General features: G+C 41.5%; 1 protein-coding gene across 1 annotated transcript; it reads right to left on the bottom strand.

Annotated features, from left to right (window-relative positions):
- Window positions 1-26676: 26676 nt before the first annotated feature.
- LOC139382759 (ATP-binding cassette sub-family G member 1-like) lies at window positions 26677-68611 on the bottom strand. The gene is made up of 15 exons (XM_071126894.1): window positions 68337-68611; window positions 65692-65935; window positions 48747-48864; window positions 48148-48280; window positions 46258-46308; window positions 45522-45667; window positions 33098-33221; window positions 32582-32696; window positions 32142-32287; window positions 31848-31949; window positions 31251-31419; window positions 30971-31071; window positions 30076-30234; window positions 29415-29533; window positions 26677-27466 (listed from the first exon to the last, which is right to left on the bottom strand). Exons 1-15 carry the CDS (start codon window positions 68397-68399, stop codon window positions 27238-27240), a joined length of 2019 nt encoding a protein of 672 aa, XP_070982995.1. The 5' UTR covers window positions 68400-68611; the 3' UTR covers window positions 26677-27237.
- Between the last annotated feature and the right edge of the window lie 3478 nt (window positions 68612-72089).

Below are 72089 nucleotides of genomic sequence, written 5' to 3'. Positions count from 1 at the left end.
CTGAGACAGGAGGGGTCAGGAGACACTGTGGCTCCATCCGAGGCTCCATCCAAGGTACTGCTTTACACACAGAGACTTCCATGTGATGCCTTTGAATAGAATAATACTTGATTTCCCCCAAAAAATTGAATAAAGAAAAGAGGAATAGAAAAAATGTATCTGCGTCATCTCCGTGCTGATATCACCGGAAAATAATTTGGTTTCTCCAGGGAGACCAGCTACAGCTTGTTAGCTAGCTTTTTTGTTTGTAGCGATATCCAACTCCGCAGCGTCTGAGTGAGTAAAACATCACTGCATAATTAAGCCATGCTACTGAAATTGCACATCACTGCCTCATTACCTGTAATTACATATAACACTGAGAAGCACTACAGTAGCCTAAAATCCCTCCTCCCAAAAAACTAATTCCGCCAAGCATACACACAGCTCTATAATACCTAAACATGCACAGGGAGGAGAAATTACCCTGAAGGGATTAATTAAATAAATTAACATATATATTACACAGTGACTCAATAAACAGGACAGCAAAGCAAAGTCTGTGGTGGCTAAGGAAATCCATCTTAGTTTAATTTCCGTTTCTGTGAGCAAAGCTCCGGTGTCGCCAACAGATGCCCTCCATTTAACAAGACAACAGGCAATATTTCTCCAAAAGCAACACGACTGCCAGATGTGCGTTCATGTTCTCAGTAATGACAGCCCCACTGCTAGTTCCTCCTTGACATACTTTTGCCATCCTGTCTAATGAAAAGCTGTGCGACAGTGGGCTGGAGCGACAGATTGCGAGCTGACAGACTGAGCTCATAAGCTAGTGGGTAACACAGATGATTTGTGAAACATCAATTCTGGAACATGACAAACATGTGCCTGGGGTACCGGAGCATCAATTGCATTCCACCCTATCACTTCTATTGCCCTTTACGGAATATGCTTATCTTCTAGGAGGGTAAAAAGGATCATAGGCTCCACAGTTTACATACATCTTTGTCATAAATAGTCTATTCCCTATTGTATAGGGATGTCACACTTTTAACTAGGGGTGGGCAATCTTACCTGGAGAGGGCCAGTGTGAATGAAAGCTTTTGTTTCAGCTAAGCAGTAACACAAGTAATTTTACGCATAATCAATTGTTTTCAAAAAATGCAGGCTTTCATTCTTTACTTCTCTTTTCGGGTAGAAATGCCTACCCCTGTAAGTGTATTTACAACTCAGGAAAGCAAAGTGCTTCCTTTGAGACTGTTAACCTGCTATTAGAGAAGATTCAAATAATTTTATTGCAATATGTGAAATCATCAGAATGTTATAGCCTTACAGTGGGCTGGGGGGCCCAGACGTCAATTAAACACCCACTTCACATTAGTTCAACATAATTTTGTTGAAATGACATGAAAACAACATTGATTCAACCAGTGTGTGCCCAGTGGGTTTAGTCTCTGAGATATTTCAGCTTGTTGGTGCCTTATCAAGACAGAGGCTTGTCTTTTAAGTATAGTTTGGAAAAAAGTTCACCAAATAGACATTCCAAGCTTTCATAGGTTCTGTTACATTAAGGAAATCAGTCTCTATCAAGTTTTGGAATGGAAAACGAACACAAAGTTTGGCCCACGATCCTCTTCGTGTAATGTATCTAAGACCGTACAGCTAAAAACCTGGGTTTTCATACGCCTAGTATCATTAGGACTGCTTCTCAAATGGCCGCTTTATGTTTACACATGTTTTGAAGCTATTTTCCAACTGTGTGGCTTCTGTAGCCAAAATGTTGGAATATCCTCAGAAGAAAGAATGTTTGTGTTGAACTCAAACATATTCATAACATACAGTACATTTCATCTCATTATGTACGTGTTGTGGGAGCAGAGCAGAAGAAGAATTTACATCTCATAAGAGCTGTTTCTGGACGAATAAAGTACAATGTATTCTAACTTAAATCACTTATTTATGTATACTGTATCTATTGCTTATATCCATTCATGCATAAATCAGGTAAGATTGAAGATAGTATCTGCCTCTTCCTCATCCAAGAGAGCCTTTTGGTCGCTTAAAGTTCTCCATCTCCAGAAGACGAGGCAGAGCTGTGAAGGCAGCATTAGATATGATCCATGCTATCTCCTTATTAATTGAAGCTAACCAGAGTTCACATCAGTAGGAGGATAGACCCTGTTATACAGGAGACAACATGTCTGCAGCCTCACTTAAGTGGCCTTAGGGCTTCGCTGAGGTCAAGAGCCCTGGGGAATAGAGAACAGAACACGTAAATACATGGAAACAACATTCTTTCTCTGTACCAACACCGATACAGGAATTTACTGCACTTGTGAGGAGGACTTCTTATAGAACAGCAGGGGACAAGGTCCATGTCATGATATCACAAGCTAATGACAAGTGGACAAAAATAAACATGTTCTGAACTGAAGAACCATTTATTATAACCATTGGTCCAGACTAAACTAAACAGAATAGATCTTTGGTATTGTAACGAATGTTGTCGGGAGAAGGAGAAGAGGACCAAGGTGCAGCGTGGTAGGTATTCATAATACTTTAAAACATACAAACACTTGCACAAAAACAACAAACGAACAGTTCTGCAATACAGAAAACAACTACCCACAAACACAGGTGGGAACAGGATACCTAAGTATGGTTCTCAATCAGAGACAACGATTGACAGCTGCCTCTGATTGGGAACCATACCAGGCCAAACACATAGAAATACAACACACAGAACAAAACATAGAATGCCCACCCCAACTTACACCCTGACCAAACCAAAATAGAGACATAAAAAGGAACTAAGGTCAGGACGTGACAGGTATTGCTCATAGGATAATGTTACTTTTTTTGCTTCCCAGTACCTAAACTGGGATTTCTCAAATCAGCACCCCGCCTCAATCTTCACATATTCATTAGAGCAAAAAGGCTGGAGGAGGATTAAGGAAGACACTGTGGAGGCTCTCTGTGAACTGCTGGAGAAGATCCACACTATTTCTGAGTATTTAAAACCTCTTCTGTCAACTGAATTAGTTGTCTTGGGGGATTTCTTTACTTAGATTGGTTTACCCCGGCCTCTGACCATTTCTAGAATATTTGTCTTGACTTTAACCTGACTCAACTGATTTCAAAACCCCACCTGGGTTAACGTAAAAAAAATCCAGCAAACTCCTCACTTATTGACCTACTTCTGACAAATAGCTCCCACAAGTACTTGTCCAGTGGTGTCTTTTCTAATGATCTCAGTGATCACTGTCCTATTACATGTATCAGGGATTCCAAACAGATTAATCAACCTTTTATCTCTGCAGGCCTTTTATTTGCAAGAAGTGAGTTAGTGAATCTGTCATTGATGGAAAAATAATCCACTGGGGTTGACTTGCTTGATCCTTTCTTGCTGCACCTTTCTTTTCCCGTAATTGTGGAATTATTGACACATTTTTAACCAGACATTTATCTCGGGTACTACCCCTAGGATATGGAAGCCTACCCATGTGCTCCCTCTCCACCAATGTGGTGACCCCTCTGATATTAATAATTATTGCCCGTTCTCTAAACTGTCTTGCCTAGCGAACATCTTAGACTCTTTAAACAACACTCAGCTTAGATCTTGTCAGCTTCAAAGTGTCTATCAGTCTGGTTTCAGGCCAGGTCAAAGCACCAAATCTGCTGCTTCTTTGGTGTTAAATGACATTGTAAATTGCATTGAAAAAGCAGCATTATAGACCTGTCGAAGGCTTTTGACACCTTTGCCCATTCATTATTAATATGTATACTGTCTGAAATTGGCCAGGGTCAGGCAGTCTGCTTTTGGTTTGAGAACTACTTGAAAGACAGGACACAATGTTTTTCTTCTGATGGCGTTAAGTCAGGTTTCCTTGATATTACTAAAGGTGTCCCCCAAGAGTAAATTTTGGGCCCTGTACATTTTACTATCTATGTAAACAATATACCCGGTTCAAGCAGAGTACAGTTGCTAAGGAGATGGAGAAAATTCTGGCTTGAAAAATTCTGATTGCAAATATGCGGAGGGAGTCAAAAAGAGAACACACAGAAGGCTGTTGTATAAAACACCTGTCTCCAGATTACATCTTTAAACTAAGGTCAACAATGGCATTCGTGACAGAGAGGGAGAAGCGTTCATCCATGTATACGGGTAAGAAAATCTAATTAAAGCCTCCCGAGTGGCACAGCAGTCTAAGGCACTGCACCCGGGTTCAATCCCGTGCTGTATAAACGGCCCGTGATCGGGAGTCCCATTGGCCGCACACAATTGGCCCAGCGTTGTCCGGGATAGTGAGGGTTTGGCCGGGGGGGCTTTACTTGGCTCATTGCGCTCTAGCGACTCCTTGTGGCGGGCTGGGTACCTGCAGGCTGGGTACTTGCACACTCTTTCATGCATCTAGCTGATATAGGGTGTAATCACTAGTCCAACAGTTTTTTGGTGGCAGCATCATGGTTTGGGCCTGCTTTTCTTCAGCAGGGACAGGGAAGATGGTTAAAATTGATGGGAAGATGGATGGAGCCAAATACAGGACCATTCTGGAAGAAAACCTGATGGAGTCTGCAAAAGACCTGAGACTGGGACGGAGATTTGTCTTCCAACAAGACAACGATCCAAAACATAAAGCAAAATCTACAATGGAATGGTTCAAAAATAAACATATCCAGGTGTTAGAATGGCCAAGTCAAAGTCCAGACCTGAATCCAATCGAGAATCTGTGGAAAGAACTGAAAACTGCTGTTCACAAATGCTCTCCATTCAACCTCACTGAGCTCGAGCTGTTTTGCAAGGAGGAATGGGAAAAAATGTCAGTCTCTCGATGTGCAAAACTGATAGAGACATACCCCAAGCGACTTACAGCTGTAATCGCAGCAAAAGGTGGCGCTACAAAGTATTAACTTAAGGGGGCTGAATAATTTTGCACGCCCAATTTTTCAGTTTTTGATTTGTTAAAAAACGTTTTAAATATCCAATAAATGTCGTTCCACTTCATGATTGTGTCCCACTTGTTGTTGATTCTTCACAAAAAAATACAGTTTTATATCTTTATGTTTGAAGCCTGAAATGTGGCAAAAGGTCGCAAAGTTCAAGGGGGCCGAATACTTTTGCAAGGCACTGTATGTAAATACGGTACGTTCAGAAAGCATTCAGACCCCTTGACTTATTCCACATTTTGTTGTGTTACAGATACATCACCTTTATTCAGTAGTGGAAAAAGTACGCAATTGTCATACTTGAGTAAAAGTAAAGGTACCTTAATAAAAATGACTCAAGTAAAAGTGAAAGTCACTCATTAAAATACTACTTGACTAAAAGTCTAAAGATATTTGGTTTTAAATATACTTATGTATAAAAAAAAAGTATACATTTCAAATTGTTTATATTAAGCAAACCAGACGGCACAATTTTCTTGTTGCAAACTGTTTACTGATAGCCAGGGGTAGCGGCGAAACTTTGGTTATAGAAGTGGGGGAGATAGTTGGATAAACACTCCAAACATCCTACCCGAATGCTCGAAGGCATCCGCATGGTCCTAAAGCACACCGTTGCCTCGTTTTGTATCACATTCCAATGATAAAACTTGGGGGGATAAAAATGCTATTTCAAAATGTTGGGTCCCCATCCCCAGTGAACGGTGCGCCCCAAAATACTCAGACATCATTTACAACCAAAGAATTTGTGTTTAGTGAGTCGGACAGATCAGAGCCAGTAGTGATGACCAGGCACGTTCTCTTGATAAGTGCGTGAAATTGACCATTTTCCTGTCCTGCTAAGCATTCAAAATGTACCATGTACTTTTGAGTGTCAGGGAAATTGGATGTAAAATATATATTATTTTCTTTAGGAATGTAGTGAAGTAAAAGTAAAAGTTGTCAAAAATATAAATGGTAAAAGTTGTCAAAAATATAAATGGTAAAAGTTGTCAAAAATATAAATAGTAAAGTTAAGTACAGATACCGCAGAAAACTACATAACCTTTTGTGACTAGGGGGCAGTATTTTCATTTTTGGAAAAATAACGTTCCCGTAGTAAACGAGATATTTTGTCAGGACAAGATGCTAGAATATGCATATAATTGACAGCTTAGGATAGAAAAACTGTAAAAATATTGTCGGTGAGTACAACAGAACTGATATTGCAGGCGAAAGCCTGAGAAAAATCCAATCCGGAAGTGACTCATCTTTTGAAAGCTCTGCGTTCCAATGCGTTCTATTGAGCAGTGAATGGGCTATCAGCCAGATGACTTTTTCTCCGTATTCCCCAAGGTGTCTACAGCATTGTGACGTAGTTTACGCATTTATGTTGAAGAATACCCGTAAGCGGCTACATTGACCGCAACTGGTCACCTGATGTCTCCCAGAGTGATTCTCACGTAAAATACAAAGGTAGCCATTATTCCAATCGGTCCTACTGAAAAACCTATTGTCCGGGTAGATATATTATCGAATAGATATTTGAAAAACACCTTGAGGCTTGATTATAAACAACGTTTGCCATGTTTCTGTCGATATTACGGATCTAATTTGGAATATTTTTCGGCGTTTTCGTGACTGCAATTTCCGGGCGTTTTCTCAGCCAAACGTGAAGAACAAATGGAGCTATTTCGCCTACAAAAATAATATTTTTGGAAAAAAGGAACATTGGCTATCTAACTGGGAGTCTCGTAAGTGAAAACATCCAAAGCTCATCAAAGGTAAACGATTTAATTTGATTGCTTTTCTGATTTCCGTGACCAAGTTACCTGCTGCTAGCTGGACAAAATGCTATGCTAGGCTATCGATAAACTTACACAAATGCTTGTCTAGCTTTGGCTGTAAAGCATATTTGGAAAATCTGAGATGACAGGGTGATTAACAAAAGGCTAAGCTGTGTCTCAATATATTTCACTTGTGATTTTCATGAATAGGAATATTTTCTAGGAATATTTATGTCCGTTGCGTTATGCTAATTAGTGTCAGTCAACGATTACACTCCCGCACCCAGGATGGGGAGTCACTAGAGTTAAGACACACATTGAAATGTCACCGGAGGGGATGGCTGACGTTTTACGTGCTCCTTACCAACTGTGCTATTTTGTTCGTTTTTTTTAACGTTGTTTGTAAGTTCTTTTTTTTAAACTCATTTTGTACATAATGTTGCTTCTACCGTCTCTTATGACCGTTAATAACTCCTGGACGTCAGAACAGTGATTACTCACTTCGTACTGGAAGAATACGTTTTCTTTAACGAGCCCGATGGGAAGGATATACTGCTTTCTCAGGAACGGGCCCAAATTCCCGTCATTTGCGTGAAGAAAAACAGAGAAAAAGGTGGCGGAGGTCGGACTGCCTTCTTGAGAATTTGTTGGCGAACAAGTAAACTCCCACTGTCATCCGTTATACAACATGCAATAATTGGAAAATTAAATGGATGACCTACAATTAATATTATACTACCAATGAGACATTAAAAACGTTAACATCTTATGTTTCAGAGTTGTGGCTGAACGACAACACGGATAATACAGAGCTGCAAAATTCTCCATGCACTGGCAAGACAGAGAAGCTACGTCTGGTAAGACGTGGGGCAGGAGTGTGTGTCTATTTGTCAATAACAGCTGCTGAGTGATGTCTAATATTAAAGAAGTCTCGAGGAAATGCTCACCTGAGGTAGAGTACCTCATGATAAGCTGTAGACCACACTATCTACCAAGAGAGTTCTCATCCTATATTTTTCAAAGCCGTCTATTTAACACCACAAACTGATGCTGACACTAAGACTGCACTCAGCCAGCTGTATAAGTCCATCAGCAAACAACAAAATCTAATTTCTACCAGCATGTCACATGTGCAACCAGAGGAAAAATACCTCTAGACCAGCTTTACTCCACACATAGAGATGCAAATCTGACCATAATTAAATCCTCAAATCCTCAAAAAGTTCTACAGCTGCACCATCGAGAGCATCCTGACCGGTTGCATCACCACCTGGTATGGTAAGTGGCCCGCATCTGACTGTAAGGCACTACAGAGGGTAGTGCGTATGGCCCAGTACATAACTGGGGCCAAGCTTTCTGCCATCCAGGACCTATATACTAGGCGATGTCAGAGAAAAGCCCCAAAATTTGTCAAAGACTCCAGTCATCCAAGTCATAGACTGTTTTCTCTGCTACCGCAAGGAAAGTGGTTCCGGAGTGCCAGGAGTAGGACCAAAAAGGTTCCTTAACAGCTTCTACCCCCTAGACATAAGACGGCTGAAAAATTAATCAAATGGCCACCCGGTTATTTACATTGACACCCACCCATTTGTTTTTACACTGCTGCTGCTCGCTGTTTATTATCTATGCATAGTCACTTCACCCCTACCTACATGTACAAATTACCTCGACTAACCTGTACCCCCGTACAATGACTCAGTACCAGTACCCCCTGTATTTATAGTCTCGTTATAGTAATTTTATTGTGTCACTTTTTTATTATTTTTTACTTGAGTTAATTTGATAAATATTTTCTTAACTCTTTTTTGAACTGCGTTGTTGGTTAAGGACTTGTAAGTAGTCATTTCACGGTAAGGTCTATGTTGTATTCGGCGCATGTGACAAATAAAGTTTGATTTGAAGCAGTACTTTCAAGTATTTTTACTTAAGTACTTTACACCGCTTCTTTTTAAGCACGTTTCGAGGTTGAATATTTAAGGACTCAAGACATTAAAACAATTCCAAATTGCTTAGGAGAAAAAAGGTCTTGCTCGGAACCTTAGATATTCTCCTGCAATCATCCAAGGAGGCGAAAAGAAAAGACGCAAATAATCAAAGGCAAATAAACTTATGCTGATTGGATAGGTGTAAGCAATATGGTGACAATTCTACCTGTCCTATCAGAGGGCAAGATGGAGTTAATGTAGCCCAGCGTATGTGAGTGTACTACATCCTCCAAGGACTGGGATATGTCGGAGAGGACATGTCGGAGAGGAATGTTTGTTCTACGTAACAGATTTCTATCTGAATGCGCCAAAACATTGTACCCTGCTGAATGTGCCACTAATCTACCCGTAACCTGTGTCATTTATTTCTGCATCCTCCCCTTTACCCTTTATCTAGGGGTTCTGCCATGCTCCAAAAAGCCTACCGTATCCCTTCCTCAGACTCCACCTGATGTCCTCCATGACAACCCACCCTCCAAGATCCCACTTTTCATTACATTATCTAAAGCTACTGTTATTATCATGTTGCCTAATCTGATAAGAAACTGTGCTTGCCATATCATCCTGGACACACTAGATACACTAGCACTGCAAACACTCCAAGAGCAAAGAGATCAGCTGTGCCTGGACTCTTCAGTTTACCCTTCCGAGACTGGCTGCCTGTCGAGGGAAAGTGACTGGCAGAACCACCCGAGGCATGTATTTCAGTCTAACTGGGTATATTAAATCAAATAAACAAGTTCATGACACACCTGTTCAACAAACATTTTCATGTTTCAATCTTAAATATTGCCAGGTTGGTTTTCACAGGGTGTTAATTTAATTAATGAATTGTTGTAAGTCCCTTTTTGGTATTAGTGAGTTCAACATTATTCAACTGCCTGTTGTGTCACACATTATATGTTGTGTCCAGCATTATATTCAACCACAAGTGTAGTACTGAGGTATGCTTATGCCATGTGGTGGAGGAAGGGAGATAGGAAAAAATTATCATAATAGGACTAATAGCATACTTTAGTGTAGAATGAGCTCAAAATAAAAACATGCTAGCCAGACGAACCAGTGTATGAATTTAAATGATTTGCACATGAATTAAGCGTTATTAGCTGCAGCTCATTTTGTTATTTGAAAGGTAAGTTATTGTGTAGTTTACACGTTTTCTTTGCTATGCATTTCAAATCATATAAACGTTTAGAACATTGATTTTAATGTTGAAATGTTAACAAGGTAGTCAAAAATAGATTGAAGTAATGTATTCATCTTCTTAGCTAAACAAAAATTGTTTTAGCAGCGATATTGTGGCCGAAATCAGCTTTGTTTACATAGCAGGGATGAAAAAAAACTCATTTTGGCTTTGATCCAAAATTCAAAGTATAAACTCATCACACCGTTGATATAGCAACGGATGCTAACAACTAATCGATCACATTGTGACGCAGGGGTGGACACATTTTGGCAAGTGGACAATATTTGGTTTGGCAGGCCCATTCAGGATTAACACCTTGAAAACAGCCAACAGTTGTGACAGTGCACTGATATGACTGGCGTACAAATTCACCTACTGAGGTATAATACACATACACCCACTGAGGTATAAGGAACTGGAGACAGCATCCAAGATAGTTTTTTTTTTCAACGTAATCTACTCAAATTTGCATATGCTGTTTCGTGGTTGCTTCTTGCTAGTTCTAGTTGTACTGAGACTACTCCACCTAGAGACTAGTAACAGAGCAGTGTGATCATGAGCGCAAGCAGCAACATCATCACAAGCATGAGCCCGAGAATCTTTTGAACACCCTGCCAGTGTTGGGGATCTGCGTTGATGCGACTAGTTTGGATGGGGAAAATCTGCTTTTGCACCACCACTAATGGGGGAGGGGAAATCTGCACACAAAGCATGAAAGGTCATTTTGTGTATGCAGTTAATAGAAGTAACTTACTGAGGACTAAATAATATGTGCTCTACATGTGCATCTCGGGAGACCTAGCAGTTGTGTGATATTTTCTATTCAATTACAACTATACATACGACTTGTTACAAAATGAAATGTTAGTGAAAAAAGTTTCTGCAAATGTTATGCAGTTATGATTTGCCTATTACTCAGTAAAGCTGCCTTGTCTGACAAAATTGACCAACATTCTAAATTAGACAGTATTTGATAAAAACGTTATGTACATGTAGTATAATATACCAACTCCAGAATTCTATAAGATGTTCACAACATCATGTACAGTATTTACACAGCCACTAACAATGTGAGTTATTATGTCAAACCAATATTAGGAGCGATGTCAGATATACGGTTTGCTGTGACTGTAGGGGGTCCATCCTTTCTAACTTTGTTTAATGTTATCCCAGCCACCGTCCCCACAGGAGGCCTCTTGCCAGGCCATCGTTGTAAAAAATAATTTGCTTCATTTCTGTCCTGCTTTTAAAAAACAATCAACAAGTGCTGCATCAGAGTAAGAATGGCAAGATAAAAACCCTTTACAGAACTGAAGGGTAGTGCATCCTGATGTAAACTACTGTATAGGCCAGGGATCATCAACTATATTCAGCTGCGGGCCAATTTTCCGCAAGAAGCCTAAACAGATATAATATTTGACTGAAACATAATCATAGTAGGTTGCCGTCTTTTGGACGGGACGTTAAAATGGGTGTCCTGACTCTCTGTGGTCAATTAAAATTCCACAGCGCATATTGTAAGAGTAGGGGTGTTCACCTTGGTATCATGGTTAAATTCCCAACCTGGCCAAATTTCATCATGGGCACTTAATCATTCCTCTCATTCCTAATTGGAATATATGGCTCCTCACCTCTCCAAGGACAGGCTGTGGTCTATCTTAGTTAACTTATAAAAAAATCTTTGCTAAAACTAAACTAGCGTTAGACAAAACAGCATACAGAGTTAAATCAAGCTAGTTATATCCAGGCTGACTTAGAATCACATTAGGTCTGTCACATCCACATGGATTCTAGATAGTTAGATAGCGCTGCCCTATTCGTGCAGCCTGCTATTTTGCCTTATTGACAGCATTTGAATTACTATTACTACCAAGGTAGTAACCACAAAAACATTGTACAAACTACCATGGTCCAAAAATGAACCATGGTAGTATAATTTAAAAAATATTGTGGTTTTGTACTAGCAGCATTTAGGGAAACATGAAAGCATGATAGTTGTTGAAAATGTATTATGATGGTCTGTGTCCCACCATTGTTCAGGTAAAGTGACCAACAACGTAGTAATTTATGGTACTCACAAAATGCAATATTGACTACTTGCTCTGCAATGGCAAAGCGTAGGACTAGTACCCTCTTGAGCCCTTTAGCGCATAGTAAAAAATAACAACACACATGGTTTAGTAGTGTAGCGTACCCTCTTAAACCTTGATAGGGTATGGAGAGAAGAATGAAGTAGTCTGAAACCTTAAAGATTTAAAATAGTTTGTTTATCTGGTGCTTCGCTTTTCAATACAGTTTATGTTGGCTCTCCATTTTGAACTGACTAGGCTACTCTGATAAAATTCTAAATAGCCAACACAAATTTTGGGGGTAAAAAGGTATTAATTATCATCTTATCTCATTGATACATTTATATTCTTAACATATAGTGCAATCAGAATGTATTCAGACCTACATTTCAGACCTACATTTTCCAAATGTTATTCGAAAATGGATTAAATCATTTTTTACTCATCAATCTACACACAATACCCCATAATGACAAAGTAAAAACAAATCAAATCAAATACAATTTTATTTGTCACATACACATGATTAGCAGATGTTAATGCGAGTGTAGCGAAATGCTTGTGCTTCTAGTTCCGACAATGCAGTAATAACCAACAAGTAATCTAACTAACAATTCCAAAACTACTGTCTTATACACAGTGTAAGGGGATAAAGAATATGTACATAAGGATATATGAATGAGTGATGGTACAGAGCAGCATAGGCAGGATACAGTAGATGGTATCGAGTACAGTATATACATGAGGTGAGTATGTAAACAAAGTGGCATAGTTAAAGTGGCTAGTGATACATGTATTACATAAGGATGCAGTCGATGACATAGAGTACAGTATATACGTATGCATATGAGATGAATAATGTAGGGTAAGTAACATTATATAAGGTAGCATTGTTTAAAGTGGCTAGTGATATATTTACATCATTTCCCATCAATTCCCATTATTAAAGTGGCTGGAGTTGAGTCAGTGTCAGTGTCAGTGTGTTGGCAGCAGCCACTCAATGTTAGTGGTGGCTGTTTAACAGTCTGATGGCCTTGAGATAGAAGCTGTTTTTCAGTCTCTCGGTCCCAGCTTTGATGCACCTGTACTGACCTCGCCTTCTGGATGATAGCGGGGTGAACAGGCAGTGGCTCGGGTGGTTGATGTCCTTGATGATCTTTATGGCCTTCCTGTAACATCGGGTGGTGTAGGTGTCCTGGAGGGCAGGTAGTTTGCCCCCGGTGATGCATTGTGCAGACCTCACTACCCTCTGGAGAGCCTTACGGTTGTGGGCGGAGCAGTTGCCTTACCAGGCGGTGATACAGCCCGCCAGGATGCTCTCGATTGTGCATCTGTAGAAGTTTGTGAGTGCTTTTGGTGACAAACCAAATTTCTTCAGCCTCCTGAGGTTGAAGAGGCGCTGCTGCGCCTTCTTCACGATGCTGTCTGTGTGAGTGGACCAATTCAGTTTATCTGTGATGTGTATGCCGAGGAACTTAAAACTTGCTACCCTCTCCACTACTGTTCCATCGATGTGGATAGGGGGGTGTTCCCTCTGCTGTTTCCTGAAGTCCACAATCATCTCCTTAGTTTTGTTGACGTTGAGTGTGAGGTTATTATCCTGACACCACACTCCGAGGGCCCTCACCTCCTCCCTGTAGGCCGTCTCGTCGTTGTTGGTAATCAAGCCTACCACTGTTGTGTCGTCCGCAAACTTGATGATTGAGTTGGAGGCGCGCGTGGCCACGCAGTCGTGGGTGAACAGGGAGTACAGGAGAGGGCTCAGAACGCACCCTTGTGGGGCCCCAGTGTTGAGGATCAGCGGGGTGGAGATGTTGTTGCCTACCCTCACCACCTGGGGGCGGCCCGTCAGGAAGACCAGTACCCAGTTGCACAGGGCGGGGTCGAGACCCAGGGTCTCGAGCTTGATGACGAGCTTGGAGGGTACTATGGTGTTGAATGCCGAGCTGTAGTCGATGAACAGCATTCTCACATAGGTATTCCTCTTGTCCAGATGGGTTGGGGCAGTGTGCAGTGTGGTTGAGATTGCATCATCTGTGGACCTATTTGGGCGGTAAGCAAATTGGAGTGGGTCTAGGTTGTCGGGTAGGGTGGAGGTGATATGGTCCTTGACTAGTCTCTCAAAGCACTTCATGATGACGGAAGTGAGTGCTACGGGCGGTAGTCGTTTAGCTCAGTTACCTTAGCTTTCTTGGGAACAGGAACAATGGTGGCCCTCTTGAAGCATGTGGGAACAGCAGACTGGTATAGGGATTGATTGAATATGTCCGTAAACACACCGGTCAGCTGGTCTGCGCATGCTCTGAGGGCGCGGCTGGGGATGCCGTCTGGGCCTGCAGCCTTGCGAGGGTTAACACGTTTAAATGTCTTACTCACCTCGGCTGCAGTGAAGGAGAGTCCGCATGTTTTCGTTGCAGGCCGTGTCAGTGGCACTGTATTGTCCTCAAAGCGGGCAAAAAAGTTATTTAGTCTGCCTGGGAGCAGGACATCCTGGTCCGTGACTGGGCTGGATTTCTTCTTGTAGTCCGTGATTGACTGTAGACCCTGCCACATGCCTCTTGTGTCTGAGCCGTTGAATTGAGATTCTACTTTGTCTCTGTACTGACGCTTAGCTTGTTTGATAGCCTTGCGGAGGGAATAGCTGCACTGTTTGTATTCGGTCATGTTACCAGTCACCTTGCCCTGATTAAAAGCAGTGGTTTGCACTTTCAGTTTCACGCGAATGCTGCCATCAATCCAAGGGCCTTATATGCGTCGCGGAAGTTAGAGTAACAATGATCCAAGGTTTTTCCACCCCTGGTTGCGCAATTGATATGCTGATAACATTTTGTTTCTTGTTTTCAGATTAGCCTTGTTAAAATCCCCAGCAACAATGAATGCAGCCTCCGGATAAATGGATTCCAGTTTGCAAAGAGTCAAATAAAGTTCGTTCAGAGCCATCTCTGCTTGGGGGGGGCTATATACGGCTGTGATTATAATCGAAGAGATTTCTCTTGGTAGATAATGCGGTCTACATTTGATTGTGAGGAATTCTAAATCAGGTGAACAGAAGGATTTGAGTTCCTGTATGTTTCTTTCATCACACCATGTCACGTTAGTCATAAGGCATACGCCCCCGCCCCTCTTCTTACCAGAAAGATGTTTGTTTCTGTCGGCGCGATGCGTGGTGAAACCCGCTGGCTGCACCGGCCCCGATAGCGTCTCTCCAGTGAGCCATGTTTCCGTGAAGCAAAGAACGTTACAGTCTCTGATGTCCCTCTGGAATACTACCCTTGCTCGGATTTCATCAACCTTGTTGTCAAGAGACTGGACATTGGCGAGAAGGATGCTAGGGAGTGGTGCACGATGTGCCCGTCTCCGGAGTCTAACCAGAATTCCCTCTTTTTCGGAGTCGTTTTTTTGGGTCGCTGCATGGGATCCATTCCGTTGTCCTGGGTGAAAGGCAGAACACAGGATCCGCGTCGCGAAAAACATATTCTTGGTCGTACTGATGGTGAGTTGACGCTGATCTTATATTCAGTAGTTCTTCTCGACTGTATGTAATGAAACCTAAGATGACCTGGGGTACTATAATGTAAGAAATAACACGTAAAAAAACAAAACACTGCATAGTTTCCTAGGAACGCGAAGCGAGGCGGCCATCTCTGTCGGCGCCGGAAGGAATAAAGGGTTTAGACAATTATAAAAGAAACAACTGACATCTCATTTACATAATTACCCTTTGCTTTTACCTTTATTTACCTAGGCAAGTCAGTTAAGAACAAATTCTTATTTACAATGATGGCCTAGGAACAGCAGGTTTACCTACCTTGTTCAGGGGAAGAATGACAGATTTATTTTACCTTGTCAGCTTGGTGTTTCGATCCACCAACCTTTTGGTCATGGCTCAACGCTCTAACCACTAGGCTACCTGCCACCCCCCTTGTTGAAGCACCGTTGCCAGTGATTGCAGCCTTGTGTCTTCATGGGTATGATGCTACAAGCTTGGCACACTTGTATATGGGGAGTAATCCCATTCTTCTCTGTAGATCCTCTCAAGCTCTGTCAGGTTAGATGGGGAGCGTTGCTGCACAGCTATTTTCAGGTCTCTCCAGAGATGTTCAATTGGGTTCAAGTCCGGGCTCTGGCTAACATTCAGAGACTTGTCCCAAAGCCATTCCTGTGTTGTCTTGGCTGTGCTCTTAGGGTCATTGTCCTGTTGGAAGGTGAATCTTTGCCCCAGTCTGAGGTCCTGAGCGCTCTGGAGCAGGGTTTTGTAAAGGATCTCTCTGTACTTTGCCCCGTTCATCTTTCCCTCGATCCTGACTAGTCTCCCAGTCCCTGCCGCTGAAAAACATCGCCAGAGCATAAATAAAAATAAAAGGTAAAAAGTTGTGCACAAATTTGTTGACATCCTTGTTAGTGAGCATTTCTACTTTGCCAAGATAATCGATCCACCTGACAGGTGGATCGATTATCCACCTGTCAGGTATCAAGAAGCTGATTAAACAGCTTGATCATTACACAGGTGCACCTTGTGCTGGGGACAATACCACAGGTGTCTCAAGTTTGAGGGAGTGGGAAATTGGCATGCTGACTGCAGGAATGTCAACTAGAGCTGTTTCCAGACAATTTAATGATAATATCTCTACCATAAGCTGCCTCCAATGTTGTTTTACAGAAGGAATCTTTTGTCTTGCCCATTCAACCTCTGAATAGCACACATACACAAACAGTTTCTCATTTGTCTCAAGGCTTAAAAATCATTCTTTAACCTCCACTTCATCTACACTGATTGCCACAGATTTAACAGCTGACATCAATAAGGAATCAAAGCTTTCACCTGGTCAGTCTGTCATACAGTTGAAGTCGGAAGTTTACATACACCTTAACCAAATACATTTAAACTCAGTTTTTCACAAATCCTGACATTTAATCCAAGTAACAATTCCCTGTCTTAGGTCAGTTAGGATCACCACTTTATTTTAATACTGTGAAATGTCAGAATAATAGTAGAGAGAATGATTTCTTTCTTTCATCACATTCCCAGTGGGTCAGAAGTTTACATACACTCAATTAGTTTTTGGTAGTGTTGCCTTTAAATTGTTATACTTGGGTCAAACGTTTTGGGAAGTCTTCCACAAGATTCCCACAATAAGTTGGGTGAATTTTGGCCCATTCCTCCTGACAGAGCTGGTGCACGGTTAGTTAGCCTGAGTCAGTTAACGGTTAGTTAGCCTCCTTGCACGTGCAGGCTTTTTCAGTTCTGCCCACAAATTTTCTATAGGATTGAGTTCAGGGCTTGTGACCACTCCAATACCTTGACTTTGTGGTCCTTAAGCCATTTTGCCACAACTTTGGAAGTATGCTTGGGGTCATATCCATTTGGAAGACCCATTTGCGACCAAGCTTTAACTTCCTGACTGATGTCTTGAGATGTTGCTTCAATATATCCACATAATTTTCCCTCTTCATGATGCCATCTATTTTGTGAAGTGCACCAGTCCCTCCTGCAGCAAAGCACCCCCACAACATGATGCTGCCACCCCCGTGCTTCGCAGTTGGGATAGTTTTCTTCGGCTTGAAAGCCTCCCCCCTTTTCCTCCTTTCGCACCAAAGCACGTTCATCTCTAGGAGATGAGAGGTATGACGGCTGCGTGGTCCCATGGTGTTTATACTTGTGTACTATCGTTTGTACAGATGAACGTGGTACTTTCAGGCGTTTGGAAATTGCTCCCAAGGATGACCCAGACTTGTGGAGGTCTACAATTTTTTTCTGAGGTCTTGGATGATTTCTTTTGATTTTCCCATGATGTCAAGCAAAAAGGCACTGAGTTTGAAGGTAGGCCTTGAAATACATCCACGGGTACACTCAAATGATGTCAATTAGCCTATCAGAAGTTTCTAAAGCCATGACATCAATTTCTGGAATTTTCCAAGCTGTTTAAAGGCACAGTCAACTTAGTGTATGTAAACTTCTGACCCACTGGAATTGTGATACAGTGAATTATAAGTGAAATAATCTGTCTGTAAACGATTGTTGGAAAAATGACTTGTGTCATGCACAAAGTAATGTCCTAACTGACTTGCCAAGACTATAGTTTGTTAACAAGAAGTTTGTGGAGTGGTTGAAAAACGAGTTTTAAATGACTCCAACCTAAGTGTATGTAAACTTCCGACTTCAACTGTAAGTATTGGCAAAATGTGTAGGATGAGACTGCATCTCTCACAGGGATCGGTAGACCTTTCCAGAAAAATAAGCTCTATAGGAGAAAGCCCTGCCTCCAGCTGTTTGCTGAGAACCTTGATTTCAGCCCTAGCCTTAAAGGGTGACTGCTCTTCATGACTGGACATTGTTTTTCAATCAATGCTCATTAAGACATACTAGTGGCCATGACTGGCAAATGAGAGTTGTCTTGGGGGTGTGGTTTTATGTGGGTGTTTCTTGAGTGTGTCTTTGCACTAAAATCATTACAAATAAATATGCAGTTTTGAAACTGTAGTAAAAGTGCAGTAACTGCAGTTTTTTTGGATGCAGTATTTGCAGCATATTGCAGTTGTAATGCATTCTACAAAGAAAATGTTACTGGGGTAGTCTTTAGGGGTTCTTCAAATTGAATCTGAACCCCTATAAATTCTTAGGAACCGTTTCAATAACCATATTATTTATAATAACAATAACACAATATTTTAGTTGTCAGTGTTTATTATGATTTCAGTGGCAAAACAGAATTTAAAAAATCTAGAGCCCCAAGTCCAATGGATATATCCTCTGGCATGTTGATGCTAATGTGTTGATGTACTCCATATCCATAGCCAGAATGATTTTGCAGTGAACGGTGATTAAAAAGGCTTCCTTTTATATTCAGAGGTGTAGGGAGGGTGAAGTCTGTGAAAATAAAATATTTTAATTATACAGATATTTAACAAAAAACATGCACACGACAGAATTCATAACTTTGTTTTTATGGTAAACTTGAACGAAAAAAAAAATTGATAATGGTTTTCATACACACACCTTGTTCATAATGTAGAGGCCTATGGGATTATATTTGAAGAGGTATGGAAGGAGGATGGTACATGTGATCTGCAAAACATACCAGGGTCAGGGGCAGGCAGAGTGGGCAGGCAGGCGGGCTCAGGTGTCAGGACAGGTAAGGGTCAAAACTAGGAGGGCGCGAAAAAGGAAAGACTGGAAAAAGCAGGAGCTGATAACAAAAAGGCTGGTTGACTTGACAAACAAGACAAAAACAGAGAACATAGGTATAAATTCACAGGGGATAATGGGGAAGATGGGCGACATCTGGAGGGGGATGGAGACAATCACAAAGACAGGTGAAACAGATCAGGGTGTGACAGAGATTGAATGGTGTCCATTTTCTCTTTTAGAAAGATTTGCACAAATATGAAAAGATAGATGTATCATCATAAAACAATATCAATTTAGATCATAGACCAAGCCTTACAATACCTTATCTTAAATTGAGGAGATCTTTACATTGTTCAGTTAAGTGCCCGTGGAACAATTGCTTAAAATTAATAAGAGGGGGCTAGAAGCGTCTTATATGGTGACCTAAAGAGTGCCTAGGACAGGCAAGCCTCATACTATTGTGGAGGACTTAATTCTTCCTGCTGCCGCGGATATGGCTGGGACAATGCTGGGGGAAAAGGCCAAAAAAAACTATAAAGACAATGCCATCCAACAACACTGTTTCACGACGCCTCAGTGACATGGCAGTTGTTTTGAAACAATTACTGCTTCGCATACAAGCCAGTGAATTCTATGCGTTACAGCTGGATGAGTCAACAGAGGTGGTGGGCCTGGCACAGCTCCTGGTATATGTCCATTACGTTTATGGTGGGTTAATTATTAAGGAAGACATCCTCTTCGGCAAACCACTGGAAACCAGGACAACATGAGAGGTTATTTTTAAAGTACTGGACAGCTTGTGACATCAAATGGACTTTGGTGGTCAAGATGTGTTGGTATCTGTACTGATGGTGCAAAAGCAATGACAGGGAGAAATAGTGGAGTGGTAACGTGTGGGCATCCACCGAGAGGCTCTTGCTTTCAAAGGAATGCCTGACAGCTTTAAAGACATTTTGAACACTACAGTGAAAATGGTTAACTTTGCTAAAGCAAGGCCCATGAACTCTTGTGTATTGTCTGCATTGTGCTATGATATGGGCAGTGGCCATGTAATGCTTTTACAACATACACTGCACTGGTTATCAAGAGTCAAAGTATAAACATGTTTTTTTGAATTGAGAGACAAGCATAAAGTTTTCTTTACTGACCATAATTTTCACTTGTCTGACCACTTGCATGATGACGAGTTTCCCACACGACTGGTCTATCTGGGGGAATTTTTCTTGCCTGAATGATCTGAATCTAGGATAACAGGGACTCTCCGCAACTATTTTCAATGTGCGGGACAAAATTGAGGCTATGATTAAGAAGTTGGAGATCTTTTCTGTCTGCTTTAACAAGGACAACACAGGTCTTTCCATCAAATGTATGATTTTTTGTGTACAAATTAACTCAAGCTTACGGACAATGTCAAATATGATATAGCGATATATTAACCAAGCATGTGGGATCACTTAATCTGGATAAACAGGGAAGAAATTGAGATATTTATGTTTGGTTTTAACACCTGTGTATAGGAGGGTACCAGTGTACCTGTGTAATGGGGGAGGGTGTCCGTATGGGGATTACATGATAACCAACTTGGGACAGTTTTGGGATTGGAGAAGAGGGTATCCTTATAGCATAGGGGATCTCACAAAGGTGGATAGGTTTTCTATGATATGGAGAAAACCTGGGAGCACTGTTGAACTCTGTAAAGGTGATGAAATCCTACTATCCATTAGGTCCATTAAGCTTTCTGATGCAGGAACCTACACCCTCGGTCTGTAAAGGAATGGGGCTGACACGATGGGTGTGTTCTCTGTAAAAATTCTGCCGAAGCCACAGCAGTCCCAGATGAACCAGAGCCTGAGCCAGACACACTCCTCCACCACTCCAGGCCCAACCCTGCCTCCACCAACCAAAATATCAAACCCTATCCAAGTAATTAATATTAAGGATATCACAGATAGAGACCAATTGGGCACTGAAACTAGATATGACGGTAGGGAAAATATGTGGTTGGCATACATGCGATATACTGCCAAGACATTACAAAGGAAGGACTGTGTTATTTGTGGCCATACTAGGCCTATATTGGCTACTCATCCATTTGCCTTGGGAAAGGGGGAAGGATGGAGGTGTATACTGGAAAGTTTTTACCATGTTAAACCCAACTCCACCCTTTGTAAAGGCTCTGTCTCTAGTGTTCCCCGGAAGTCCCTCCTCAAAAGGCTCCATGGGGTGTTAAGGCGTACGGAGGTAACTACAGTTGCATCACTGGTACAGGTAGGGGTTTTGACTATGGGCAGTTGCAGCAGATTGTACTAGTAACATAACCATTAATGCCACCTGGCCAGTGAAAGGCTTGAATCAAACTAAGGGTGTTGCTGATGTATGGTGGATATGTGGCCTAAACAGGCATTTAACACCTGTCCTTAGAGGTGACTGACAGGGTACGTGTGCTTTAGCCAGTCTGATAATACCACTAACCATTATTGAAGTTACAGCTAATCAGCTCCTGGGATCAACTAGAAAAGCACCTAATGATGTTCACCCGTACTCCAGATATAAGCGTGATGCACCTTGGTCTGAGATAACAGATAATATACATATCAACCTACTAGGTGTGCCAGTAGGTGTTCCTCAGGAATTCCAGGCGCTAAACAGGAATGATGGTTTATGGCATCTACTACCAATTCTTGGCCCCGCTATTGTGGATGCCAAACAGACCTCATGGCTAAATTATATATACTATAATCAACAACGTTTTGTTAACTATACCCGCTCTGCCCTTACTGGTATGGCTGAGCAATTGGAGGCTACTACCAGGACCGCCAGGCAGAATAGATTGGCTTTAGATATGATCCTGGCCAGCCAAGGAGGGGTTTGCAAAATGTTTGGTGAACAATGTTGTACATTTATACCTAATAATACCAGTCCTGATGGGAGTATATCAAAAGCATTGGTTGGGTTGGAAAAGCTCTCAGTTGAAATGAAGGGCATGGCTGGGGTGGAGGAGTCTGGCTGGATGTATTGGATGGGGGTGTGGCTTGGTAAGTATCACTCGTGGTTACTGGATTTCTGACCCTAATTCTTGTGTTTTTGTTATTGATGTGTTGTGCTGCCTGTTTAATCCCTTGTTTGAATTAATATGTTACAGATGTGCATGCTGCCAGTATGATGCCTCTCCTGGAGGCTCCAGAGGCGGTGCAGACTCTGACTCAGATTTTGAGAGAAAGATGGGGCTCGCCAAAAATGACCCATGGCTCTGTTGGGAAAGTGGTGGATTCTGTTTAGAGCCCCTATCTTTTATTTGCGCCAACAATCAACGATAGGCTATGTGAGTTTAAACCACGCCCAGTCTCTACTCTGACAGGCCGGCTCGGAAGCAGGAACAACTTCTGTCAGAGTATATAATAATAACTTTGTAAGGAACAAGTCAGTTCTCTGTTTGCCCTGAGAGGTGGGACAGAGAGCCCGTATATACGAAAATTGCATTTACCACTTATTGCATAGCTAATAAAAAGTACATAGTAAACAATTCGGTGACTCAGTGTCATACTTATCCTGATACCAGATTCGATTGACGCAACCCTTAACACTAGTGTAACGTTAGCTTACCATGCTTTTCTGGCCAACTCGACATTCTTCTCACCAATCCCGGTCGACTCCTTCTTCTTTAAGGTTCAAAACTATACAGCTGTAGTCCGGTTCCTTATTGTAATGTTCTATTTTATATTTTTGTGTTTTTATGGTGCGTGTGCCAAACAGCAGCATGTAATCTATTGCTTTGGTTTAAATTGCAAACTCCACGAAGCCAAACTACATAGAAAAATGGTTGCGTTTGGTGGCCAGTTTGGGGTCCGTATTGTGGGCAAACTGATTAGTTTGATATGTTGTGTACCACATGCATGGGTGTCCTACACATCACTGAGCGATCCTCGAGTTTGATGATTGCACAAAGTGGGACAGAGCCTATCCTAATTTGATCACTCTGTTGTCGCAAAGAATATTCCTGTGCTGCAGGAATTCAAATGAGCCTTGTTGATTTACATAAATTCACTGAAAACCCAGAGTTCTCCTTCTCTCTCTCTCACTCAAACGCTAAAGCACCAGACAGAAAACATTTCCTTCTACTGTAGGTCCTACTGTTAAAAAATATATCTGAAATGCAGCCATACACATTTGTTTTCTATTCCCTGCCATAATAGACTTTATCATGTGTACCGTTATCTATACCGTGCTACTTTGAAAACATACAATCACCTATCAAAAGATCCCAGACAAAATGTACTCAATCTACAAGCAATCATATGTTGGAAATGTACTTTTCTGTTATAGTTCTCTTAGCCTATCCAAATTAAGCCAAAAGAGGAAGTGCCCTGTTTAGACAGTGGTTGGATTATATTTACTGATGAATAACAAGGATCCCATGGGGCATAAAAAAGAGATATTGTTCAGAAATTTAAAAATACTGTCTTTGGATTGTTTACCCTTTGAATTACTACTAATGAGCGAGGTAGGTAGACATCATCTTCCTGTTGGAGAAACCGCCTGCTCACATCAATGAGAATTTGAAGTTCTGAGAGAAAGATAAGGGCAAGCATGCTTAAAGGGTGCTAAAAAAAATGTCATGAATTGAAATGGTTGGCATTCAATGAACTTCAAAATAATAAAACCATGAGGATGGTTACTTCATCATTGTTTAGATGTCATCAACAGAGAAATGTGTGCCTATCAGGTTGAGTTTGTCCTGGATGTTTTTTGTCTGGCATGTTGATCTGTCACGTTTGTGTTTGAGTGTGTGAAACCTATAACCCAGCCCTAGTACCCAATACAATTATGTGGGGATATAAATAGACTAATCAAGACAGGCCATGTGAAAAATATTGCAACTTTATTAATTTTATTCATCTACAATGTCAGTACGTAACAGTTCACACGTTGCAGAAAATATGAGCTATAAACTGAGTATCTCAACACTTGAAAATAAAACATTATTCAAATACAGCTTTAGTTTGATGCAAGAATCGACCTACAAAACATTATGGAGCGGGATGTAGATTATTTTGGTAGATAAAAGGGTCTGCAGTTTACCATGAGGTAATCTACACAGAGTATACAAAACATTAAGGACACCTGCTCTTTCCATGACAGACTGACCAGGTGAAAGCTATGATCCCTTATTGATGTCACTTGTTCAATCCACTTCAATCAATGTAGACGAAGGGGAGGAGACAGGTTAAAGAAGGATTTTTAAGCTTTGATACATTAGAGTCCATGGCTCAACAAATTGAGACTGTTCTGAGGAAGAAAGGGAGGAGGTGCAACTCAATATTAGGTGGGTGTTCTTAATGTTTTGTATAATCAGTGTATCGTGTAGATATAAAGAGGATTCAACGGAGGAAAAGCTAAACAATCGGAAAAACAAACCAATGTACAAAAAAATCATTTGGTTATGCCCCACATTCTTGATAGAAAGCTGTTCCAATGAGTTCAGAACTTCAGAGTGGGGTTTGTCTAAACATTAAACTTTTAAAGCCTCCTCCCCAGCAAGCCAATTAAACATATTTAATAATACTATCCTATGTACTGAAAACATGTTCATAACACTGCCATTAAAACATAGCTTTGAAATAGTGTAACATGCAACCTTTCCTCTGCAGTGTTTTATTAGAGTTTCAACCTCTGTGTGTGAAATATTGCAACACAAAATAAAGTAATGACAAAAACATACCAATCTACAAAAGCATATTATCATGTTTTACAAAAGGTTTTGCATTGATATTTGCAGTATCACATTATGTAAAGTGTGTAATTTGTTTTCAAGTTTTTAAAAATTCATCATACTTTCTAGGCCAACACTTTTCAGAAAATGTACATGATTCTTGATGTGAAGTAATTATGGAATTGAATATAGGCTTGATAATCAATATTGACGTGCAATTGAATCAACATTATTAGTTCCAATGTGCAGCTGCTTCCATATGTTTTAATGCATATGGATGATGTGTTGTAACCATGACTATGTCGAGCGGAGTATTTGTCTGTCAGGGTTGGGGTCAATTCAAAATGAAGTCGGTCAATTCGGGAAGTTAACTCAAATTCCAATTCAATAATAAATTGACCCCAACCCTGTTGTCAGTAGAACCTTACAGATGATGAGAATATAATCTTAGGTTGTCAAAGGCAGTATGAAATTGTCTGATATTTAATAAAAAATATATAAAGTATATTTTTCAGGCCATATAAGTAAACCACTAAAGAGATTAAGCAGCTTAATTTGTTTCTTGCAGTTCTGCTGTCATGTTATGCAACCTGTATATCGTTTTAATGCCTAATTCACAACTTAAAGGGATAGTTCACACTAACAACATATTGTAATTATGACATGAATGCTAAAAAGTTAGCATTTGTAGACAGTGGTCAAATAAACAAAACCAAAGCATGGATTGCTGTCTTAACTTGTCCATAGACTACTTACAGGGTAAGAAAACCAATGTAATTTTGTAATTTGGGTGAACTATCCCTTTAATGCATTCACTTTGCTATTCATTCCAATATTTTTGAGGTTTACACATGTGGCCAGTGCATGTTCCTCTCACTATGGTAAACAAATGAAAGCCATGTATATTGACAAGATGCCATGAGGTCATATCATTTCCTTTTCACAGGGAGCAAACCTATCAAAAGAGAATAAGCTCTATTTTCGGCTGGAGCTACGCGGCACAAGTGCCAAACGCACAAATTCAGCATGTAAAAACTGTCGCTTCGGGAGACTTAAGACCAATGAAAAGCCGGTCTTTGCGGTTGGTAATGGCAAGGATTTTGTGAGCTGAAGCGCAACCTATCCAGCTGTGACCCTTATACTCATGGAAGAAGAGAGGATATGTTTTCTCATTTGGTTTCATTTGATTAAAAATTGTGCATAATCCTCCCTTCCTCTCAATGAAGGCAGTTGTTTTGTCCTGCCCAATGCGTTCGCCAAGTAGCCAAGCCTAACAATAAAGGGTTTCGCTAGTGAGACCGCTTTGAAATACATCTTAACCAACAAAGCTTAATTAAAAATGAACGTTTGGGAGCAGAAAAACAGAAAAAACAGTAAGTGGACATCCCCTTATATAATACAATATAATATAATATGTATGTATGTATGCATGTTATTTTAGTCAGCTCCCGTTTTGGACGTGCGTAAAAAACCCTCCACGCAGGCTACTTGTGTCCATATGCCCATCATGAAAGGAGAGATGAGATAATGCTGGTGACCCTTTAGAACTTATTTTCCTGTAACAATTGCTTGTTTTCCGTTTCATATGATTCCGTTTCATATGACAAACCAAGCCATCCTGTAGTCTACCCTTAAAGGGAAACTTTAAGCATTTTTTCCAACTTCATATTCATCATCACCCCAACATCAACATGTGAAAATGGTGAGTTTCTATGTTTTGTTGTAAAAAAAAAGATAGAGGAAGATAAGTGTTTCCAATGACATCATCGGTGTGCATAATGTGATTTTGACCAATTGTGAGTAAACATTGCCTACTAATGGTCTACTAATTGGTTGATGATGTCATTGGAAACACTTGTTTACTACAAAATTTAAACATGTATTTAGGCATAGCCTACTTAAAACAACTTTTTCTTTTGATTAGAATTTGATTAGAATGATTCACTCTTTTTAGGCCTCATCAATAGTGAATTACATCTTGCTTATTGACAATGTTTGGCATGTCCATGGCTCAGCCATAATGACATTTACAGTAGGCCTAGCTCATATCCGTGTGAATGCTATGTTTAATAATATATTTCCATATTGAAGCAATGCAATTACATAGAGCAATGTGGCCTGCCAACATGTTCAATATATTTAGGAAAGATGGGTAGGCCTACATTTAGTTAGTTTGGTTCTATAGGCTATTTAACAAACTAGGCTATAGCGGACTGACATTCAAATTGGCGTTGATGACAATGCAAAACATAAAAGACTGTAAAGCAACCACATATTTAGCCATGGAGAATGTTCTGATTGGCCAGTCAAGTGTCAAAATCCAGCCCTTTCGTGCCACCGCCACATAGTGTACCCATAATTCCTGCAGTGTGCATGGTGTGTTTCTGGTCACTGCCTGGAGGTCTCCAGAAGCGGTATTCCAGCATGCAAGTGATCTAGGCCTTCTTCCTCCTACCCCCACTCTCCAGTCTACCTCTCTGCACTGATCTTATAGCGCAGCACAAAGTATGCGAGGAGGCGGAGGCTCACAAAGAACATGCCGAGCACTATGAAGTCAAGATACAGTTTGGCATCTTCCACGTCAAGCTCTTTCAAGATGGCCTCCGACTTCTGGAAATGGCATGTTTCATCCTTGTTGCAGTGGAGGTCCTCCCGGTCCAGGCCATAGATGGAGAGGATGACACCTTCAAAGCCATACCTAAAAAATAATAGGAACTGCTTTATGGTGCTGCTAAAGAGGATGAACAGTAGTGGGGTAAGTTGAGACATTTCTTACATTGAGCATCTCTACGTCAATGGAAATACACTGAACAAAAATATAAATGGAACATGTAAAGTGTTGGTCCCATGTTTCATGAGCTGAAATAAAAGATCCCAGAAATGTTCCATATGCACAAAAAGCTTATTTCTCTAAAATGTTGTGCACAAATGTATTAAGATAATCCATCAACCTGAATGGTGTGGCATATAAAGAAGCTGATTTAAACAGCATGATCATTACACAGGTGCACTTTGTGCCTGGGAAAAATAAAAGGCCACTCTAAAATGTGCAGTTTTGTCACATAACAATGCCACAAATGTCTAAAGTTTTGAGGGAGTGTGCAATTGGCATGCTGACTGCGTGAACATCTATCAGAGCTTTTGCCAGAGAATTTAACATTCATTTCTCTACCACAAGCTGCCTCCAATTTAATTTTAGAGAATTTGACAGTATGTCCAACTGGCCTCACAACAGCAGACCATGTGTATGGCGTTGTGTGGGCCGAGCGGTTTGCTGATGTCAACGTTGTGAACAGAGTGCCCCATGGTGGCAGTGGGGTTATGGTACTGTATGGGCAGATATAAGCTACGGACAACAAACGCAATTGCAATTTGAATGCACAGAAATACCGTGACGTGATCCTGAGGCCCATTGTGAGGGCCATTTTTTTTTTAAGGTATCTGTGACCAACAGTCACCTGAAATCCATAGATTAGAACCTAATGAATACATTTTAATTGACTGATTTCCTTATATGAACTGTAACTCAGTAAAATCTTTTAAATTGTTGCATGTTGCATTTATATTTTTTGTTCAGTGTGTATATATAATTCTTTCTAAGAAAGATATCTACATATATTTCAGGATGTTGTGTATCCCTGGAAATAATCCAAATTCATGTAAACATAACAGTTTTGAAAACATAGCTTGTCCAAAAAATGTGGTCACTTGGCACATCTTACCCCTGGTATGGGGTAAGTTAAGCATAGGGTGGGCCTCCCAAGTGTCGCAGCGGTCTAAGGCACTGCATCGCATGCAAGCTACTGATTTGGGTTCGATCCCGGGCTGTGTTGTAACCATCCGCAACCGGGAGACACAATTGGCCCAGTGCCAGACTCCGTGTCATCCAATAAGACCTTGTGTGCCTCTGCTCTTCTATCATAGCCTCCCTTTCGCACAGATGCATGTCCGTTTTTTTTTTTCTCCCAATGTACCTCTTCAGTGTCATTAAGTCTATTTTTTTCATCCCTTGCTGCTGCTCAAATGGACTTCACTTTTCTCACTTCTTTCTTTCTTCTCTGCTCTGTCAAGAACCTCAATGGGGACTAGACCCCAGCTTGTTTTACATTTGTGTACACGGCGCATGATGATGTCGGCTCTGTAACAATACAAATGCACTCTTGAATAAATATGCATGACAGAATGCAAAAATAAAAATGCATATTATGTGTTAAACTGACATTTTGACTATTAGCCCACACAGTTACAAGGATGCACTTTAATGCTAGGTTTAGGACCTCATATTGTAGCTTATATAGACCTCAACTGATTGTATAAAACAATGTACTTTGGTTTAGATACAAGCATCATGAAATCTATAACACAAATTAATTTGACTTTGGGAAAATCCGTTTTTTTGGACATAACTTGCTTATCACTTTTTCCACATGGTTTCTTCTGTCACAGACTTCATGAAATGATTACCACTTCTTTGGTCACATGATTCATTTTGTGTATGGTTTCCTAGAAACAAGGGGTGGCTGAATTAACCCTTTGGCTCAACATAACCCCCTTTCCCCTACTGTTCAAGTGCTGAATACATGCCACTTTCTCAGTATTAGGGGCAGGTCACATGCTCAGGAAAAAGTATCTGAAAAACGATTTACCTGACATATGAAATGTATGACATCCACTGAAGATACCACGGAATTGTGTCGAAACTGACGAAGAAGCCAGAGAAAAGCAGTACAGGTATGGCAGTCACCGGACCTACAAACGTGGCAACCTGAGACATGGACAAGTGCAACATCAGAGGCAGGACGTGACTCACTGTAACCATGTTACATGAAAATACTGCGGTTTATAGTGTCTGTTTAGAATAAAACTGGGTACCACTCTGAGAAATATAGAATTATATTCATATACTACAGGTGGGTACTGTGTAAATACAATGTGGTTGGTGTGATTGTGCCAGGAAATACAGTTAAAAATATATGTATAAATATTTGTTTAATTCTAAAAAGTTGTAAATGTAGATGGGGAGGCCAGAAGAAAGGAATACAGTAGAGAGAGTGGAAGGTGGAACAGGGGATTGAAACGCTGCCTCTAGGGGCATATGTGGTACGGGGCGGCACTACCCTTAGACCAGCCACAAGCACAAAATATATTTTTTTAAGAGCAAGTAATATCAATACTCAGTCGTAATTTGCTAATAATATCAATACTGCTGGAATGGTCACAATAGAGTTTATTTGCAAATCTCAAGCTGCAAACAATAAGGGTAGCAGTTATTATTGCGTGTTAGTATTGAGTGAATGGAGGATGTACCTGTAGAGAGGTGGAAGCCGCTCCTATCAGCAGGCCCAGAGACTGAGCCACAAGAGAGGTGAGGACTCCCAGGGCCAAGAAAAGGATGAAACGCACAGCGTCAGGTGGCTGGGACGTCATCCAGTAGACGATGCTGCAGTAGGCGACTGGGAACACTATCTGTGAAGCAAAATAAGACAAATACTTGATTGTCCATTTGTGGACACATTTGTCCTGTCAGCTTTTCTTTCATGCACACGCACGTACAGTTCCACACAAGCCCAACCACACATTGACAGATTGTAAGGATAGTGTCAGTGCAGCACCCCAGGGTTGTCTAGTGCCTTGCTGAAGGGCACAACAGCGGGAGAAGCTGTTGTTATCTAAGATTGTGATACGGCCACCTCACATTCCTCATGTTCAGCCAACAATATCACACCATGGAAAACACTTTTCTTCATGTGGAGAATAAAGGCCAAGCTATTTGTGCTTTGAAATAATCATTTCTAAATTGTTGAAAAAAGCCAAATTAGATGCTATACAATACAAATTCAATACAATAAATGAAAACATGCAGTAAACCTTCGTCACTTTAAATTTAGAGCACAGGGCGATGTCTGGTGACGCGTAAAGCCTCCTTGTGTAATGTTATTGTGGGATTTGTCCAAATCTGACAGACAGAATTGCTTTGATGCTAAATCCACTTTGATGCTAAAGCCACTTTGAGCTCCCATAACAGGTTTCTTGAGTTACAATCAATACCTTTGCTCTTTTCAGTGAATGATAGAATCATAATGTTTTTGTTGTTTTTTTCTCTTGTCTTTTACATTTTGATGAAATACCAACTTAGACCTTTTTTGGGACACAAAACTACTAAAAATGACCCTCCAGAGTTCTATGTGACATTTGTAATTACCTGGAAGGGGAGGTCCGCCATAGTCTTGGCCAGATAGTAGGCCTTCAGACTGTACCAGTAGTTCAAGTGCTCTCTTAGGAAAACTCCCATCTCTAAAGGGACTGCATTAGAGACGGAGGAAACAGCGTCATAGTAATCTCATTTAAGTAATCAGAGCCAAGGTAAATCCCAGCACAGTCTACTCCTAACATACTGTATGCAATGGCTTCCGACTTGTAAATTCATGCACTGAATCAATGCACACAGATGCCTGTCAGTAAGAAGAGCAGAGAATACTCACAGGTCAGAACAGTAGGCATTAGAGCAGCAAACATGAGGAAGAGCATGGAGAAGAAGAGGAAGCCAGAGTTGCTGAGCACTTTCTTGGCGTCGTTGCCGATGCCCAGGTAGAGCAGGCCAATCAGAATCCCAATTCCAATGTGAGAGCAGATTCTTAGGTGAGTCAGCACCTGTAGGACCAGAACAGGAGAAGAAGAGAACATTTTTTGTTTATATATTTTCCTATCCATTGCGCTTCTGCATCTGCATTGCTTGCTCTTTGGGGTTTTATGCCAGGTATATGTAAAGCACATTGTGACAACTGCTGATGTAAAAATACATTTGGCTTTATAAAATACATTTGATTGAGAGGAAGGAGGGCAGAGAGGAAGAGGGAAAATGGAATGGCTATGCAAAGTATGGTATGAATAGATCTATTTTTTGTTTGTGTTATGACATTCTCATATCAATTTGTTGAACTTAGTTTTTTCCTCTTATCCTTTTCATTTGCTTTTGAATCATATTAAAATGTTTTGGGTTCATTACATAACATTTGGCTGTTTTAAAAAGGAAGCTGTTGCAGTATAAAAACAAAACAGTAGGTGGCAGTGTGTCTTACCGTATCTCTAATAATGCTTTGAAACGTCCTTTTGAACAGGATGCAGAACTGAGTCAGACAACTGGCCGAGAAACTGTGGCAGCCCTCACTGGAAGAGGAGTCCTGAAAGGGTTGGAGAGCAACATAGAGAGAGAAAAACAGAGACTGAACAACCTGAAGTGCTAAGACTTCTCAACATAAATTTCCTGAAACATTGAAATTAAATGTTTAATTAAAATTAAATGCTTTGACTTCAGTGAGATTCTTAATTTCAACCCATTGAGAGCTGTAGTAATACACTAATCCGCCCTTTACCTCCTCAGACGATTTGTGCCACAGGAAGGGATTGAGGGGTCCATTGTTCATGTCTGTCTTGTAGACCTGCTCACATTTCCTCTCCTGCACGGCCTTCACCAGACGCGCTGTCTGATCTCCGTACTCCCCAGACGCCACCTCCATCACTGGGATCAAATGGCGAGAGAGGTACGCATGTCACAGAAAGCCCAGTGATTATTGCATGGGAACCATCTGTAAAAGCTATTCTGAGAAAATGTATTTTCAGTTGAACTAATAGAAAGAATCGTTTCTAGAATGCTTTATACCAAAGTATACTAAAATAACTTCCTGGGACAGTTATTCTAAGAAAATAAGGCAGATTCCTGAATACACTGATATGCATGTGCAAATAAGGTTATTATAACAATGATGACAACACACTTTACTCGTTTCTTATTAAACTGGTAAGAGTTTCTCACCAAAGTCTGCAGGGTTGTGGTACGTTGGGCAGTTGAGCCCCAGTTCTCTAAGATAGGGGACCAGGTTAGGTACATTCCCTCTGTAGATACACTGGCCCTGACTAAGGACATATAGCTAGGGAGGGAAACACAGGGGCACGAAGCAATCAGGATACAGTACATTCATTTAGCAGACCATTCATTTAGTTATCAAAATAGTATTGGAATCATTGACATTAGGGGAAAAGGTTAGTCACACTAGGTACTGTATATACCAAGCATACACAGTTTGTTTTTACTTTGTTAAACAACTAAATTAGCCTATTGATTTGTTTATTTGTTGGGGACCATGCATAAGTATTGTGCCACATGTATAGCTAGCTACATATCTAATTTCCAACTGTGATCCTTTGGTATAATTGTGCCTTTCATTGATTCCCATGCATTAGGCTAGCCTGAGTCCCAGATCTGTTTATGTTTTTCATGCCAATGGGGTAGGAGTTGGTAAGACAACTCAAACAGATCTGGGAGGCTGACCTTGTTGAAGAGCTCAAAGAGCTTGGCGCTGGGCTGGTGGATGGTGCAGATGACGGTGCGGCCACCATTGGCCAGGGCCTTCAGCAGAGACAACACCTGGAAGCAGGAGGAACTGTCCAGGCCACTGCAAAACAGGGTATAGGGGCCAAGGTTAGTATATGGTGGACAATGTCAAAGCAAAGAATAGATTTGCTTTTGTACACCTAAAGTAACATCTTAGATCATCAATACGGAGGAGAAGCAAACTAGTGAAGTGAACTGGTATAAGGACTCCAGCACATTGCATAAACTTGCACTATATGACAAAGCAACAAACACTAACGTGAGCTACTGAAGTTAAAATATTTTTTTATGCACACATGTTCTGTAACTGATCTAATGGCTTATCACTGGACACTGATATGAATCATATGTCAGTGATTTTGACCAGGTGAGAAGACTCTTTGTATTGAGTGTGTATCACAGTGCAGTTAAGCAGTCAGAGGAGACTGAGAGAGGAATGGGCATCAGGAGTAAATCCCCTTAACTTGTTGTATCATGCTGCTGCTCTCAAAAACTATGACATCATTCCAGTTTTTGACCAGGTTCAATTCAAATTGAAGTCAGTCAATTCAGGAAGGAATTTTAACATTTTTAAACAAATAGTTTCTCCTTTTTGATTTATTGAGAAGTCATTGAAAATAAAATATTTTCTCAAATATTGAATTGGAATTTCAGTTTACTACTCTACATGAATTGGCTGACAATTCAAATTGACCCAAATCCTGTTTCAGACACATCTCTATCTCTAATAACAGTGGACAATGTACCCTAAAAACAACATTGAGCCTTAGATAACAAGACCACTTGAGAACGTTTATGGTAAGGTTAGCAAATGTGGTAGCTCTACAGTACTCTGCTGTTTATCGATTGTATTTGTCAGGGACTTTCCATCTGCCCTATCTCAGTCCCATATGTTGTCAGATTGACTTTAGAAGATACCATTTCAGATGCTTGGAATATTTACAGTGCCTATAGAAAATCTACAACCGCCTTGGATTTCTTTTGGATTTCTGTTACAAAGTGGGATTAAAATGGATTCAACCCCCTAGAGTCGATTCAAATCCATCAGTTTAAACTAGAGTTATCAGTTTTGTTTGCATTCGACGTGTCTCAATCTACCGCAATGTGGCACTTGCGGTTAAAGGTGACAGAGCTAGAAGAGCGGTGTTTGTTAGACCATGAGACATCCCGAAAATCGGTCTTCTCACAAAATCTTATGTATTATGACGCCTCTGTGGAAAGGTGAGACTCACGAACACGCACATGATGGTTGTTGCTCTAGGACGTTGAAAAAAAATGTATTGGAAGTACAGTGCATTCGGAAAGTATTCAGACCACTTGACCTTTTCCACATTTTGTTACGTTAAAGTCTTAATCTAAAATGGATAAAATAAAAAAATAGAACACCTTATTTACATAAGTATTCAGACCCTTTGTTATGAGACTTGAAAATGAGCTCAGATGTATCCTGTTTCCGTTGATCCTCCTTCAGATATTTCTACAACTTGATTCAATTGATTGGACATGATTTGGAAAGGCACACACCTGTCTATATAAGATCCCACAGTTGACAGTGCATATCAGAGCAAAAACCAAGCCATGAGGTTGAAGGAATTGTCCATAGAGTTCTGAGACAGGATTGTGTCGAAGCACAGATCTGGGGAAGGATACCAAAATAATTATGCAGCATTGTAGGCCCCCAAAAACACAGTGGCCTCCATCATACCTCAAATCAAATAGCGGAAGTATCCTTGGTATGACCTTCTTAAAACAATTCCATATACAGTGGGGCAAAAAAGTATTTAGTCAGCCACCAATTGTGCAAGTTCTCCAACTTAAAAAGATGAGAGGCCTGTCATTTTCATCATAGGTACACTTCAACTATGACAGACAAAATGAGAGAAAAAATCCAGAAAATCACATTGTAGGATTTTTAATGAATTTATTTGCAAATTATGGTGGAAAATAAGTATTTGGTCACCTACAAACAAGCAAGATTTCTGGCTCTCACAGACCTGTAACTTCTTCTTTAAGAGGCTCCTCTGTCCTCCACTCGTTACCTGTATTAATGGCACCTGTTTGAACTTGTTATCAGTATAAAAAGACACCTGTCCACAACCTCAAACAGTCACACTCCAAACTCCACTATGGCCAAGACCAACGAGCTGTCAAAGGACACCAGAAACAAAATTGTAGACCTGCACCAGGCTGGGAAGACTGAATCTGCAATAGGTAAGCAGCTTGGTTTGAAGAAATCAACTGTGGGAGCAATTATTAGGAAATGGAAGACATACAAGACCACTGATAATCTCCCTCGATCTGGGGCTCCACGCAAGATCTCACCCCGTGGGGTCAAAATGATCACAAGAACGGTGAGCAAAAATCCCAGAACCACAGGGGGGGACATAGTGAATGACCTGCAGAGAGCTGGACCAAAGTAACAAAGCCTACCATCAGTAACACACTACGCCACCAGGGACTCAAATCCTGCAGTGCCAGACGTGTCCCCCTGCTTAAGCCAGTACATGTCCAGGCCCGTCTGAAGTTTGCTAGAGAGCATTTGGATGATCCAGAAGAAGATTGGGAGAATGTCATATGGTCAAATGAAACCAAAATAGACCTTTTTGGTAAAAACTCAACTCGTCGTGTTTGGAGGACACAGAATGCTGAGTTGCATCCAAAGAACACCATACCTACTGTGAAGCATGGGGGTGGAAACATCATGCTTTGGGGCTGTTTTTCTGCAAAGGGACCAGGATGACTGATCCGTGTAAAGGAAAGAATGAATAGGGCCATGTATCATGAGATTTTGAGTGAAAACCTCCTTCCATCAGCAAGGGCATTGAAGATGAAACGTGGCTGGGTCTTTCAGCATGACAATGATCCCAAACACACCGCCCGGGCAACGAAGGAGTGGCTTCGTAAGAAGCATTTCAAGGTCCTGGAGTGGCCTAGCCAGTCTCCAGATCTCAACCCCATAGAAAATCTTTGGAGGGAGTTGAAAGTCCGTGTTGCCCAGCAACAGCCCCAAAATATCACTGCTCTAGAGGAGATCTGCATGGAGGAATGGGCCAAAATACCAGCAACAGTGTGTGAAAACCTTGTGAAGACTTACAGAAAACGTTTGACCTCTGTCATTGCCAACAAAGGGTATATAACAAAGTATTGAGATAAACTTGTTATTGACCAAATACTTATTTTCCACCATAATTTGCAAATAAATTCATTAAAAATCCTACAATGTGATTTTCTGGACTCCAGTCACCCACGTCATAGACTGTTCTCTCTGCTACCGTACGGCAAGAGGTACTGGAGCGCCAAGTCTAGGACCAAAAGTCTCCTTAACAGCTTCTACCCCAAAACCATAAGACTGCTCTACAACTAAACTATTCAAATGGCCACCCAGACACCCCCCCACTGTTTATTATATATGCATAGTCACTTTACAAATTACCTTGACTAACCTGTACCCCCGCACATTGCCTCGGTACCGGTACCTCCTGTATATAGCCTCGTTATTGTTATGTACATTTGTGTTACTTTTTGATTGATTTTATTATTTATTAATTTTTTACTATGTTTATTTAGTAATTATTTTACTAAACGTTTCTTGAACTGCATTGTTGGTTATTCGGGGAATGTAACAAATAACATTTCATTTTAATGGAATCAGGCGCGCTAGATTAGGGTTGGAGTGAAAAACTACAGGACGGTAGTTCTCCAGGAACAGGGTTGGAAAGCCCTGCGCTAAGCAAACCTTGTATTCCTACAAGTAAAATGTTCAGGAAGTGGTGTGTTGACCATGCAGATTCGTCATTTTCCTGCCCAATTTCTGACATTTTGACATTCCTCCAGAAAAGTATGGCTGCAGGGAAGTCCGCATCTACAGTACATTGAAAATGTATATGGAAGACATCTCTATGGGTCATGACCAGATTGCAGGTGCATCACCAGGGGCAGACCCTCTTGTCTAGCAATTAATGAAAGGTGCCTGTAGGCTACGGTCCCCCAAGGCTCCTTCAATACCCTCATGGGAGTTAGATGTTTTCTTAGGATCAACTATGAGTCCACCATTTGAGCCAATTTTTACTTGAGCTATGTGAGCTCTCAGTAAAGACTGCCTTTCTATTGGCTATTGTTTCAGTCGAGCGTGTTGGAGAATTACATGTGCTTTCTAACCATCCTTCACGTCTCACTTTAGCAGAAGATGGATCTAAGGCAGTGCTTCGGCTAAATCCTGCATTCTTACCTAAATTGCTTTCATCATCACATGCTAACCAGCCCTTTTAATCATAACTAGCATAACTAGAGACTAGCACATTGGATTACCAATGCGGTATGAAAATCATACGCTGCAGCATGAAGACCTTCTCCAGACGGTGTAGTAGCACACTCCACCAGGGGTATGGCCAGTTCATGGTCCCTGTTCAGAGGGACCTTCCTGGACTCTATCTGTGCTGCTGCAAGTTGGGTAGCCCCCATGATTTTCATGAGGTAGTACAGATTCAATATTATGTCCACATCATCAGTGGGGCCTGTGGTTCTGGACACGGCACGCTCTCTAAACCCAGATAAGTGAACATACTGTGAACCTTGTACATACTTATCAATCATCAGTGAGATGGATGTTCTATACAGAGGCCTTTTACTCTTGGTGCTGTTGCCCCCAATTAAAACCTAATGTTACATTTCTAGTTTTCAGCTTGTTGAATTCTGTGTTACCATTTGGGTATTTATATTCTGTTGCATCCTTTGGTGGATAGAAAGACGTCCCAGGGACTCATCTGGACTAAGTTAAATGGTGAGTTATCCCACTCTGTTGTCCGAACAACCTCTTTGGTACAGCCTCTCCCATAAGTCCTTTGTCGACGAGTTGCGAAAACTAAAGAGAACGTTGGGTTATGGATGCAGTGGTGTAAAGTACTGAGGTACAAATACTTTAAAGTACTACTTAAGTTGTTTTTGGGGATATCTGTACTTTACAATTTATATTTTGGACTACTTTTACTTCACTATATTCCGGAAGAAAACAATGTACTTTTTACTCCATACATTCTCCCTAAGACCCAAAAGTACTTGTTGCATTTTTTATGCTTAGCAGGACAGGAAAATGGTCAAATTCACGCACTTATCAAGATAATATCCCTGGTCATCCGTGCTGCCACTGATCTGGCAGATTCACGAAACACAAATGCTTCATTTGTAAATTGTGTAATATAAGGAATTTTTTATTATTTTTACTTTTATTAGTTAACTATATTTTAGCAATTACATTTATCTTTGATACTTAAGTACAGTTGCAGTCGGAAGTTTACATACACTTAGGTTGGAGTCATTAAAACTCATTTTTCAACCACTCAACAAATTTCTTGTTAACAAACTATAGAAGCTTCTGGTAGGCTATTTGACATCATTTGAGTCAATTGAAGGTGTACCTGTGGATGTATTTCAAGGCCTACCTTCAAACTCAATGCCTCTTTGCTTGACATCATGGTAAAATCAAAAGAAATCAGCCAAGACCCCAGAAAAATAATTGTAGACCTCCACAAGTCAGGTTCATCCTTGGGAGCAATTTCCAAAAGCCTGAAGGTACCACGTTCATCTGTACAAACAATAGTACACAAGTATAAACACCATGGGACCACGCAGCCGCCATACTGCTCTGGAAGGAGACACGTTCTGTCTCCTAGAGATAAATGTACTTTGGTGCGAAAAGTGCAAATCAATCCAAGAACAACAGCAAAGGACCTTGTGAAGATGCTGGAGGAAACAGGTACAAAAGTATCTATATCCACAGTAAAACGAGTCCTATATCGACATAACCTGAAAGGGCGCTCAGCACGGAAGAAGCCACTGCTCCAAAACCGCCATAAAAAAGCCAGACTACGGTTTGCAACTGCACATGGGGACAAAGATTTTACTTTTAGAAGAAATGTCATCTGGTCTGATGAAACAAAAATATAACTGTTTGGCCATAATGACCATTGTTATGTTCAGAGGAAAAAAGGGGATGCTTGGAAGCTGAAGAACACCATCTCAACCGTGAAGCACGGGGGTGGCAGCATCATGTTGTGGGGGTGCTTTGCTGCAGGAGGGACTGGTACACTTCACAAAATAGATGGCATTATGAGACAGGAAAATTATGTGGATATATTGAAGCAACATCAAGACATCAGTCAGGAAGTTAAAGCTTGGTCGCAAATGGGTCTTCCAAATGGACAATGACCCCAAGCATACTTCCAAAGTTGTGGCAAAATGGCTTAAGGACAACAAAGTCAAGGCAGAGAAACAGCCCCAAAGCATGATGTTTCCACCCCCATGATTCACAGTAGGTATGGTGTTCCTTGGATGCAACTCAGCATTCTTTGTCCTCCAAACACGACGAGTTGAGTTTTTACCAAAAAGTTATATTTTGGTTTCATCTGACATTTCATATGACATTATCCCAATCTTCTTCTGGGTCATGCAAATGCTCTCTAGCAAACTTCAGACGGGCCTGGACATGTACTGGCTTAAGCAGGGGGACACGTCTGGCACTGCAGGATTTGAGTCCCTGGCGGCGTAGTGTGTTACTGATGGTAGGATTTGTTACTTTGGTCCAGCTCTCTGCAGGTCATTCACTATGTCCCCCCCGTGTGGTTCTGGGATTTTTGCTCACCGTTCTTGTGATCATTTTGACCCCACGGGGTGAGATCTTGCGTGGAGCCCCAGATCGAGGGAGATTATCAGTGGTCTTGTATGTCTTCCATTTCCTAATAATTGCTCCCACAGTTGATTTCTTCAAACCAAGCTGCTTACCTATTGCAGATTCAGTCTTCCCAGCCTGGTGCAGGTCTACAATTTTGTTTCTGGTGTCCTTTGACAGCTCTTTGGTCTTGGCCATAGTGGAGTTTGGAGTGTGACTGTTTGAAGTTGTGGACAGGTGTCTGTTATACTGATAACAAGTTCAAAACAGGTGCGATTAATACAGGTAACGAGTGGAGGACAGAGGAGCCTCTTAAAGAAGAAGTTACAGGTCTGTGAGAGCCAGAAATCTTGCTTGTTTGTAGGTGACCAAATACTTATTTTCCACCATAATTTGCAAATAAATTCATTAAAAATCCTACAATGTGATTTTCTGGATTTTTTTCTCTCATTTTGTCTGTCATAGTTGAGGTGAAAATTACAGTCTTCTCTCATCTTTTTAAGTGGGAGAACTTGCACGATTGGTGGCTGACTAAATACTTGTTTGCCCCACTGTAACTTAGTAGAACCCTTCCCCATCTCCGGGCTTAGACAAGGCTTAGATTGTAATGGGTGAATTGTCTTTTTTTTTTATCAACGACCTACACAAAATACTCTGTAATGTCAAAGTGGAAGAGAGTTATTCATTTTTTAAGATTTATTAAAAATAAAACGACTATACCTGGATTATTTTCACCCCCCGGAGTCAATACATGAGTCTTCTTGGGTAAGTCTCATAAGAGCTTTACTACACATCTGTATTGTGCAATATTTTCCCATTATTCTTTTCAAAATGTTGGGGATCATGGTTAGACAGCAATTTTCAAGTCTTGCCATAGATTTTTTAAGCATATTTAAGTAAAAACTGTAACTTGGCCACTCAGGAACATTCATAATTTTCCTGGTAAGCAACTCCAGTGTAGATTTTGCTTTGCATTGTAGGTTATTGTCCTTCTGAAAGGTGAAATCCTCTCTCAGTGTCTGGTGTAAAGCAGACTGAAGCAGGTTTTCCTCTAGGATTTTTCCTGTGCTTAGCTCCATCCCATTTATTTTCCTCCTGAGAGACTCCCCCAGTCTTTGCCAATGTCAAGCATACCCATACCATGTTGCAGCCACCACCACCATGCTTGAAAATAAAGAGGCAACTACTCAGTGAAGTGTTGTGTTGGCCCCAAACATAAGGCTTTGCATTTAGGCCAAAAAATGTATTCCTTGGAAATAATACTTTAGTGCCTTTTTGCATACATACAAAAAAGTATTCTTCTTTTCATATTGTGGAGTCAGCACTATGTTGTTGATACGTACTGATACTTAACCTTTATTTCACTAGGCAAGTCAGTTAAGAACACATTCTTATTTACAATTATGGCCTAGGAACAGTGGGTTAAGTGCCTTGTTCAGGGGCAGAACAACATAGTTTTACCTTGTCAGCTTGGGGATTCGAGCTAGCTACCTCTCGGTTACTGGCCCAACACTCTAACCATTAGGCTACCTGCCGATCCATCCTCAGTTTTCTCTTATCACAGCCAATGAACTCTGTAGCTGTTTGAAAATCACCAATGGCCTCATGGTGACATCCATAAGCAGTTTCCTTCCTGTCCTGCAGCTCAGTTCAGAAGGATAACTGCATCTATGATGTGTCTGGGTGGTTTAACACCAACCACAACATAATTATTAACCTTTTACGACTAGGGGGCAGTATTTTAATTTTGGGATTAAAACGTTCCCGTTTTAAACAAGATATTTTGTCACGAAAAGATGCTCGACTATGCATATAATTGACAGCTTTGGATAGAAAACACTCTGACGTTTCCAAAACTGCCAAGATATTGTCTGTGAGTGCAACAGAACTGATGTTACAGGCGAAACCCAGATAAAAATCCAATCAGGAAGGGCCGCATTTTTTGAAACCGCCTCATGCCAATGACTCCTTATATGGCTGTGAATGAGCTACGAATGAGCTTACGTTTTCTACGTATTCCCCAAGGTGTCTACAGCATTGTGACGTCTTTTTACGCATTTATGTTGAAGAATAGCCGTAAGGGACCACATTTAGCAAGTGGTCACATGATGTCTCCCGCAGAAAATCTTGCGTAAAATACTGAGGTAGCCATTTTTCCAATCGCTTCTTATGAGAAACCAATTGTCCCGACGGATATGTTATCGAATAGATATGTTAAAAACACCTTGAGGATTGATTCTAAACAACGTTTGCCATGTTTCTGTCGATATTATGGCGCTAATTTGGAAAAAAAGTTTGGTGTTCTAATGACAGCATTTTCCGGTCGATTTCTCAGCCAAGTGTGATGAACAAACGGGAGCTATTTCGCCTACAAAAATAATATTTTTGGAAAAAAGGAACATTTGCTATCTAACTGGGAATCTCCTGAGTGAAAACATCCGAAGTTCTTCAAAGGTAAATTATTTAATTTGATTGCTTTTCTTATTTTCGTGAAAATGTTGCCTGCTGCCAGCAGAGCCTAGCATAGCATTATGCCATGATAAACTTACACAAATGCTTGTCTAGCGTTGGCTGTAAAGCATATTTTAAAAATGTGAGATGACAGTGTGATTAACAAAAGGCTAAGCTGTGTCTCAATATATTTCATTTGTGATTTTCATGAATAGGAACATTTTCTAGGGGTATTTATGTCCGCTGCGTTATGCTAATTCGTTTGAGGCTATGATTATGCTCCCGGATCCGGGTTTGAGAGTTACAAGAAGTTTTAACTTGACCATGCTTAAAGATACAGTATATTCAATGTCTGATTTGTTATTGTTACCCATCTCCCAATCACTGCCCTTCTTTATGAGGCTTTCGAAAAGCTCCCTGGTCTTTGTAGATGAGTCTTTGTAGATTAATCTGTGCTTGAAATGCAATACTTGAAATGCAGCTTCTCCTTTACCCAAATCCAGATGGCAGATGTTCTGAAAGAGCTGCTAAACCTGGACCCGTACAAATCAGCTGGGCTTAACAATCTGGACCCTCTATTTCTGAAACTATCCGCCGCTATTGTCGCAACCCCTATTGTCGCAACCCCTATTACCAGCCTGTTCAACCTCTCTTTCATATCGTCTGAGATCCCCCAAGGACTGGAAAGCTGCCTCTTCAAAGGGGGAGACACCCTGGACCCAAACTGTTACAGACCTATATCCATCCTGCCGTGCCTATCTAAGGTCTTCGAAAGCCAAGTCAATAAACAGATCACTGACCATCTCAAATCCCACCGTACCTTCTCCGCTGTGCAATCTGGTTTCCGAGCCGGTCACGGGTGCACCTCAGCCCGCTCAAGGTACTAAACGATATCATAACCGCCATCGAAAAAAGACAGTACTGTGCAGCCGTCTTCATCGACCTGGCCAAGGCTTTCGACTCTGTCAATCACCATATTCTTATCGGCAGACTCAGTAGCCTCGGTTTTGCTAATGACTGCCTTGCCAAATCGGAGGGCATGTTGTCCGGTCCTCTGGCAGTCTCTATGGGGGTGCCACAGGGTTCAATTCTCGGGCCGACTCTTTTCTCTGTATATATCAATTATGTTGCTCTTGCTGCGGGCGATTCCCTGATGCACCTCTACGCAGACGACACCATTCTGTATACTTCTGGCCCTTCCTTGGACACTGTGTTATCTAACCTCCAAACAAGCTTCAACGCCATACAACACTCCTTCTGTGGCCTCCAACTGCTCTTAAACGCTAGTAAAACCAAATGCATGCTTTTCAACTGTTTGCTGCCTGCACCTGCACGCCCGACTAGCATCACCACCCTGGATGGTTCCGACCTAGAATATGTGGACATCTATAAGTACCTAGGTGTCTGGCTAGACTGTAAACTCTCCTTCCAGACTCATATCAAACATCTCCAATCCAAAATCAAATCTAGAATCAGCTTTCTATTTCGCAACAAAGCCTCCTTCACTCACGCCGCCAAACTTACCCTAGTAAAACTGACTATCCTACCGATCCTCGACTTCGGCGATGTCATCTACAAAATGGCTTCCAATACTCTACTCAGAAAACTGGATGCAGTTTATCACAGTGCCATCCGCTTTGTTACTAAAGCACCTTATATCACCCACCACTGCGACCTGTATGCTCTAGTCGGCTGGCCCTCGCTACATATTCGTCGCCAGACCCACTGGCTCCAGGTCATCTACAAGTCCATGCTAGGTAAAGCTCCGCCTTATCTCAGTTCACTGGTCACGATGGCAACACCCACCCGTAGCACGCGCTCCAGCAGGTGTATCTCACTGATCATCCCTAAAGCCAACACCTCATTTGGCCGCCTTTCCTTCCAGTTCTCTGCTGCCTGTGACTGGAACGAATTGCAAAAATCGTTGAAGTTGGAGACTTTTATCTCCCTCACCAACTTTAAACATCTGCTATCTGAGCAGCTAACCGATCGCTGCAGCTGTACATAGTCCATCGGTAAATTGCCCACCCAATTTACCTACCTCATCCCCATACTGTTTTTATTTATTTACATTTCTGCTCTTTTGCACACCAGTATCTCTACCTGCACATGAACATCTGATCATTTATCACTCGTGTTAATCTGCTAAAAATTGTATTATTCGCCTACCTCCTCATGCCTTTTGCACACAATGTATATAGACTCCTTTTTCCCCTTTTTTTCTACTGTGTTTTTAACTTGTTTATTGTTTACTCCATGTGTAACTCTGTGTTGCTGTCTGTTCACACTGCTATGCTTTATCTTGGCCAGGTCGCAGTTGTAAATGAGAACTTGTTCTCAACTAGCCTACCTGGTTAAATGAAGGTGAAATAAAAATAAAAATAAAACTTGACTGAGGGACTTCAAATCAAATTTTATTGGTCACATACACATGGTTAGCAGATGTTAATGCGAGTGTAGTGAAATGTTTGTGCTTCTAGTTCCGACCATGCAGTAATATCTAACAAGTAATCTAACAATTTCACAACAACTACCTTATACACACAAGTGTAAAGGAATGAATAAGAACATGAGAACGCGAAGCGAGGCGGCCATCTCTGTTGGTGCCGGACCTTACAGATGTTGTATGTATGAGGGACAGACGAAGGGGTAGTCAGAATAATTTTTTACTTAACTAATTTAGGCAATTTTTTTGTTATTGAATTTTTATCAATTTAAAAAAGTGTATAATTTTCTTTTCACTTTGACATTATGGAGTATTTTGTGTAGAGCAATGACAACATTTTGTGTGTGAGCTTCAGGAGTAGGCTAATCCCTACAGATGGTACAAATGTAAACCAAAGGGAGACAAATGGTTGCTTTTTGGTCATTAAGGACTTTGGGACTCATTTGTGTCCCCTGGTGAGACTCTAGTCTTTCCTAACCAGAAGCCAACTGGGAGAGATGATATTCAATTGCATCCTCTGTTCCAAAAGAGGACAGGTTAACCTTGGAACTTCAGATTACTTTCAGTGGGGACATAAACAAGACTGAAAAAACCACACAAAATGGAACACAACTAACACCTGCACTCAACAACGTCATATTGCCTTGTACAGCTCATGAAAGAATAGCATTGCCTCTAAAATATGGACTGTACAGTGTGCTTAGACAGTGGCACGTTATAATCCATAGTCACGTCAAGACTTTCCTTGCCACGGACACACATGCATGTGTTCTATACGATGTGCAATGGGAGCTTCTGACCTGGTGGGTTCGTCAAAAAACATGACGGGAGGGTTGTTGACAAGCTCCAGGGCGATGGCCAGCCTTTTCCTCTGCCCCCCTGATAGATGTGACGTTCGGGTTTTCGCACACTCAAGCAGGCCCAGGGCCGTCAGGATCTCCCTCACCTAAAAACAACACAGGAGGATTACAAACACCTATAACCACATCCCTCCCTCTTGGCAACGTGACATATGTCTACATTAATCACAGATCTAGGGTCAATGCTAACTAAAGTTAGCGCAATGACTGGAAGTCTATGGGTAACTACTAGCAAGCTAGCAGATAGCACAATGACTAACAGTCTATGGGTAACGCTAGTTAGCATCGGCTAGTGAAACTACCTCTAACTTATTTCATACTGGACACAGAGACATACAAATAGTATCCACTAGGTCATCTACCTCTGGGGAAGTAGATAAAGAGCTTCATTGGCAAAATCCCGAATTATCCTTTTAAACATAAGGGGGAGGAAATCATATCTGACCCTGCATCAGTGGTTAGTAGCAACATCTACACACATACACCTTCCCAGGCACAATCATCATATCACTTTACATCCATTCCAGTCTGTTTAAAGCCAGTACTGACTGCACTAGTGGCAAAACTCCAGTGCTGAAATAGTAACTTGTCCTCATTTCCAGTTCGAGGGTCAGGGAACATGTACGAGATTAAGGTGAGGGAAGATTCTGAAGCTGTTCCCATGCAACTCTCTCACCATGTCTCTCTTGCCCTCATCCTTTTCCTGGAGCTTCAGATTAGCAGACACCTAGCAGAGAGAGAGTAAGATTTAGTTCACACTACGGCTGCGTCCCAAAGAAGAGAAACGACGCCTACATGCATAGAATCTTTCATGTCTCAGAAGCAACCATGTAGAGAGAAGATGTATCTTATCAATGTGAAGAAAGACACAGTTTAGAAGGGCACCATGTCACATATAAATGCATTATGTAGAACAGAAATCATGTGGAATAATGAATTCTGACTGCTCTAATACATTGTATTTGCAGCTTTATAAACATTTCACCAGTTTAACTCCACTCCAGACTGCCCTTGACCAGCACAAAAACACCCTGTGGCGTACTGCACTAGCTTCGAATAGTCCCTGCGATATGCAACTTTTCAGGGAAGTCAGGAACCAACACACACAGTCAGTTAGGAAAGCAAAGGCTAGCTTATTCAAACAGAAATTTGCATCCTGCAGCACTAATTACAAAATGTTTTGGGACACTTTAAAGTCCATGAGACTAGGAAACACTGTCACCACTGATAAATCCATGATTATTTAGAATTTCAATAAGCATTTCTCTACGGCTGGCCATGCTTTCCGCCTGGCTACACCAACCCCGGCGAACAGCTCTGCACCCCCCACAGCAGAGATCTGCATGGAGGAATGGGCCAAAATACCAGCAACAGTGTGTGAAAACCTTGTGAAGACTTACAGAAAACATTTGTCCTCTGTCATTGCCAACAAAGGGTATATAACAAAGTATTGAGAAACGTTTGTTATTGACCAAATACTTATTTTCCACCATACTTTGCAAATAAATTCATTAAAAATCCTACAATGTGATTTTCTGGATTTATTTTTCTCATTTTGTCTGTCATAGTTGAAGTGTACCTATGATGAAAATTACAGGCCTCTCTCGTCTTTTTAAGTGGGAGAACTTGCACAATTGGTGGCTGACGAAATACTTTTTTGTCCCACTGTACTACTCCCCACTGTGACCTGTATGCTCTCGTTGGCTGGTCCTCACTACATATTCGTCGCCAAACCCACTGGCTCCAGGTCATCTATAAGTCTTTGCTAGGTAAAGCTCCGGCTTATCTCAGCTCACTGGTCACCATAGCAACACCCACCCGTAGCCCGCGCTCCAGCAGCAATATTTCACTGGTCATCCCCAAAGCCAACACTTCCTTTGGCCACCTTTCCTTCCATTTCACTGCTGCCAATGACTGGAACAAATTGCAAAAATCACTGAAGTTGGAGACTTATACATCTCCCTCACTAACTTTAAGCGTCAGCTGTCAGAGCAGCTTACCGATCGCTGCAGTTGTACACAGCCCATCTGTAAATAGCCCATCCAACCAACTACCTACCTCATCCCCATATGTTTTTCTGCTCTTTTGCACACCAGTATTTCTACTTACACATCCTCATCTTGCACATATATCACTCCAGTGTAAATTGCTAAATTGTAATTACTTCACCACTATTGGCCTATCGATTGCCTTACCTCCTTACTTCATTTACACACACTGTACACATATTTTTCCATTGTGTTATTGACTGTACGATTGTTTATCCCATGTGTAACTCTGTGTTGTTGTTTTTGTCGCACTGCTTTGCTTTATCTTGGCCAGGTCGCAGTTGTAAATGAGAACTTGTTCTCAACTGGCCTACCTGGTTAAATAAAAGTGAAATATTTTTTTTTAAATTAACCTATTGTTTACTTCCAGAAGCATTCATTTCCATTGTGTATGCACTGCAATGTGTTTAATCTATTGACCTGGACTCTGGCCAGGTCTCCTTTGTAAAATAGGTCTTCTGGCCTCAATGGGACTTCCTGGATAAATAAAGGTTAAATATATAATTTTTTAAAATTACCATCATGGCTTCCTGTACTGTGAGGTGAGGCAGAAGCATGTCGTCCTGCATGATGTAGCACGAGACCTTCCTGAAAGAGCGTAGGTCACGAGGCTGCCCATTGATCAAGATCTCCCCCTTCATCCCTGTCTCTCTACAGAGGGCAAAGCCATACCTGGGTTACGCATTTGATCCATATGATAGAATTTATTTATTTCTGGGTTTAAAAGAGAAATGAACAATTGAAACAATAGGGAACAGCTAATACATTCATGTAAACATGAACAACACATATTTCCAAAGTTTAAAACAGTTTAAAACATGAAAACATACACATACAATACAAATGGAATATATACAAAAATGCATACAGTAATCATTCTCAAAAATGTATTTCATGACTTGGGTTATTGTTAAATGATTTCGAATTAACTTGGCGCTTGGCGTCACCCTGCGAGAGTCACAGAAAGGTAATAGCAAGCTGCAGCAAGGCTTTTTGTAATGACAACTTTTTAATGCCCAGAACTGTGGGTGTGGCGTGATACTTGTTAGTAGAAGTTAATCGTCTATCAGTGTCCTTGTACACCTCTTGGTTTTTAAGTGTCGGGCCTGTGGCTCACCTGTAGCCGGCCAGAATGTTCATCAGCGTAGATTTCCCAGCTCCTGAGGGACCCATGATGGCCACCAGGCAGCCGCTGGTGAATTTTCCAGAGATCCCTTTCAGCAGAGTCTTGTAACCTAAGAGCCGGGTACAAAAGAAAGCAGAACCATATAAAACCCTCCATCAGTCTCACAATGGCACTTCAGGCTTTAAGCTTCACACAGTATCTGCTTAAACCTGCTTAAATGTCCAAACCATGCATTCTCTCCTCCTCGGATAAAACCCTCTTTGTGTTTCGGGTTAAAAGGGGGTATTTGGTTTTATTGTATTTCTGAGTGAATGCACCCATCTGGTTGGGTGTCTATTACATTTTAAATCTCCTCATGCTCACCTTTCAGACCCCAGAACAAGCTGGTTTTAGCCGGGTTCCCACCCAAACATGCCCATGGAGTGATTCAAATCAACACACACTGTTTTTTGGGGTGCTTATTGAGAAGCACTTTGAGCTGCATTCATAAAATATGCTTTATAAATAAAGTTATTGTTATACATTTTAGAATTAATTCACATTTTAAAATGAGCCGCTTATCTATTCTGTTTGAACAGCACATTTGTGTAAACAGTGAACACACTGCTGTTCTAGCCCAGAACTAGCACACCCAATTCATGACCTTGATGATTTGGATCCGGTGTGTTAGAGCTGGGCTAGAACAGAAATGTGCAACCCAGGGTCCAAGGTCTCAGTACTAGAGTGTCTCACTGTCTCACTCTTAATCTATTGTATGTGATAACACTGTAAATAAAATGGAAATTGAATAATTGCCTAGCCATAAGCATGCAGAAAGCCAGTGGAATGGCCTATAGGTACCTGCTATTTATCTAATGGACACAACCATCTGAACGCTAATCCAGTTGATTGCAGTGGCTGCCAGTTTATTGAAGCATTGAGTGATGATATAAATGCACTAGGATGTGGATCGGGAAGAAGAATAAAAAACTATTTGCTAAACAAAAAACAAATCTTTGTGCTTGCAGTATGTTATATGTCTAGTTGGTGTTGAATACCACTATAAATGGTAACTACATCCTTCAACAGACAAGTGAAAAGTTATGCAAACCTTGTGACACTATACGATACCATTTGTCTGAGACTAAAGCTAATGCCTAGTCTTTAGCTCAGGAGGCTAACATTGAATGAGTCGTGGCAATTGTCAGCATGTTACAGCAAGAAAACTGAACAAACGTGAGAAACAAATTCAAGTTCCATCAATTTATCCTAGACTGAAAGGGAGAAAAACTGAGGTAAACAAATCAATTCCATTCAATTATTTGAGTCCGAAGCATGACAACACGGAACGTCATAGTTGTTCGGTGTCCATATGTGCATGGTATTGGACAGAAATGGTCAAAAATGTGTATGTAAGCCCCTCAGAATCAAACAAACCTGGTAAAAATAAGGCAGGTAACCAAATTGGGCAAAGACTTGTGTTACACCCAATCAGCACAGTAAACAATAGGATTAATCACAGTTGATTGGATTAGGTGCATTCACTGAAAGACCAATGTACTTGCCCTTTGGCAAAATAATGACAAAGTAGGCTACACAAAAAAGTTGAAATCACACACTGCATAAAATCTGAGCTTTGGAAGAGGATAACAAGTATTTATTATCCATTTAATTTAAGTTGAACAATTTGAGTCAATGGATTTTAGGGTGGGAATGAGTTGGCAGCTAAATAAATGGATCCTAATACATAGTCTTCTTATGTTCAGATAAGTAAATGATCATATAAATGCACTAAAGTTGCATTAAGTGCTTTCCAACTGACCTGTATGGTGTTTGGGATGCTGAAGGATGAGAGAGGAGGGCCTCCCCTCCCCTTCTCTTCCTGTGAAAGACACTAATGCCTGGGCGGACATCTAGAGCAGCCAAAGAGGATGAGCACCCGAGTGTCTCCCTTCGCTATTCAACTTATAAGGCACCAACACCCAGTGTTCACTCTGTGATTGTCGAAATTGGACTAGCCCGAGACTTAATGCCAAAATAGTTATTCCACTAACTTAGAGCCATGATATTTCAAGAGCAAGAAACGGTCAGCCAGGATTTGATTAAAAGTCCATTGAACTTTTGAATTTCTTTTAATTGACCATAAAGCAAATGTTAAGTTAGGCCTACTTAATAAAAACAATCTACAGTTCCTTTTTAGTTCTTTGCTTTTCCACAGCACTCCGAAGTGGTCTTTACCTTCGATAATGTAGAAAATGTTGTTTGTTACCAAAGGTATGTGTTACTCATGACAAAACATTAAAGGCATACATGTAGTAGCAGATCAAGATAGTTAGGGCAAAAGTCAAAGTGACAGTAGGATAGAAGTGGGTCAAAAAGTGTTCCGGCAAATGAACCGAACCGATTCTAGTGGATGTTCCTGTGTAGTGGGGTAATATTTATTATATGCATATTACATGTCCTTCATTTGCGCCCCATAAAAAATGCAATTAAAATTAATTGTCAATTAAGAAAATTGAGCAATATTACAGCAAGAATATTGTTGTATTAAAGTAATAGAAAATCAAGAAAGGTCTGAGAATGGAATTCGAAATACAAGTGTATTTAATTACTTTGTCAAATCAATGAAATCACATAAGGCATAAAGCTTAAGTTACAAGGCAATACTGACATTAACAAGGCATTTAATATCTAGGCATGATCAGACAGGGAGAGAGAGCGAAGTCATAGGCCATGTCCCAAGAGTCCCTGGTGAGGAGACAGAAAGAAAGAGAGAGTGTCAGGAACAAAGAAAGAGAGAGAACAATGAATCTAAAACGCTTCTATAAGCATCTGACTTGTTTGGATTTTTTTTCTTTTTATGGATCACATTACTCCAGTACTAGCCTCTCTACACTGGCATCCTGTTAAGGCAAGGGCTGATTTCAAGGTTTTACTGCTAACCTACAAAGCATTACATGGGCTTGCTCCAACCTAACTTTCCGATTTGGTCCTACCGTACATACCTACATGTACGCTACGGTCACAAGACACAGGCCTCCTTACTGACCCTAGAATTTCCAAGCAAACAGCTGGAGGCAGGGCTTTCTCCTATAGAGCTCCATTTTTATGGAATGGTCTGCCTACCCATGTGAGAGACGGAAACTCGTCTCAACCTTTAAGTCTTTATTGAAGACTCATCTCTTCAGTAGGTCCTATGATTGAGTTTAGTCTGGCCAAGGAGTGTGAAGGTGAACGGAAAGGCACTGGAGCAACTGACCACCCATGCTGTCTCTGCCTGGCCGGTTCCCCTCTCTCCACTGGGATTCTCTGCCTCTATCCCTGTTACAGGGGCTGAGTCACTGGCTTACTGGTGCTCTTCCATGCCGTCCCCAGGAGGGTGGGTTGAGTCACTGACGTGATCTTCCTGTCCGGGTTGGCGCCCCCCCTTGGGTTGTGCAGTGGCGGAGATCTTTGTGGGCTATACTCAGCCTTGTCTCAGGATGGTAAGTTGGTGATTGAAGATATCCCTCTAGTGGTGTGGGGGCTGTGCTTTGGCAAAGTGGGTGGGGTTATATCCTGTCTGTTTGGCCCTGTCCGGGGGTATCGTCGGACGGGGCCACAGTGTCTCCCGACCCTCCTGTCTCAGCTTCCAGTATTTATGCTGCAGTAGTTTATGTGTCAGGGGGCTAGGGCCTGAGCCCTAGGACCATGCCTCAGGACTACCTGGCATGACGACTCCTTGCTGCCCCCAGTCCACCTGGCCGTGCTGTTGCTCCAGTTTCAACTGTTCACCGGACATGCTACCTGTCCCAGACCTGCTGTTTTCAACTCTCTAGAGACAGCAGGAGCGGTAGAGATACTCTGAATGATCGGCCATGAAAAGCCAACTGACATTTACTCCTGAGGTGCTGACCTGTTGCACCCTCTACAACCACTGTGATTATTTGACCCTGCTGGTCATCTATGAACATTTGAACATCTTGGCCATGTTCTGTTATAATCTCCACCCGGCACAGCCAGAAGAGGACTGGCCATGCCTCATAGCCTGGTTCCTCTCTAGGTTTCTTCCTAGGTCCTGTCCTTTCTAGGGAGTTTTTCCTAGCCACCGTGCTTCTACACCTGCATTGCTTGCTGTTTGGAGTTTTAGGCTGGGTTTCTGTACAGCAATTTGTGACATCATATCACGTTCGTCAAAACGAGGAGACCAAGGCGCAGCGTGATAAGAATACATTCTTCTTTATTTACACAAAGAACACTAAACAAACTAACAAAACAACGAACGTGAAGCTATAAGACACGAGTGCTGACAGGCAACTACACATAGACAATACAAAAACTAAACCAACCACCCTTGTCACACCCTGACCTAATCAAAATAATGAGGAAAAGGGCGTGACAGTACCCCCCCCCCCCAAAGGTGTGGACTCCCGGCCGCAAACCTAAACCTATATGGGAGGGTCTGAGTGGGCATCTAACCTTGGTGGCGGCTCTGGTTCTGGACGCCGCCCCCCTTCCTTACACTGAGTCCGCTCTTGTATCACTGACCCGTGGATCATCGTCGGATGCTCTGGACTGCGGATCCTCGCCGTAGGCCCCGGGCTGGGGACCCTCGCTGCGTGGATCATCGCCGAATGTTCTGGACTGGGGACCGTCGCTGGAGACCCCGGACTGTGGCCCGTCGCTGGAGGTTCCAGACTGGGGACCGTCGCTGGAGACCCCGGACTGGGGACCGTCGCTGGAGACCCCGGACTGGGGACCGTCGCTGGAGACCCCGGACTGGGGACCATCGCTGGCACCATCCCTACGGTGAAGTATGGTGGTGGCAGCATCATGCTGTGGGGATGTTGTTTAGCAACAAGGACTGGGAACCTTGTCAGGATCGAGGGAAAGATGAACGGAGCAAAGTACAGAGAGATCCTTGATGAAAATCTGCTCCAAAGAGCTCAGGACCTCAGACTAGAGCGAAGGTTCACCTTCCAACAGGACAATGACCCTAAGCATTTAGCCAAGACAGAGCAGGATTGGCTTCGGAACAAATCTCTGAATGCCCTTCAGTGGCCCAGCCAGAGCCCGGACTTGAACCCGATGGGGTTTGAATACTTATGTACATGTGATTTCAGCTTTTGCTTTGTCATTATATGGTATTGTGTGTAGATTGATGGGTGGGGGGACTATTTAATCCATTTTAGGCCGTAACATAACAAAATGTGGAAAAGGTCAAGGAGTCTGAATACTTCCCGAATGTACCGTTGGATCATGTCCCCCCTGTCCTATTCATTGTGATCTGAAAGGCAAAACTAATTCTAGATCGGTAGGCTACGCCTACCCTGAGAAACTTTGAGAATATGGGCCATCAAGGAGAGACTGCTGCACTGCTTAAGTCACAAGACATCATTGTCAGGGTGATGCGTCTACTCAACTGGGTCTCCAGTCATGGATGATAAAATACACTGGAAGAAGAGCAGCTCAGCACAGCAACCAAAACCCTTCTTCAGAAAATCTACAAAATCAGTGCTAGTTAGAAAAGACAAGTGCGAGTTTAAAGACACCATCTCTCTTTATCTCACTAACTGAGTGCTATAAGAAGGTATTAATTTAACATTCATCTTTAAGGTTGCTGCCACTATCATTGCCAAGCCTATCGGCAACATTTTTAACCTGTCTCTCCTTTCCGGAGAGGTTCCCATTGCTTGGAAGGCAGCCACGGTTCATCCATTATTTAAAGGGGGATATCATGCTGATCCTAAATGTTATAGGCCTATTTCTATTTTGCCCTGTTTATCTAAAGTGCTGGAAAAACGTGTCAATAATCAACTGACTGGTTTTCTAGATATAGTATTCTCTCGGGTATGCAATCTGGTTTCCGCTCAGGTTATGGATGTGTCACTGCAACCTTAAGGGTCCTCAATGATGTCACCGTTGCCCTTGATTCTAAGCAATATTGTGCTGCTATTTTTATTGACTTGGCCAAAGCTTTTGATACGGTAGACCATTTCATTCTTGTGGGCCGGCTAAGGAGCATTGGTGTCTCCGAGGGGTCTTTGGCCTGGTTTGCTAACTACCTCTCTCAAAGATTGCAGTGTATAAAGTCAGAAAATCTGCTGTCTCAGCCACTGACTGTCACCAAGGCAGTACCCCAAGGCTTGATCCTAGGCCCGATCCTAGGCCCCACGCTCTTCTCAATTTACATCAACAACATAGCTCAGGCAGTAGGGAGCTCTCTCATCCATTTATAGGCAGATGATACAGTCTTATACTCAACTGGCCCCTCCCCAGATGTGTTAAATGCTCTACAATAAAGCTTGCTTAGTGTCCAACAAGCTTTCTCTACTCTTAACCTTGTTCTGAACACCTCCAAAACAAAGGTTGTTTGGTAAGAAGAATGCCCCTCCTCCCACAGGTGTTATTACTACCTCTGAGGGTTTAGAGCTTAAGGTAGTCACTTCATACAAGTACTTGGGAGTATGGCTAGATGGTGCACTGTCCTTCTCTCAGCACATATCAAAGTTGCAGGCTAAAGTTAAATCTAGACTTGGTTTCTTCTATCGTAATCGCTCCTCTTTCACCCCAGCTAACAAACTAACCCTGATTCAGATTACCATCCTACCCATGCTAGATTATGGAGACATAATTTATAGATCGGCAGGTAATGGTGCTCTCGAGCAGCTAGATGTTCTTTACCGTTCGGCCATCAGATTTGCCACCAATGCTCCTTATAGGACACATCACTGCACTCTATACGTCGATCATTTATGAAACCCTCTTAGGCCTCACTCCCCACTATCTGAGATGTCCACTGCAACCCTCACCCTCCACATACAACACTCGTGCTGCCAGTCACATTCTGTTAAAGGTCCCCAAAGCACACACATCCCTGGGTCGCTCCTCTTTTCAGTTCGCTGCAGCTAGCGACTGGAACGAGCTGCAACAAACACTCAAACTGGACAGTATTATCTCAATCTCTTCATTCAAAGACTCAATCATGGACACTCTTACTGACAGTTGTGGCTGCTCTGTGTGATGTATTGTTGTCTCTACCTTTTTGCCCTTTTGTGCTGTTGTCTGTGCCCAATAATGTTTGTACCATGTTTTGTGCTGATACCATGTTGTGTTGCTACCATGTTGTTGTTTTGTTGTGTTGCTACCATGCTGTGTTGTCATGTGTTGCTGCCTTGCTATGTTGTTGTCTAAGGTCTCTTTTTATGTAGTGTAGTGTTGTCTCTATTGTTGTGATGTGTGTTTTGTCCTATATTTATATTGTATTTATAATTTATTTTTATTCCCAGGCCCCCTTGACCGCAGGAGGCCTTTTGCCTTTTGGTAGGCCGTCATTGTAAATGAGAATTTGTTCTTAAAACTTCTTATGGATAGGCGAGACGCTAACGTCTCAACTGGCCAATTGCTGGGGGAAATGCAGAGCGCCAGATTCAAATAAAATGCTATAAAATTCAAACTTTCATTAAATCACACACTCGTTGTGAATCCAGCCAACATGTCAGATTTTTTAAATGCTTTTCTGCGAAAGCACAAGAAGCTATTATCTGATAGCCTGCACCATCTGCACCAGCAGTAAACAAAGGAGCTAGCATAGAAGGCGCTACACAAAATGCTGAAATAAAATGCATTACCTTTGACGAGCTTCTTTTGTTGGCACTCCAATATGTCCCATAAACATCACAATTGGTCCTTTTGTTCGATTAATTCCGTCCATATATATATATATCGAAAATGTCAATTTATAAAGCGTGTTTGATCCAGAAAAAAACCTCTTACAAAAACGCAACGTCACTACAAAACATTTCAAAAGTTGCTTATTAACTTTGCCAAAATATTTCAAACTACTTTTGTAATACAACATTAGGTATTTTTAAACGTTAATAATCGATCAAATTGTAGACGGGGCAATCTGTATTCAATACAGGAAAGAAAAGAAACCAGCACTGCTTTTCACGTCTTGCGCAACTCACAAAAGTGTCCCCAGTTCCAAGTTGGCCTACTTCTTCATAGCACAAAGGAATAACCTCAACCATATTCCAAACACTGGCGACATCCAGTGGAAGCGCTAGGTTCCTATTAAATATCCAATGGCAAAGACAATATAGGGAACAGAGAGGGGGAAAAAACAATTCTGAACAGTTAGTCCTCTGGGTTTTGCCTGCTACATCAGTTCTGTTATACTCACAGACATGATTCAAACAGTTTTAGAAACTTCAGAGTGTTTTATATCCTAATCTATGAATAATATGCATATCTTCTATTCTAGCATGAGTAGCAGGAAGTTGAAATTGGGCACGCTATTTATCCAAAAGTGAAAATTCTGCCCCCCCTAGCTTTAACAGGTTTTAACTGACTTGCCTAGTTAAATAAAATAAAATAAATACATCTAAATGTAGATCTGAACACCTTGCTAAAGTTGGCAGGATACAGTGCCTTGCAAAAGTATTCGGCCCCCTTGAACTTTGCGACCTTTTGCCACATTTCAGGCTTCAAACATAAAGATATAAAACTGTATTTTTTTGTGAAGAATCAACAACAAGTGTGACATAATCATGAAGTGGAACAACATTTATTGGATATTTCAAACTTTTTTAACAAATAAAAAACTGAAAAATTGGGCGTGCAAAATTATTCAGCCCCCTTAAGTTAATACTTTGTAGCGCCACCTTTTGCTGCGATTACAGCTGTAAGTCGCTTGGGGTATGTCTCTATCAGTTTTGCACATCGAGAGACTGACATTTTTTCCCATTCCTCCTTGCAAAACAGCTCGAGCTCAGTGAGGTTGAATGGAGAGCATTTGTGAACAGCAGTTTTCAGTTCTTTCCACAGATTCTCGATTGGATTCAGGTCTGGACTTTGACTTGGCCATTCTAACACCTGGATATGTTTATTTTTGAACCATTCCATTGTAGATTTTGCTTTATGTTTTGGATCATTGTCTTGTTGGAAGACAAATCTCCGTCCCAGTCTCAGGTCTTTTGCAGACTCCATCAGGTGTTCTTCCAGAATGGTCCTGTATTTGGCTCCATCCATCTTCCCATCAATTTTAACCATCTTCCCTGTCCCTGCTGAAGAAAAGCAGGCCCAAACCATGATGCTGCCACCACCATGTTTGACAGTGGGTATGGTGTGTTCAGGGTGATGAGCTGTGTTGCTTTTATGCCAAACATAACGTTTTGCATTGTTGACAAAAAGTAAAATTTTGGTTTCATCTGACCAGAGCACCTTCTTCCACATGTTTGGTGTGTCTCCCAGGTGGCTTGTGGCAAACTTTAAATGACACTTTTTATGGATATCTTTAAGAAAAGGCTTTCTTCTTGCCACTCTTCCATAAAGGCCAGATTTGTGCAATATACGACTGACTGATTGTTGTCCTATGGACAGAGTCTCCCACCTCAGCTGTAGATCTCTGCAGTTCATCCAGAGTGATCATGGGCCTCTTGGCTGCATCTCTGATCAGTCTTCTCCTTGTATGAGCTGAAAGTTTAGAGGGACGGCCAGGTCTTGGTAGATTTGCAGTGGTCTGATACTCCTTCCATTTCAATATTATCGCTTGCACAGTGCTCCTTGGGATGTTTAAAGCTTGGGAAATCTTTTTGTATCCAAATCCGGCTTTAAACTTCTTCACAACAGTATCTCGGACCTGCCTGGTGTGTTCCTTGTTCTTCATGATGCTCTCTGCGCTTTTAACGGACCTCTGAGACTATCACAGTGCAGGTGCATTTATACGGAGACTTGATTACACACAGGTGGATTGTATTTATCATCATTAGTCATTTAGGTCAACATTGGATCATTCAGAGATCCTCATTGAACTTCTGGAGAGAGTTTGCTGCACTGAAAGTAAAGGGGCTGAATAACTTTGCACGCCCAATTTTTCAGTTTTTGATTTGTTAAAAAAGTTTGAAATATCCAATAAATGTCGTTCCACTTCATGATTGTGTCCCACTTGTTGTTGATTCTTCACAAAAAATACAGTTTTATATCTTTATGTTTGAAGCTTGAAATGTGGCAAAAGGTCGCAAAGTTCAAGGGGGCTGAATACTTTCGCAAGGCACTGTATCACAGGGATCCTCAGTGGCACAAATCTGAGAGTAATCCAATCCCCAGGGTCCCCAGCACAGGTGCCCATGCTCTGCCAGACATATTGTAGATGCTGACAACCCTTCGTGACAGTGACTGAGTTGTACTACCCTGTTAAAAATCTTTCCCATGATCCTGACGGATCTTGAAAGATTGTCCTGAAAGATCGAGATTATAACCAGGGCAGAGCTGTTTTTCTTTTCAACCAAAGCTGACATTAAAAGAGTATGTGACTCAATTGTGTGAAGTCTAATAAAAACCATTGAGCAGACCCCTTACACAAACGTTTCTAAAAAAGCTATATAGAGCCATGCCAACAAACAAAAGCTTACAGTGGCCTAATCCCTTGAATATTAGTCCTCTGATGCACTAAAAACGGGGAGCAAAACATTTAGTCATGCTCGCTCGCTCGCTCACTCACACACAGGCACAGACATGCACACACACTTTCGTCACCACCAATACTATTTGGTGTAAACGGCAGAGTAACAGAATGTCTGTATGTCTGGAGGGTTCAGCCTAGGTGAAATGCATCAGGTCTTTAAAGCGCTAACTGACATGTCATCTAATGGATTTCCAGGGTGATAGCCATGCCTCGTCATCCTCTCAGTTAGACAGATGGTCAGTCAGAAAACAAGGTCAGGTCAGATCAATGCACTAAACTGTAGGTCTGGGTCTGGTTAAACTGATATTTAAATGTCTATGTTTTGTAGTAAAAAAAGATACAGGAAGATAATTTTTTTCCAATGGCATCATCTGGTGTGAATCATGTGATTTTAATCAATTGTGAGTAGTCATTGCCTAATAATTGGTTAAAATCACATGATTCACATACTGTACATTGTTGATGTTGGAGTAGTGCTGGAGATCATGAATATTAAGGTTGAACATTTGTGTTCAAGCCATCATCACAACTAGCTATGCAAATAAATATGTGTTCTACAGTAAATAAAGTGACGTAATGAATTGAAATGTGGTTGAGGTCGATTTGACATCTAAAATTAACGTTATAGATTTATTATTATTAGTGAATTTTATGATGCACCCAGCTCCATCGGTCAATTAAGAATTGAAGCATAAGACGTGTTAATGCAAAAAAAACACTAGTCATTGCTCTTTAAGAGTTGAAAGGCAGCTCAAGAGGCATCCTTTTTAGTTTGTATCTTTCTGAGTGCAAAGCCCATGGCATCCTGCTGTGTTATCATCAGCCCCACCCCCACTGCATCTGGGTTACTGCAGTTTGCTGACCGATAGTAACCGGCTGAGAGCAGCTCAGACTCTCTTAGTTGCTGCTGCAGATGACTTGCTACAGAGTTTTTCTCAGTTTCCTTATCTTATGTATTACCAAGATTTGTAGGACAGCTCGGCGGCCCGGTTTCCATTTCAGTCAACCAGGAACAATACAGGCTGTAATGTTGCCCAGACCTAAAGCCTGGCAGGGACAACGGCATCCGGTCAAGTCCACAAGGTCAGACAGAAGTTCCCATTATCTAAATCAAATGTCCAATCAATTTAGATGACCTACGTTTCCTCCATGCTCATGGTTGATGCATTTATATATATATATCAAAAATTAATACATGTGCATCACTGCATCTAACTGTAGGCTGACTTTTAATGATTAGATTACATGTTTGTATTCTCTGCACTTTTTTATCTTAAATGTTGTCTGTATGTTTCTCTGATCTAGTCTACGCTTCGAGAAGGAGACAGATGGACAGGCGCACAGACAGACAGAAGGCGCAGGTCTGCATGCCAATGAACATCCAGATGGAGAGTGCTAATGAAGACAACAGTGCTTTGCTGTGATGGGAGGAGGGCCCCTCCAGTGAAGAAATGCCAGAGTAACTAGCCAGCTGTGCAGTTCTGTCAACACAGATTCACAGAAACACTACCACCAGCACCCAATCCCAAACGTAAAGCAACCTCGCTAACAACTCTCACACTCTGGTCTTGTGGGAGAGCCATCACTTACCCAGAGGGAGTAATGATGCGCCTTTTCAAAAGGCTAACAAGTAATATCTTACTTTGTTTACAGTAATTTGTATGATGGCACATCTCTGAAGCAATAGCCTTCCATCCCTCTCAACATCAAATCAGACTTTTATAATGATTGGTGATTCTTAAAATACTCAGTGGGATCGGAATGTTGTCAGGTAGCTGATTTCTCTAAAAGGTGATTTGAGGTTCCTAACTGGAGCTTACAGTATGTGTTATCTGAACATTAGTACAAGCTTCACTGAACCACAATAAGATCCATGCTAAATCAAACCTAACTAGCATCTATTTCTTCCTACAAATATGCAAATCTGCATTTATTTATGATAATCCACCAGACAAAGCAATCATTATGTCTAATTTAATTTTAAAAAATTTGAAGAGCAAGCGGTACGTAGAATTTCACTAGGCTGCAGTTTTCTGTAGTACACTACATACAGAGGAAAATAATTACACTTTCAGTTGGAAAGGGGGATACCTAGTCAGTTGTCCAACTGAATGTACTGAAATGTGTCAACCGTGGGTTAACTGCCTTGCAGAATGACAGATTTTTACCTTGTCAGATCAGGGATTCCTTTCGGTTACAACCTTTTGGTTACTGGCCCAACGCTCTAAGCACTAGGCTACCTGCCTCCCCAAATGTAAGTACATAATTGTAACAATTGACCTACTATTGATTGACTTAATAGTAAAATAAACTGGTGAAGGGAATGTAGGGAAACTGAAATCCATTTTACCAAATTTATACCAGCATGTCAACTTTGAAACTAGAGGTGACAAACTCTTTATCACCTTTACTCCACACACAGAAACGCATATGGGGCGGCAGGGTAGCCTAGTGGTTAGAGCGTTGGACTAGTAACCGGAAGGTTGCGAGTTCAAACCCCCGAGCTGACAAGGTACAAATCTGTCGTTCTGCCCCTGAACAGGCAGTTAACCCACTGTTCCCAGGCCGTCATTGAAAATAAGAATTTGTTCTTAACTGACTTGCCTGGTTAAATAAAGGTAAAAATAAAATAAAAAAAATAAAAAAAAATACAAGGCTCTCCCTTGCCCTCCTTTTGGCAAATCTGACCATAACACTATCCTCCTTCTTCCTGCTTACAAGCAAAAACTCAAACAGGAAGTACCAGTGATCTGTATTGAGCGCAAGTGGTCAGATGAAGCGGCTGCTAAGCTACAGGACTGTTTCGCTAGCACAGACTGGAATATGTTCTGGGAATCATCCGATAACATTACCACATCAGTCACACGCTTCATTAATAAGTGCATCGATGTCGTCATCCCCAAAGTGACCGTACTTACATAACCCAAACAGAAGCCATGAAAGCGGAGCAGGACACTAATCCAGACGCTTATTAAAAAAATACTGCTACAATCTCGGACGAGCCATCAAACAGGCAAGACATCAATACAGAACTAAGATTGAATCATACTACACTGACTCTGATGTTCGTCGAATGTGGCAGGGTTTGAAAACGATCACGGATTACAAAAGGAAAACCGGCTGTGAGCTGCCTATTGACGCCAGCCTACCTGACATGCTAAATTCCTTCTATGCTCGCTCCGAGACAAGCAACACTGAACCATGCATGAGAGCACCAGCTGTTCCGGACAGCTCTGTGATCTTGCTCTCCGTGGCCGATGTGAGTAAGACCTTAAACAGGTTAACATTCACAAGGCCGTGGGGTCAGATGGATTACCAGGATGCGTACTCAGAGCATGTGCTGTTCAGCTGGCAAGTGTCTTCACTGACATTTTCAACCTCACCCTAACCCAGTCTAATGTTTGAAGCAGACCACCATAGTCCCTGTGCCCAAGAATGCCAAGGTAACCTGTCTAAATGACTATCACCCCGTAGCACTCACATCTATAGCCATGAAATGCTTTGAAAGGCTGGTCATGGCTCAAATCAACCCCATCATACCAGACACCTCGGACCCACTCCAATTCGCATACCGCCCCAACAGGTCCACAGACAACGCAATCTCTATTGCACTCCACACTAACCTCTCCCACCTGGATAAGAGGAACACCTATGTGGGAAAATTGTTCATTGACTACAGCTCAGCTTTCAATACCATATGCCCTCCAAACTCATCACTAAGCTCAGGATCATGGGACTGAACATCGCCCTCTGCAGCTTGACCCTGAATTTCCTGACGGGCCACCCAAAGGTGGTGAGTGTAGGCAACAACGCATCCAGCATGCTGACCCTCAAAATGGCGGCCCCTCAGGGACGTGTTCTTAGTCTTTCAACCACTCACAAACTTCTTGTTAACAAACTATAGTTTTGGCAAGTCGGTTAGGACATCTACTTTGTGCATGACTGTCACGTCCTGGCCTTAGTTCCTTTTTTATGTCTCTATTTTAGTTTGGTCAGGGCGTGAGTTGGGGTGGGCATTCTATGTTTTTGTTCTATGTTTTGTATTTCTGTTTTTGGCCTGGTATGGTTCCCAATCAGAGGCAGCTGTCAATCGTTGTCTCTGATTGAGAACCATACTTAGTGGGAAAACAGGCTGCCTATGATTTGTGGGTAATTGTTTTCTGTCTCTGTGTCTGCACCAGACAAAACTTTTTTGTTTTCATTCGTTCTCTTGTTGTTTTGTGTTCAGTTTAAATAAACATTAACATGGACACGTACCACGCTGCATTTTGGTCCGATCTTGATTACTCTTCCTCAGATGACGAGGGATAACATTAGAATGACGCAAGTACTTTTTCCAACAATTGACATCATTTGAGTCAATTGGAGGTGTACCTGTGGATGTATTTCAAGGCCTAACTTCAAACTCAGTGCCTCGTTGCTTGACATCATGGGAAGATTAAAAGAAATCAGCCAGGACCTCAGAAAGAAAATGGTAGTCTGGTTCATCCTTAGGAGCAATTTCCAAACGCCTTAAGGTACCTTGTACATCTGTACAAACAATAGTACACAAGTATAAACACCATGGGACCACGCAGACGTCATACCGCTCAGCAAGGAGACGCGTTATGTTTCATAAAGATGAACGTACTTTGGTGCGAAAAGTGCAACTTAATGCCAGAACAACAGCAAAGGACCTTGTTAAAACCTGTTAGGGATGATGCGAATTCTCGCAGCGTTTCGCAACTTTTTGTTAAAAATCGCGCAACATTTCAACGTCCTGCTACTCATGCCAGGAATGTAGTATTGGCATATGATAAGTATGTGTGTATAGAAAACACTCTGATGTTTCTAAAACTGGTTAAATCATGTCTGTGGCTATAACAGAACGTGTTCAGGAGTAAAAATCCCAGGGAAAACTGTTCACCAAAAAAATATATATATATATTAATCCGCCGGTCTTTGAATTGTCTACGGCATTAGAAAATAGATGAGGTCCCGCTTACAATGCCTACAGCTTCCGCACGATGTCGCCAGTACTGGCATTTCATTGCAGGTTTATCCTTGGTGGGATGACGTATAGGCACTTCCTGTCTTGGGGTGCACCCAGGAAATTATGAAAGTGAAAAAAATGGACGATGATTTCAAGACTTGCTGCTATCGAATACAGATCGCCCCGTGATCAATTTGATCGATTATTAACGTTTATTAATACCTAAAGTTGGTTTACAAAAGTAGTTTGAAGTGATTTGTAAAAGTTTATAGGCAACTTTTTTAATTTTAAAAAGTGACGTTGCGTCTGGAAAAGGTGAATTTTCCTTGGATCAGACGGCCTTTATAAATTGACATTTTGGGTATACATGGACGGATTTAATCGGGAAAAAGACCCAATTGTGATGTTTATGGGACATATAGGAGTGCCAACAAAGAAGCTCGTCAAAGGTAATGAATGTTTTATATTTTATTTCTGCGTTTTGTGTAGCGCCGGCTACCGCTAAATCTTTTGTTTAGGTCTCGTTCAGGTATTTCGGGGGGTGCAATGCTATCAGATAATAGCTTCTCATGCTTTCGCCGAAAAGCATTTTACAAATCTGACATGTTGGCTAGATTCACAACAAGTGTAGCTTTAATTGAGTATCTTGCGTGTGTGTTTTAATGAAAGTTTGAGTTTTATCGAGTACTATAGGTGGCGCTCTGAAATTTCCGCTGATTTGGTTCCTGTACAGGAACCACCATCCGTAACAGGTTTTAAGATGCTGGAGGAAACAGGTACAAAAGTATCTATATCCACAATGAAATGAGTCCCATAGCGACATACCCTGAAAGGCCGCTCAGCAAGGAAGAAGCCACTGTTCCAAAACCACCATAAAAACTCCAGATCGTACTTTTTGGAGAAATGTCGACTGGTCTGATGAAACAAAAATAGAACTGTTTGGCCATAATGACCATCGTTATGTTTGGAGGAAAAAGGGGGAGGCTTGCAAGCTGAATAACACCATCCCAACCGTGAAGCACGGGGCAGCAGCATCATGTTGTGGAGGTGCTTTGCTGCAGGAGGGACTGGTGCACTTCACAAAATAGATGGCATCATGAGGTAGGAAAATGATGTGGATATATTGAAGCAACATCTCAAGACATCAGTCAGGAAGTTAAAGCTTGGTCGCAAATGGGTCTTCCAACTGGACAATGACCCCAAGCATAATTCCAAAGTTGTGGCAGGGACAACAAAGTCAACGTATTGGAGTGGCCATCACAAAGCCCTGACCTCAATCCCATAGAAAATGTGTGGGCAGAACTGAAAAAGTGTGTGCGAACAAGGAGGCCAACTAACTTAACTCAGTTGCACCAGCTCTGTGGGAAACTGTATTTATACCTCATTACTTTCTATCTATTTTTCTCTCTGCATTGTTGGGAAGGGCCCATAAGCATTTTACTGTTAGTCTACACCTGTTGTTTACAAAGCATGTGACAGATAAAATGTGATTTGATTTGAAAAATAAGATTCCTGAGAAACGCCTATAATGCACCCACCTTTCTTTCTCCACCATGGTCCCTCTGGAACTGAGTAGCTGACATCTTTGAATTCAATGTTAACTGCTGGTCGATGTGGCAGGTAGGAAAAACGTTGGGCTTCAGTTAGACTGTTCTCCACTTTCTTGAGATGCCCATTTAATAATGGAGTATGTTGACTGCTCAAATGATTGGATACCACTTCATCAAGAGATACACATACAGTCCTGGGGTCCAGCATCAGATCAGGAGGCCCATTGGTGTTCTGGTGGTGATGGAGAGAGAGGTACAACAGATGGTTTGGGGTATAAAATGATTGAATTATTTGCAAACAAAGTGGGGTAGGTTACACCATTAAAACTGTGAATTGAAAAACAGCAGCCACGCCACTTGTTTTGATATTAAAAGTTGAGAGGTGAGACTAAGAAAATTTAACCCCTCTCAAATTCATAGACAATGTTTGTGATTGAAGTGATATGTTTGAAACGTGATTTCCGATCTTGATATTCTTAAACAATGGAATAAAAAAAACATATTTTGGCTTATGATAGACCAAGACAGTTGTGCTGAGCCTGAGAGGAATTTCTAAGTTATATTCTTCAAGAATCAAGGTCAATAATTGTAATTTGACCACTGAAAATATCCCAGATTGTAGACAACAATCAAACTTGAATACAATAAATATATCTTATAACACAATTCCTTGATATGAGATGTACATATGCATGTACATTTCTGATAATTTCCCTTTCAGAATACGATTTAGGCAAAGTGCATATTGGCATAGGCTACTGTAGGCTACTGCAGAGTCGCCTAATCTGTTTCTATCTTTAGGCAGAGTGCCGAGGTTACTATCGGACAAAGCTTACTCTGAGCACAAAGAAAAACAACAGCCATGCAACAATACTGATGAACTACATGGTATGTGTTAATTACATATACACATTTGAGTAATAAAACAATTGATTATTGAAGAAAGACGGCAGTCATTCGAATCTATGGTTCATTCACAAAAAAATGTTGGGTTGTTTGGTTGACCCAACTGCCGGGTTGCAGGCATTGGGTCACATAGTTGGATTGTTTTCTTTAAAAAGAGCACAGTTAGGTTGTTGATGCTGGGTTATTAAAATATGTACTATATGTAGTTTAGTAGGGGGTTTTGGTATTCCATGAGGCTTACAGAAGTGTATGAGTTCCCTAAAAGCCTATACAAATCACACTGTTGGGATAGATACCACTTTATTATAATATGTAATAAGTAATCCTAATATTCTATTAGAATTTGTAAAATGATAAACATTTCAAGAAAACAACATTTTATTTGCAATGTGTAAACTTAACATGGTGAACAGGAATGACATTTACTCTCACGGGTTGCCATTAATAAGTTATATCTGAAAGCCACACCTCCTGAAAATAACCTAGGGATTACATAAAAAAAATACCCAGATGCTAGGTCAACCAAGCATGAAAATAAAAGATACTGACTGGCTGGGTCAAAATAACCCAGCATGTGTTTTATCCAATATTTACCCAGTGCTGGGTTACCAAATGACCCAAATTGGGTTGTTTTTAACCCAGCATTTATGGCCACCAGGTTAAACAAAACTGACTAAATGAAAAACTTGCAGATTGATATATGTTGCCTAATAATTAGCAAATACTGTTATCGTTCCTGTAATTATCATGATTTGAAAACGCAAAACATATATTAAAGTATTTCCCACATTGTATTAATACTATCATAATCAGTGGTGGAAAAAGTACCCAATAGTCATACATGAGTAAAAGTAAATAGGAAATGACTCAAGAAATAAAGTGAAAGTCACCCAGTAACATACTACTTAAGTAAAAGTCTAAAAGTATTTGGTTTTAAATATACTCAAGTATCAAAACTGAATGTAATTGCAAAAATGAACTTAAGTATCAAATGTAAAAGTATAAATCATTTCAAATTCCTAATATTAAGCAAACCAGATGTTTGCCAGATTGTTCATGTTTTTTTTTTAACGGATAGCCAGGGGCACACTCCAACACTCAGACATAATTTAGAAAACAAAGCAATGTGTTTAGTGAGTCACCAGATCAGAGGCGGGTAGAGATGACCAGGGATGTTCTCTTGATAAGTGTGTGAAATAGTTCATTTCTGTCCTGCTAAGCATTCAAAATGTAAGGAGTACTTTTGGGTGTCAGTGAAAATGTATGGAGTAAGAAGTACATCACTTTCTTTAGGAATGTAGTAAAAGTTGTCAAAAATCGAAATAGTAAAGTACAGATACCACAAAAACTACTGAAGTAGCGCTTTAAAGTATTTTTACTTAAATACTTTATACCACTGATCATAATGCATTTCAATCATTTGGCGAGGGGATATTACAGTTCATATTCTCATCAAGGCTGCCTATTATGATGAACCGTGTTGGACATTATGATGAACAAGAAGAACTGATAGCAAAATGCTGATCAAACATTTTCATTTAAAGAAATGCACAACTTGCCAGCCCTTCATTGTAAATAAGCATTTTTTCTTAATTAACTTGCCTGGTTAAATAAAGGATAAATAAAAGGATAAAAAAATATGTCATTAAAGAAAATACCATCAATATTATCACAATACATTGACACAATCACATTTTCATGTTTAATGAATAAGAGCGGTTTCTTACCATTAGGATGGAGTTAGTGACAGTGGCGTTATTTACAGAAAATGCTGCCATAAGACATGCCATTCCCCCTCCAAAAATGGATCCAATAAATGCACAAAAATATTCCACCTAAAAACCTGCACAAATCTGTTGCATCGCCGCTTGGTATGCGCTGAGCACCTAAAATAGGTGTTCACTCTTCCTAGTTATGTTCTCTCCCGCGTGTCTTACCTGCCCTGTGCCCAGGACGAAATCAGTAGCCTGTTGTTTACAAGCGCACAACGTGTTTAAAATGTGACGTCACACACCGGACCGACGGCGACTGGAGGTCTACGGGTGGAAGGAGCAAACGTGCACAAAAATTATCGCCTGTCTCTAGGTAAATGCTTGTGGAATTGCACAATACGCATGTCAATACGCACCAGCTTGCCGGTCACGGTGTAGGCCTACAATACAAAACGTATTATAGGCTACTAAACTCAATTTCGTTATTTTTTACCTAGACGGAGTTGAGAACTGATAGCAACAGCATTGGGTCACCATACGTCGATACGTGTAAACATTTCAATTCTGAAAACGCTTACCTTATGTTTGTCCTGTACAACTGCCGTCCTTCCGCGGGATGCTGAAATTCTAACTTGTAATTAATAAAGACTTGTATCGAATACAACCACCGGTTTCTCAACTCAGCGCAAGTAGGTTTGTGCCAATTGATGCTCTGTTCAAAACAAATTGTAACTGGTAAATCTCCGACTTCATTGCGTTCAAGACAACTCTGGAGAAAAAAAAGCTCCGACATGGGAAAAATCGTTTAAAACAGTCATTCAAAGTCGGAAACTCTGGCATCTTTCTAGGTCATGACATGACCGCGATTATTTCCGAGTTCCGAGTTATCGTGAAAGCACCATTAATCTCAGTTATGTCAAGGCTACCATGTCTCAGTTGGATCAACTCAACATAGAAAAAAAGTCAGTGGATGTATTACATAAAAGTTTTTATTAAAAGTATGAATTTTAGCACCCAGTAGAAGGAAGGCTAGGGTACTAGGGGGTAACTAGGCACCCCTAAGAACACTGTCTAATTGCTGACACAAAAAAGCTACATTAAGAAAAACATTGGTATATGGATGAAGGTCATGCTTAGGTGATAAACTACAAAGGGAAATAAATGTCCAGAGTTTTCACTTTTTTTGTTATTTCATTAAATGTTTCTAGAACTGGGGGTGCCAGTTACCCTGGTAGAAGATTATGGTATAGGGTAGTGTGTTAAAATCCATTTAATCAATTTTATTCAGAAATTATTTAGTAAGTAATACTTAAAAGCTGTCTTATTTTAATTATTTAAATTGGGGGGAAATGGTGTTGCATATGTCACCATAGACATCCACACTATGAGTAGATTTGATGTAATGTACCTGTAGAAAAGGCCCATGGAAGAATCCATCTAATTCTGAAAGAACCATCATTCTCCCGGTGGCCACCCGTCAGCTTAACCTGGAGGGGACCCCCGAGACCCTTAATCTCAGAACGGTGTGACATGATGTTATCCAAGTGAAAGGCTCTGCTGTGACCTTCAGCGTTTCACCTTCAGGAAACAGGGACGTGGCCTATAACATCCCCAATGCCTTCACGGCAGATGGCCTGAATCTCGCAGAGCACTCCTGCCCGGTAAGTGTTCTACAGAAACAATATCCTCATCTCCAAGGATTGCCTCTTTCTAACCTGGCCAGGGTTGCGCCACTCATCCTGATTGGGTCAGACCACCCACATCTCGTCACCCCGACCAAGCCTATACGAGCTGGACCAAAAGGAGGGCCCGTTGCTGTCCATACATCCTTGGGTTGGAGTGTGCAAGGTCCAGCCCATCTACTTCTGTCCACTTCTCTCCACTCCCAAGCTGTACAGTCCCAGCAAGTCCTCTTCACCAGAAGCAATCCATCCCCCTGTCCCGCCACTGACCTCCTTTGGAATGTGGAGATGCCCTGGAAGAAGGACACCTTCTCCAACCGGAAGCTACAGGAGGTCACCCACTCGTAACATGACTCCTATGCATTAGACCTCCTGGAGAAGCACACCACAACCACTGAAATAAATGCCGTTCAGAGGTACTGCTACGGCACTGCTACGGGTGCCCAACCATCCTCCTCTGGCAACCACGACACGGGCTGTACTCCCACTACTGCGTGGAATGGAGCGACGCCTGGTGAAGAATCCTGAGCTTGCTGAAATTCATAACCAAGAGATTCATAACCTTGTGAAGGCAGACTAAGTCACCAAAGTGACAGCTCATGAAGAGGGAAACCCACTCAGCGAATCCTGGTATCTCCCTCACCATGTTATCCAGCAACACGGTTGGAAGTACAGACCTGACTTCAACTGTTCATTCCAAGCTGCTGGTCAAAGCCTGAATGACTGTTTACTCCCCGGACCAACTTAGGTCCTTCTGTGCTCGGTGTCCTTCTCCAGTTTCGGCAGCATTTCACAGCCATCAGTGGAGACATCAAAGCCATGTTTCATCAGATTCGTCAGCTGCCTTCCGAACCCACACTGCTCTGGTTCATATGGCGAGATATGGAACGAGACGTAGAGCCCACAATCTATGAATGGCAAGTACTCCCATTTGGCACCACCTGCCATCCTTGCTGTGCCATATATGCTCTGCAGAGACACGCACGGGAGCACCCAGACAGTGACCCAGAAGTATGGGATTTAGTGGAGTATGCCTTCTATGTGGATAACTTCTTACAGAGCGTCCCATCCACGGCTGAAGCAAAAGCACTCCTTGATAAAGTAAGGAATCTCCTGTCGAAAGGGGGATTCGAAGTCCGACAGTGGGCGAGTAACAGAGCGGAGGTTATCCAGCACCTCCCGCCACAATCCAGGTCCAGTAGCAGTGAACTATAGCTATGACAGTCTGGCCCTACCCCACAAGAGCCCACTCTAGGACTGAGATGGAGCTGCATACAGGATACTCTGGGTACAAGCACCACTCAGCCCTGAGTACCAAAACCCCCACTCTGCGCACCATCTATCGGACCCTGGCCAGTCAAGACGATCCCCTTGGGTATATCCTGCCATACACAACCGGGCCAAAGTCTTAGTCCAGGACCTGTGGCAGACCAAGAGGGACTGGGATGAACTGATCCACCCGGCTGACCTAGTGGAATGATGGATCTGTAAGGAAACAGTTATCGGAGCTCCCAAATACCACCCTGTGCTGACCAACTGGGATCATGTCTAGAACTGCACGTGTTCTGTGACGTTCGGAGCGAGCTTATGGGGCGGTTTCCTATCTAAGAGCAGAGGATAAGGCAGGCCACACCCATGTCTCCTTTGTCATGTCCAGGGTCGCACCCAAGAAGCAGTTGTCAATGCCTAGGCTAGAACTCAGTGCTACTCTTTCAGGAGCCCAGTTGGCCTCTAACTTGTGAGCTGAGCTCACCTTGCCAATCCAAAGGGTAATCTACTGGAGTGATTCGACCTTGCTCAAGACAGAGTCCTGCAGGTTGGAGTCATTAAAACTCGTTTTTCAACCACTCCACAAATTTCTTGTTAACAAACTATAGTTTTGGCAAGTCGTTTAGGACATCTACTTTGTGCATGACAGAAGTAATTTTCCTACAATTGTTTACAGACAGATTATTTCATTTCCAAATCACTGTATTACAATTCCAGTGGGTCAAAAGTTTACATACACTAAGTTGACTATGCCTTTAAACAGCTTGGAAAATTCCAGAAAATGTTGTCATGGCTTTAGAAGCTTCTGATAGGCTAA

This window comes from Oncorhynchus clarkii, chromosome 24 (genome assembly GCF_045791955.1).
Source record: "Oncorhynchus clarkii lewisi isolate Uvic-CL-2024 chromosome 24, UVic_Ocla_1.0, whole genome shotgun sequence".
NCBI lineage: Eukaryota > Metazoa > Chordata > Actinopteri > Salmoniformes > Salmonidae > Oncorhynchus > Oncorhynchus clarkii.
The sequence above is the reverse complement of the archived record's forward strand: the minus strand, read 5'-3'. Positions and strand labels throughout refer to the sequence as shown.

Coding starts and splice junctions, on each gene's coding strand:
- LOC139382759 (XM_071126894.1), bottom strand. CDS start 68,399: ATGGCATGTCTTATGGCAGCATTTTCTGTAAATAACGCCACTGTCACT. Junction 65,936..68,336: donor TCACTAACTCCATCCTAATG/GTAAGAAACCGC, acceptor CATCACCACCAG/AACACCAATGGGCCTCCTGA. Junction 31,420..31,847: donor AAAGCATTATTAGAGATACG/GTAAGACACACT, acceptor CTGGTCCTACAG/GTGCTGACTCACCTAAGAAT.